The sequence below is a fragment of the Manihot esculenta genome, chromosome 10 (genome assembly GCF_001659605.2).
Source record: "Manihot esculenta cultivar AM560-2 chromosome 10, M.esculenta_v8, whole genome shotgun sequence".
Lineage (NCBI taxonomy): Eukaryota > Viridiplantae > Streptophyta > Magnoliopsida > Malpighiales > Euphorbiaceae > Manihot > Manihot esculenta.
The window spans coordinates 29,692,140-29,750,258 of NC_035170.2; the positions used below are offsets into that span (position 1 = coordinate 29,692,140).

The window sequence follows — 58,119 nt, forward strand, 5'->3', positions numbered from 1 at the left end:
AATCCTTCCCATTATCTTCAAAAAGATCACAAACACGTAAATGTGGTTCAATAAAATCGGGGTCATCATTCGCAAAAAAGGTATCCTTCTTAGAAATCCAGGGAGCTAAAGCCGCTAAAATCTTCTCTCCATTACCCACCCTCCACCTTGTACTCCTTCGAATTAACTCTCTTTATGTCATCACACTTTTCCAAACAAAGTTAGCATCATTACTTACATTGGCGGAAAATAAATAACCATTTGAAAAGTATTTTGCTTTAAACACTCTATAACAAAGAGTATTAGGATTTGTTAAGAACATTCACAGTTGTTTATTAAGAAAAGACAAATTAAAACTCTTAAAGTCCCGAAACCCCATGTCCCCCTCTTTCTTTTTACTACACATCTTCTCCCATGCTAGCCAATTAATACCCCTCCGCCCTTCTCTTTTACCCACCAAAAACCATTAACCAATTTATGCAATTTATTAAAAATAATAATGAGAATTAAAAAAAATATTCATACAATATGCAAGTATAGCATATAACACAGATTTTATGAGAATTTCCTTACTTGCTCTCGATAAAAATCTGCTGCTCCATGAATTAATCTCCTTTTTAAATAGGTAATAAGATAATTATTTATATTAATTAAAATAAATTATTTATATTAATCGAAAAAGGTAAAAAAAATTTTAAATATGCAAAAATTAACTTAAATAATTAACATTCAAATATTCTTAAATAGGTACCAAAGGTAATTATTTATTTTAAATCATTATTTATATCAACTCGAAACGGTAAAAAAATGCTTAAAATGAGCTAAATTAACTTAAATAATAATTAACTAAAATTGGATTTTTTTTTAATTTAGAAAAAATTACCGTCAACTGTTTGAAAAACATCGTCGATTTGATTCTAAAATAATTAACTAAAACAATGAAAAAAAATTCCATCCAATGACATTATTATACAAAATTTTAAGGTTGCAATTTTTTGCTTTTCCAAATTAAAAAATTTTTTTCCCAAACTCTCATCCGAAAAAATCGGTAAGATAGATTAATTAAAAAAAAAAAATATATTATCGCGCTTTAAAAGTGGTGGAATTTAAATTATAAATTTAATTTTTATTTAATTAATTATTATATTTTATTAATTTAATTTATTTAATTATATATTAAATTTATAAAATATAATTATAAAAATTATATTAATATTAATATTAATTAATTTAAATTATTTATGATTTAATATTATATTTATTAATTTATATAATTTAATTAATTATATACTAAATTTATATAAATATAGTTATAAAAATTATATTAATATTATTATAAATATTAATTATTTTAATTTATTTACAATAAAATATTATATCTTTCATATTTATCATTCTATTTTATTATTTTTATTACAATTAATTTATAAATATTTATAAATTATAAAAACTATAAAAAAATTAAAATTTATTTTATTTCATATTTTTTTCATAATTTTTCTCTATTCTCCTATTTCTCTCAAAATACTCTATAAATATTAATTTTTAATATTCCTATAATATTGATATCTGAAAGTGAAATATAATTGATGACCGCTGATCATATAAAATTCAATATTCTTAAAAAAAAAAAATACTCTATATAGCATGAGAGCACATTTGATCATTCTTAGTATTATTTTTTATATTTTATCATTTGTATATTTTTTAATTTATTTTCCTAAGTATTTACATATATTTTTATATTTATTTTTTTAATATTTTTTACATTGATAAATATAATTAATAACATAAATTGTATTTATTCTTAGCATTAATTAAATTATATAAATTAATAAAATAAAGTGGTAAATATAATAAATATAATATTATATTATAAATAATTTAAATTAATTAATATTAATATAATTTTAATAATTATATTTTATAAATTTAATATATAATTAATTAAATTAATAAAATATAATATAATAATTAATTAAATAAAAATTAAATTTATATTTTTAATTGATTGAGTGTGGTCTGCCACGCTCATATAATACCGCATTTTTAAAATATGATAATATATTTAAATATTTTTTAATTATTTATTTTATTGCATTTTAAAACTGCGATAGAGTCTTAAAAAAAGATAAAAATCTCTCAATGTGATGGTATGCTATGAATTTATTATTTAATAAAATCCAAATTAATTTAATATAAAATTCAAAATAATTTTATACTTTTTTTTAATAACCAAACTAACTTTATCATGACAAGTTTAAACAACGTAGACCAATGTCTGTAGATCCCCTGGAAACTTCTGTTACTCAATTAACAGTGAAAGCTTATAAGCTTCCTCGAAGGTGGCTTGGAAGCATCACAGAAATATAAGAAGAAGACTTCCGAGTCTACTCCGTGTGAAGACATGCTCGCTCTAGATGAAAATTTCCTTCGCCGTCCCTTTCATTTTCCATCCTATATATCATCTGAAGGAATCTTAGAAGCGTTCATGGCGGAATTCGATATTGGGCCTTCTGCACGTCCGCTCTTGGACCATGAAAACACCACCATCTACCTAGATGTAGACGAGGAAGATAATGGAAGTACCGACGTTGATGACTCACCTCTTCTTTTGGAAACTGAGATTTCTGTTTACGTTGATGCTCAAGAAGATGTGCAAAACGGTGTGGATCCTTTGAATCATCAAAGGGTAATTTTATTTATTTATTTATTGTACTGCAAAATTCTTAGTACCCTTTTCAAGTTGCTTGCAGCTTATTGTTGTTGTTTCTGAACAGGATATGGTCGTGGAAAGGATTTTCCTCATAGCAAATTTCGTGGTGGAGCTTCCATCAGCTGTTTTTGATCAACTATCATCAGTGCACAAGCCACAGTTTGCATTGATTAGTATGGTGATGTCCTTGGTAGCTATGCTATTATCGATCATCGATCTTGCTGATAAGGGTCGAAGAGAAAGAGTTGAATGGATGGTGAGAGATCATTTACCTTGGTTTTACTCCCCACAGATAAATTACAAGCCTTTGGGGACATTTTCAGACATTGTTGGACTGGTCTGCAGCATCTTCCAATGGGTTTTTGCAACGATAGCTTATGTCTTTCTATCTCATCACTCTGACAACCCTAACAAATTCTCCGTTTGGCCTATAATCTTTGCCTTTGGTGCATTGTGTTCCAGATTTCCTAGGAACCCACGAACAGTAGACGCAGTCCATGAGAGCACAGAAACTCATCGAAGCAGACCTGGGTCACCTTCCCCATCCCCATTAAAAGATCTACGTGATCTCCAGCTTCTGGAGCTCGTACATTTACCTATACCTTCTCGTGTTGAATGTTTTCATCTTCGGGAATATATCTGTTCTGACGAGGTCACTACAAGAAGGAAGAAAGTGGGGAGAAATGGAAGAAAGAATAGACGGAGAAGAAGAAGTAGAGTAGAGAGAGAGATCATAGAGATGACTGAATGCGAACATATTAGACCCTTTACCCAAGTTTTATTACCAAGTAGATAATTCTAATGGCAAACAGTTTTACTGTACAATTTTTTTTAGTTGGTTGAGTTTACCAAGTAGATAATTCTAATGATGCAACCTTGTAAATCAATGTCATGTCATCATCGACAAGGACTTCAAGCTATTACATTAGCTGTGAGATTGCGGTAATGACTGGTAAACTGGAACATGTCCAACTCTTTCGACCATTTTGTGGATTATGAAAAGTCAAGGGTCACCTTTTCCCATCTGATATTTGTTATAGATTACAAGTTAATTTTGTTTATTTTTAATTTGAGGGATATATATATTTTTTCAAATGAAAAATAAAAATATTTAACTTGTGATTTGACGGTTCACAAATTATTGAAGACTTGCTAGTTTTACATCTACGGCACTTGTTTGTTTTTAGTCTACGCCTGTAATTAACTCCGAGAAGAATTGAAGGACGGACAATGGTAGGGGCAGCTGCTGAAGCAAACTAAATCCTTCGACGATATGACTGAATTGGAAACTGGGTATTCTATAGATATCCAAAACGTCAACATCGATGGCGATTTTGAGTCGCACAACACAGCAGATGGCTTGAATCAAAGGGTAAAACATCTACTCTGGTTTCTATCTTGTTTTAGCTGTTTCAAATGTTGAGCTTCCTTCCCCAAGTTAGTTTCTTTTCGCTTTCCCATAAGTGGGGATTGCTTCTTCTTCTCCTTTGTGAACTTGTCCATTTGAGTGAAATGAAAAATTTTATGTTGAATAGAAAGTTTGTTGTGGACAAGGATTTAGCTTCAACCATCTTGAAATAGGTCGCCGGAGATGGCTTGAATGTATCAGAGGCTGCCCTCAGCATAGATGATCAAGAAGGGGACGAAAGCAAGAAGGATAGCTCGAACCAAAGGGTATTGGTTTATTTATTTAAAAGCTGTCATCAAAGAAACTTTTCTGCATATTTCTAGCAACTTACAAATGCTCTTTCTTTGCAAAATCAGTATGTGAACGTGGAACGAATTTTCCTTATCACAAATTTTGTTATGGAGCTTCCATCAGCTATCTTCGATCAGCTATCCTCAGTTCAAAAACCCCAGTATGCATTAATCAGTATGATCATATCTTTCACAGTAATGTTCATCTGCATCATTGATCTTGCTCGAACCGGTCGACGAGAAAGAGTTAAACTGATGATGAGAGGCCATATACCTTGGTTTTACTCTCCATCTCCAAGTCACAAGCCTCTGGGGACATTTGTTGATATTGTTGGATTAGTTTGTGGAATCTTCCAATGTGTTTTTGCAGCAATTGCTTATGCCTTTCTGTGTCATAAGGCTCAAAGTCCTATCAAAATCTGTGTTTGGCCTTTAATCTTTGCATCTGGTGTATTATGGTCTAGATTTCCCAGGAATGCATATGTCCTTGAACCCTCAGAAGTTAATGCAGACAATCATGCTCATCCTCAACATGCCCTGAAATTCCATTACTTCAAATGGATCAGAAAATTTTCAAAGAGATTCTTTAGAGGGGTCAAAGTAAAGGTAATGTATTTTCTTTTTTTTTTTTTTTAATCAAATCTCAGTTTATAATGTGTGTTGTTATACAGAATGATGATGAAAAGGATGCCGACGTGAACGCCAAGGTCATCACTGTTTATAAAGTGGACATGCATTGCGAGGATTGTAGCAGAAAAATTAGACGCACTATTGAACTTTTTGAAGGTGATGCTCCATACATTCTTACATTCCTGTCTTATTTGAAATGAAATTATTGAATAATTAATAAATTCATATTTAAACACAAAATAAACATGTCTTGTCGTAAAAATTTAAGAATGATCCAACTTATTTATGGTTGTGCTATAAATTTTACTGGTGTTGGTTATTGAAGGTGTGGAAGCCGTAGAGACAGATTCTGAAGGCAACACACTAACGGTCACCGGGAAAGTAGACCCGATGAAAATCAAGGCGAAGCTGGAGAAGAAAACCAAGAGGAAAGTCGATATTTTGTCATAAAAATCTGAAATCCAAGCACGGGAGTTCTCTGCAATCAAGCATCTGTAACAATGCACATGTATATATTAAATAAAAACTACGTCGCTTTTCTTGTTCAGCATGTGGGAAGGAACAAGGTAGCACAGGAAGCCGTCCTGCTACATAGCTATTTCCAACCGGTTTGCTAGAAATATTCAAAATTTGCAAGCTATTGTTTAACCGAGAGACCCTTAAATTGTTAGGGTTTCTACTATTTCAAACTAAGGAAAGTCGCTGTACAACCTTTCTTTTTTTAGATATATTATGCAAGGAATTTTCATTCATGAATGCTTACATTCTGAAAACCACAAAGCTGCATTTAATTTCAGAGGCGTGCAAAGGTTTTCTCGAGCCATATAGAGATTGGCCTTTGAGAGAGATTGGCCTTTGAGTGCAAAGACAGAAGGGAGCTTGACTGCAAGACACGCCTGTTGAGCAGGATCTATGGTCTGCCTTAGTGATCGGACAGTGCAGAGTGAAAGGGGTCGTTGCTCAACGGATAGAAGTCACTGAATATCGTTGTATGTTATATACAGATCTCCTGGCAAGTGGAAAGTGACAGCAAGCTAAAATCAAGAAAGCTCAGGATTGATGCCAACACTCTTCTTGCAGTATATATGCCAACATGAATTTGGTATACCCTTTTAAGCCTAATCAACTATAGATTATCCTTCGTTCTGTTGACGAATTCCAAAGAGGATCTAATTTGAACAATTCATCTCTTGCTTAAGAACCCTTACAGCTTCCATAACTCCATCCTACAAGTTTGAGTTTAACAAAACTTGGATGTTAGCATTGCTGCATTATGTGTCCAATGTCACAAACAATCCAAAATTAACACTAGTTATACATTTGATTCAGGATAAGGCATTACCTCTAGAGAGATCATTTCAGCAATTTTTTGAGCACGTATCTTAACTTCAGGAGATAATGCATCAGCTATGGCTCTTGACAGCACATTTGCAGCTACCCTGATTCTGAAGTCATCCATTTTATCTGGAACTAAATGGTTTCGTTTCAATGGTTCTGGAGCAACCCCAAGCCAGTGCATCCTTTCGGCCCAATAAAATTGATCCAACATAAATGGACATATCACCTGCCATCGGAACATGCTGATTAGTGATTGGTTATTTTGAGACAGCGATATATAGAGAGATGAACAACATTCGGAAATCAAATATAATACAAATCTTTCCATAAGATTTCTAAGCAAGTTTGAGTAAGTTAACTAACTTGTAAAACTGCATTTATTTAACACACCATGCCAAGCAACACAATAAAAATTTTGAAGAAGAAAACTATTAACAGGTTAGATAAGAAGATAAATTAACAAGGTATTAGTTTTGCAATAAACCTGTGGGATTCCAGCATGTAGTGCTGCAGCAGTCGATCCACTTGTTTGTTGACGACAAGTAATGCAGAAGGAGATTAGCCACATTGCATGCTTTACATTTAATTAATCTCCCAATAAAGAAAATATATTACCTGCCCCCATGATGCACTGCAGCCAGACATTTTCTAAATAGCCAATTGTATGGTACTGTACTGTTTTGCACAGGAAAATATGTCAAGACAGAAAAAAAAAAAAAGATAATTACCACACATGCAACTACGGAAAAAGGGATCTTATTAGATAATTCACTTCTATGAAGTCCATATGCAATGTTCTCCGACAATATTGTTTCTATGCTTATATAGGTTGAATCATAAGCAATAACGCACACTCAACTTTTGATATGGAAATATATTTTATGAAGCAAGGACATTTTCAAAATCAAGGGAGAAACCTATCATCAGAAATTTCATGCAAAAAGTGGTATTTTCATACACTAATCGAATAGAGTTCCCTAGGAATTTCCATTAATCATTCTTAGTTGTTGCTGCTGCATCCAAGTTGGTCTTTCCAAGTACATTAGAAGTTTTTTTGAGTCTTTTATGTTTTGGTTAACGTGTTCTGTTGGTTGGCTTTTTCTGTTTTTCAGTATGTGTGGCATCTGTCTTTGGGTTCTCCAGGTTTCGTTCTTTAGCATGATAATGTCTAGAATGGCTGCAAAGGTGCAGTTTTGGGGTTTTTTCTACAATTATCGTGCTAATTGTTCCCTCCAAGTTTTAATAAAATTTCTCTTTATCAAAAAATGAATATTTCTTATTTTGATAGGAAATATGATATTGCAAACCATCATATTGTTTTAAGAATTTGATAATTTAATTATATATGCCAGCCTACAGAGTCCTCTCTCACCTGAGGCATGTTTCAGATCTTTGTTTTTCACTGTTTACATAAGCATAGTGTCTCCTTGAGGATCTGACCATACATACATATTCATCTTTCTATCCTTTAAAATTTATGAAAAGAATTCTGAAATTGCATTGCACAAAAGAATAAGTGAGAAAACAAAATCTCATATCCCAAGGATGCAAAGACATCATGTGGTTATCTATTTTCTTCCCATAAACTATGAATCTTCTTCTATAATCATTTAAAGGAATCAGAAAATGCTCACCTAGGAAAGCAGAAGAGACGGCCATCAAAGAGACAGACCCCCTCTTCATTGTACTGCCTTTGATCAAAATGCAAAGTTTTGGTCGCAACAACTTGAATTGCTTCATCCAAAGGCTCATAACCTGAAGAAAAAAGGACAAACCTGAAATCTGTGATCTCCAGGACAATTTGAATAACCTTAAGGAATGCTTCAGGGTGCTCCAAAAAACCCAAGCTGCAGAAGGCAAAGACAAACATGGATCAAGAAAAAAATAAGGTACGAATTTACAAGAATTCAAGCTCAAGTGTACAAATAGTTAGGCTAGGCCAAGAGTGGATTGCATTACGTCAATCTACTCCTATCTTACTATTTTTACTTTCCCCCTTTTAACCTATACTGGTTAACAATTTTTGAGAAAGACACCAAGAAAGCAAGGAACCTGCCTTCCAGCAGAACTTAGTCCTATAAAAACAGGAGGCACCATTGTCCCCAAAAAACATTGTAACTTTACATGAGCTGCACACACTTTTTCTTTTGTTCTGGTACTCCCAGGAGAAAGAAATGCTGAAATTTGTCCACATTCGTTACATGCAAACTGCCATTCAATAGGGAGGAACCAAAATCCACAAACATGAACATGTGATGGCCAATAATCTGTAAATATAAAATGGAAGCAGAGAACTTCATTAAAGAATCGTTAATGATCTGATTTGCATATAATAAAAACATTCAGGGTGCTAAAAAGTGTAAAGGGAGAACCCCTGATACATGGACTGAACTTAAGTGAGATCTTCAATAGACCAAATAGAAACACAGAAAAGAAACGGGAAACATTTTCTCTGCCTTGTCTCAAAGTACTTTGTGTCACTGCCAGACTCTAGACTATTGCTTCTCACCAGGAGACACCACAAACCCCCAACCTCTAGGTTGCAGGCAGATTTCCTAGACATCATGATAATTAACCCTCCCCTCCCTCTTCTGCTTTTTTATTTTCCTTTATTGAGAATATACAAGGCATATTAGCAGAGAACAGTTGGTAACAATATTGTATAGTGTTATAGATTATAGAAAGTAAATATATTAATATAGGAAGTAAATATTGATAAATGGGTTAGTTGCTTAATTTTAGGGACTGTATAATTATAGACTTGATTTTCTTTCCTGTTTAGATACCGTCTTTTATATATAAATAGGTTGTAATCTTTATTATGAAATACAACATCAAATATTATATTTTTACATGGTATCAGAGTCAGGTTTGTAGAGATTTATTTTCTCTCTCGTCAAGTTTTAAATTTTTGGAGACTCAGGACTCCTGTTCTTTTGTGTTATCCATCTAGGATAATATTTGTCTCTCACCGTTCACCTAGTATGCCAAAGTCGACTTGCAGCTCCCTTGTCAGATTTGTGGTTCGTTTACCGTTTGGGTGTTGGGTGAAGGCGTCTTTTTGATACTATTCATTTGGGTTACCCATAAAGAGTAACTTTTGGAGTAACTTTTGGAGACTTAGGGCTCTGTTTATTTGGGTTACCATAAAAGAATAACATTTGGAGACTTAGGGCTCTGTTCATTTGGTTACTCATAAAGGGTAACATTTAGAGACTTAGGGCTCTGTTCATTTGGGTTACTCATAAAAGATAACATTTGGAGACGTAGCGCTCTGTTTATTTGGGTTACTTATAAAGAGTAACATTTGGATCTGTTCATTTGGGTTACTCATAAAGAGTAACATCTGAAGACTTAGGGTTCTGTTCATTTGGGTTATTCACAAAGGGTAACATTTAGAGACTTAGGGCTGTGTTTATTTTGGGTTACTCATAAAGGGTAACATTTGGAGACTTAGGACTCTATTCATTTGGGTTAATCATAAAGGGTAACATTTGGAGACTTAGGTTTATGTTCATTTGGGTTATCCATAAAGGATAACACTTGGAGACTTAGGGCTCTGTTCATCAGATATTGTTCACGGTAATTATTCATCAAGTATTGTTCACGGGAATTATTCATCAAGTATTGTTCACGGGAATTATTCATCGGGTACTGTTCACGAGTACTGTTTTTCGGGGGTACTGTTCACGAGTACTGTTCATCGGGTACTGTTCACGAGTACTGTTTCTCGGGTACTGTTCATGAGTACTGTTCCTCGGGTACTGTTCACGAGTCATGAATACTGTTCTCGGATTCGAAATTCTATTCACAGTAAGGCGTTTTACCAAGCTGAGAAAATGTGGTCTCCCGTTCTAGTGCTGAATCTAAATGTCGAGTCATGGCAAAAACCGTTTGTGAAGTTTTGTGGGTACGTCAATTATTGGAAGAAGTTGGGTTTACAAATTCGGTGTCTGTTAAGTTGTATGGGACGAGTTGATTATATATGTAATAAGTTGGACATGATTAACATTTATGCTCCAACTTGAGGGGGAGTGTTATAGATTATAGAAAGTAAATATATTAATATAGGAAGTAAATATTGATAAATGGGTTAGTTGCTTAATTTTAGGGACTGTATAATTATAGACTTGATTTTCTTTTCTGTTTAGATACCGTCTTTTATATATAAATAGGTTGTAATCTTTATTATGAAATACAACATCAAATATTATATTTTTACATATAGATTGGAACAGCATGTATAGTGTTCAGAATTAATATGATGAAGCAAATCAAGGTTTGTGTGAAAAGATCAAACCCTAATAAACTCAATCTTTTCACAGAATTTAAAAGGACTAGCAAAAAATACAAAGCAAACAATTGAAAGATGATAACTTCGATGATCTCTACAGAAAACTGTAAGAAAACTGTTATTAATGCATAATCCTTGGTAATTTTGCATGCACCAAGGTTAGCATGATCAGAAATCATACTTTTAACTCTTGCCGGCCTTCAGCCTTTTGAGATTTGACTAAAATGAAGGAAGAAGAATGAAGGAAAGATATACAAATACATCTCACAGCTTGAAGCACAACAAAGAAGTGAGCAAGGTAGGAGGAAAAACAGAGTCACCTGGGCATTCAACAATTTCATTGCTAAATCCATACCTGTTACACAATAGTCGATCAGAATTGCGTATCAGCAAAAGTAGTCCATGATTAGAAATACATACCAACTTTTAAAGTTCTCAGTTTGCAATTTTAGTGAGAGAAGCAGCAGCAGCAGCAGCATGTAGAGAGAGAAAGAATAGCATGTTTCTGAAGAGAGTGCATCAAATGTTGATGCCATTTGCAACAAAATTATTGATAGTCTCATCATTAAAAGGGTGCTCATTCAATATATATTGTTGAGTTCGTATCACTTCTTTATTACTGTATTTCAGGAACTAAGCCCTCAGGTGTCTTATACTCATGATTAGTGAACACCAGGGTCAACTTGATGTATTCCCTTTCCTTCAAGCGGAATTTGAGGCCCATGAACAGATTCCTTTATCTTTTTTGCTCATAAAATATTAAATTTGTGCCATTGCATGAGTTGAGAATCCCACATTGGAAATCTATAATATAAATGGTTGGGTTGGAACATTTCATTGGCTAATCATTTTGATGTGTAAAGTGACTCAAAGTGTAGGGCCATATTAAACACTGTAATTTACTTAGCCCTCTCTCTAAATTTAACAGTATGCTCCGAAGATGTGACTTACAAGAGAAGGGGAGATGGTGGCCAATCATGCCATGAGGGAAGGCCTGTTACAGGATCCTGCATTCATGGAATAAAATATTTGATGAGTTTATAGATGTATTCTAGTATAACACAACAAGGATATATCAGAACATTGATAGAGTAGGAAACAGTGCTCGTCATATAATTGAATCAAAGAAACAAGGAATTCCATCTTCAAAAGCACCAACTGTAAAAGGAATAGGACTCAGATTCAGATCATCACTTCTCCATGATCCCCAGCTTTCAGTAAAAAGCGGCCACATCCAATGAATCACGTCTTTCCAGCAAACCTATCTTCATGAAGAAGTCAGAAGTTTAATAGTCAAGGTGCATATCAAAAATCATTCTGAATATAACAGGAGGTGTAATAGAAATAGAAATATTTTTTCCTATCTAGAAATGCTACACTACCAGTCAATTTTTAAAGGAGAAAGAAAAGATTCTACCAAGGGAAGTCAAAAAAACCTTGTTAGTTGGAGCTTCTTGGAGATATTCATAGAGAAGGGGAAGCTCTTTTCTGAACCGACACTCAAATGATGAAGGTGCACTGCAGAGCACATGAAGAAAAAATTTTGCGAGTAAAATATTGTTTCAAAAAAAATGAATGCTGACAATCAAATATATATAAAACTTTTTCTCAATATTTCCTGAATATGGCACTTTGAACTCGTACATGTAATTGAAAAAACATCCATACATGCTACAAATAATTGTATATTCCCTTGTTTTTGCACATGTACATAAGATGAAGAAAAAATTGAAATCTCTTGTATATTTATTTATAATCCTATGTTCATAAATACGTAAATTTTTACATATACACTCATTTAATACAAATGGACATGCACAAAAATGAAGAATCATGTATGCAAATTCCTTGAGGCATAATTCAGGAATGTAAGACAATAATATTGCACTACCTGTATGGAATAACATAAGGAGAAGCAACTACACAGCGAACACGAAAATGTTCTGCAAGGCTCCATCCTTCCTGGCCCAGTATGTAAAGAAATTTTTTCTTTATCAGGTGACACTTCTATGAACGCAACCATAGGCTAGATTTTCAACTTACTGAAACTATTACATAGACCTTTTTTTTTTCAAATTATATGGACTTGAATTTTTAGTAAAAAATACCAATGCAAAAAAATTGATCACAATAAAATCACCCTCCATGCTTGGGCAATTTCCAAAAATTCCTTCAACTACAGAATAGCATTCTTGTCTATGTTCCCTTGTAATAATCCTTTTCTGAAGTGAGAAAGTTGATTCCTCTGTCTCTGTAAGAAAATGATGCATCAAATACTTAAAATTAAATACAGAGTGGTTAATTTTATCCTTTAGTCATAAAGTTCATTTAATTCCACAATCATAGACCTCATATATGATATATAGACCACTTCTCATTTGAAAACAGTAATACAAACCTGTATGAATAGAAAGGACAGGTGGTGATTTAATAGGAAGAAAAGCAACATGTCTGTCTTCCAAATGAGACCTTAAATTCTGCAAAACAAACATCAATAAATAACATAAAGCCAAAAGGCACATTGTATCCAAAGGACACAGAATAAGAAAGCCAAAGGGAAGAGCATTTTCTTGTTTTTATTTCTCCAATATGATGCAAACCTCGTGTGCTGAGTGTGTTACCAGAACCACATGATATTGTTTTTTATCATAAGCAAAAGCTGCAGCAATGGCCTGAAAAAGATACAGAAAGAACTAGAGAGTTCATATAAAACTAAAAAAGACCTATCAAACACTAAATTTCCTTAACATCAAGAAAATTCAAACGAGGAATCATCTAAAAAAACCTATCAAACGCTAAATTTGAAAGCAGAAATCAAGTAGTGAAGGCTCTTAATTATAATCATAGCCTTGAAAACAACAAAGAAAGAAAATTTACTTGATGTTAAGTACTTACAGCAATTGGATAGACATCGCCTTTGGTACCAAAAGCCATGAAAAGCGCCACCGGTTTCCTCTTCTCCGTCTCCGTTTCCATTTTCCGCACCGCTGAAGCTCGGAAGAGTTGCAGAAACCTTACTGGATCCAAATTGATGTAGGCTCAAATCGGGCCTAGATAAATTTTGGAAAAAGCTTGATTTTGCTAAATATAAATAAAATTTAGAAAAAGGGAAATATTATATTCCATAAAATAAATGAATTTGCTTTTTTATTTTTTATGAAATAAAAAAGAATTACGGTAGATGTTATTCTTTATTTTAAAATATTTTTGGGTTTCTTTTTTTTTTGAATAAAATATTTTTGGGTTTCTTATTTTTATTTTTAATATAATCAAATGTTAAGTTAGAAAAATGAAAATACGTAAAAATAATGTGAATTAATTTTTTTTAATAATTTATTATAGATTAAACATAGCATGAATGAATATACATTTACATATGCTAATTAATTAAATTCATTTATAAATTTTGTTAAGTTAATCAAGACGAATCCGAAACATATTTAAAATTCAATTAAAAATGTTTACCAATTATGACGTGGAATTTTGTTATATTAAATTAAAATACCATGAGCTAAGCTCCCACTTTATCTCCATAATCTTCTCCAGCTAAATCTCAAAAAATATAATTGAAATAATAAATACTAATTATAAGAAAACTCTTTCTATAAAAAAATATATTAAAATGTAAATTTTAAGAAATTATTAACTAATTCATAATTCTATTAATTAAATATTTTTCGATTTAATTTCCATAATTTAAAAAATAATTTTATTAATTAAGTAATTTTTATTTAATTTTTATAATTTAAAAAATAATTTTATTAATTAAATATATTTTTATTTAATCTCTATAATTTAAAAAAAATTTATTAATTAGGCCTCAATTTTATAAAAAACATACTAATATTTTAGACTTTTTATAATTTTTAATGACTAAAATTAATAAACAAATTAATAAATTAATAAATAAATTTTTAAAATGTCAAATATATTTTAATATATTTTTTAAAATTAAAGAATTAACTAATAAATTTTAAATTAAATAGTAATTATTTTATAAAAAAATTATTGGATAAAGAGTTTTTTTTTTTAAATTTTTTTTTGTCAACTAAGAGATTTTTATTGCCAAAAATTGGAATCACTGTACATCAAGTATAATAAAGAAAACCTAATGGCTCAAAAACAAAAGCCAAGTAAAAAACCAGCACTATAAATCCCTTTAATCAAGAATGCCTACAGCATCCACAGCAACTCATCCATCAAAGCACACTCACCAACAAAGGCAAATTCCATTTACCTGCATCACCTTCCCCATAAATCAAGAGATCCATTTGTCAGCAACACTAATACACGGCAACGTAACAACCAGTAGGCATTACACCATTAATCAACAGCAGCAACTTGGCTCTTCATTACACAGCAACCTGACAGATAACAAGCAACACAACAATCCAGTACCAATCCAATCCACATATCAATCAGCAGCAACAAACAAGGTTCTCCCTTAAACAGTCCCTAGCAGTTATCAAGCCACACAGCAACAATCAACAACAATCTTATGCAGTCCAGCAACATCCCTGCATCAGTTCAATACTCCAGGATCATAGCAGAACTAATTCTGCAGCAATATCCCTGCAATATTATCAAACTAGTTCAATTTTAAAAACAGGACCCAGCTCCAGCTGCACCTCAACCTTCCTCCCCAAACCCACCCCTTCACCACCTACTCCGGTCCACATTACCATTTGGGTCAATTTGCATTAGCTTCAATTTTATACAACTAGCAATTAGCTTTTGGTCAACAAGAATTTATTGGCAACCCAGCAATGTGTATAACACTGTATACAGCCCCTGCACACACTATATCAAACCCAATACTATAACAGGCCAAGCCTCTATGTACAAACACCCCACAAATGCAAGACCATCACCCAACAGTAACAAATTAATCATAAAACTAAACCCACGCCCAATAGTTTTCCACAGCAGAGACCTTTGTTATACACCAAAATGCCACAAACAGATTAAGGCACATCAGCAATTAGTAACATATTTGAACAACCCAATCAGCCAACAATGAACTGTTATCATTACAGCTACATAGCAAAACACAGTAGAAATGCAACCCACCAACACTAACCAGGGATAAACCACCAGAAATTTATCAGAAACAGACAACCATAATCATCCTAATTCCAGTCATCAGAGAAAATCAGCAGCATTCAACTTGAACAAACACCAGCAATAATCAGAAACCACAGAGCACAAGCAACAAGGAGGATCTCCAACAGCACATCAATCATATCAGCAATCACAGAAATAGCACTCCCAGGATGCCAATGCAATATAGCAACCACAGCACACCAAACCCAGCTCACATCAGCCTATCACCTAACAATACACCACCATTTATACAAACAAACCAACTCCATATACTCCAATCCATATCTTTTCTGTTTACATTTTCTTCAGTCATGAGTATTATTTCTTTAAAGATAAGTGAATGATAACAATCATGCAAATTAGAAGATTTCATTCATGAAAACAAATCCATAATTGGATTGAAAAAAAAATAGATATATAAAAGATGAAATTTTTGCAATAAGAAATATGGGATGGAGTTACCATTACAGAAAGTACAGAAACAAAAACATGAAAACTGATGAGCAATCACTTTTAGGAGTCTCAACTCTTTATTTGCCTCTTTTTTCTTTTAAAAGAAAATAAATTCCCTCTGTTGTCATGCTGTTTATCATTGTATGCATGTACAGATTCTTATCCAGTATCTTCTCTGTTCTCTCAATCTCTCAGCTTAAAATTGATGGCTAGTTGTTGCTCTTTTTCATCTCAGGGTGATCTTTGTTGTACTTTCCCATGAGTTGATCTAAATCATTTTCCAAATCCTTTTCCAACTCAAGCAGCTCCTCCCAATATTTCTTCATAACTGAAACCTTCTTGTTTCCGTGACTTTTTATCACCTTCTTCATATCTGCTTCAAATTCTTCCATCTCTTTATCCTGAAATTTTATGAAACTAACAATCTCCTCCATCCTATTTGCACATAGATTTCAAAAACATTGTAAGTCATATGAGCACAGGATTGAACACAATAATTTTAATTTCTAGCTATGAATTTTCTGATTAATCAATAGAAAGATAGGGTGTGATGTATTTCTTAACAAGCTAAAAGGACTTTTGTTAAATGCTTTCTTGCCTAGATTGTTGTCGGTCATGTAACTGGTTTCACCTGTATGCCAACACCTCCATGATAGCACAAAGCAGCTGTTTTTCCTAGGGACAATGTTAGCTTTAGCATGATAGAGAAGGCACTTTACCTGCTTGTATCCTTTATGGTACAGAGATTTGCATTTGACTGCTCAACTTTCTCCCACTTTTCCTGTTGTAACTTCTCAAAATTATCTTCTTTTGCATATATAGCCTCATGGATAATTTTGATTTGATCCTTGAAAAATTGTTCTTGGGAATCCATCTGAAAAATAATGCATTAGCATGGTAATACAACAGTAAGAAATTGATACCAGCACAAAAGTATAAAACAGGGAAAAAGAGGAGAAACTGGCTTAATCCTTCCTTCTGAATTAGTGAAAATTAATTGAAGGTAATGCAGAATTCCTACAAATTATGATAACAGTGGCATTAGCTATTTCTTTGAATACAATAACAGAGGGTTTAAGTAGTCTAAATTAACTACGTGACAGGAAAGAGTATGAACTACTAAGACGAACAGCTTGTATCAATGTGATTATAGGTATACAAATGTGAAGACTATAATTGTAATATGCAATTGATGGATTGATACATGATGCTTTAACTCATTCTAGTAAAACAGAGAAAGGGTGTACAAGGAATTCTGAAAATGATTCTTGAAGATAAAGGATGTACAAGGAATTCTGAAATAAGATTCTTGAAGATATATTCAGTACCCAAAAAAAGAATTCATAAGTAATGATTGCTACATAAACTGCAGAAACAATTTCTTACAGCCAGTGTTATCAAGACGAGAGGTGATACTAAGGCAATAGGGTTCGGCAAGAGACGCGAGGGGAGGCGGCGCCTTTTTGAGGTGAGGCTACTTATATATATATATGTGTGTGTGTGTATATGTGTAGACATATATGTCTATATATATGTATAGATATTATATTAATTCCTCCTTAATCAGTTAACATAATTATAAGGATATATATTCCTAATTAGTTAACTAAATTTTAGGCATACTTATTAAAAATATGTAATCTTTTTCAATATTGGAATGAATTTGGATATTGAAAATCAACTATGTAGATATTATATTATTTCTTTCCTAATTAGTTTATATATATATATATATAATTAGTTAGCATAATTATAAAGAGATGCATCTCTAATTAATTAGACTAATTACAGGATATAAATCCCTAATTAATTAGCATAACTATGGGGGTATATCCTCTAATTAGTACCTAAAATTCAGCTCTCCAATATGTATTAGAGTTTGGTCTTTAAAAAGAAAGAAAAAAAAAAGCCATGCATGTTGTTTTCAAGAGGCGGCGCCTTGCCTCGCCTCGCACCTCAAGCCAGGTGAAGAAAAGCGCTCGCCTTTTGGAAGAGGTCTCGCCTCATTGGTGCTTTTTAGCGCCTTTAATAACACTGCCTACAGTTGAGAACTACTAGCTTTGTTGCTTGCATGTGTTGTTCTTTCTTTGTTCTGGAGCACAAATTTAATTATCTAATGCCTCTTAATTGTTGCAAGTTAGCAATGTACTATATCTACATAAAACATATGCAGAATATACAAAATTTCTTCAAGTATATTTAGATGTTATGGTCTTAGATAGTGAATCGCGTCACGAGACAATGGACCAGGAATAAATTCATCAGAGGGAGTTCTTGACACCTCAAACTCGTTGTTGAGAGAGATTTTTAAATTTCAAATTCATTTGTAATTAATATGCTTGTTTTATTGAATAATTAGAAACTTCTTATATAATGGATGTTTTTACAATCTTGGTACTTCTAACTAAAGTAGAAATCTAATACAAGTTACTATTGAATAACAAACTACTAAGATAAGATACTAAAAATCTAATAACAAATTATTAAGATAAGAAACTATTAGATAAATGCAATCTACTTTTTGTTGATTAGTTGATAGACGTTTTCTAAAATTTGAACTTTGTTGAAGAGTAGATTTGGTCTATTCATTATCCATAATGTTACTCCCCTCCTTGAAAATAATTTTATCCTCAAACTCAAAGGTAGACTATGCACCTTGAAAATAATTGATAGACACCCATATAATTTCAAATTTAGGACAACCTTGCTAACTAACTAATACTTTCGAAGCTCAGGTGTTTGGCTCAAAGGCTACAACTTTATGCCTCTTATCATAATCCTTTTTCATGTGTTTGAGCTTTTTGATTGTCGTAACTGTATGTAGATTTCACTCAAAGCTAAATCACATTCTTTTAAAACATGATTTACTACCTCCACTCTTATAGATCTAAGAATGTACAATGATAATAGATCATTTGTGCAATTGCAAGAGGAAAAGTCGAGTTTGGCATATTAGAGCGCCACGTGTCCTTCTGTCCTCAATAACTTGTTGACCAAAATTGTGCTCCCTACTACTTGTTATATCTTGGTTCTAGTTTGTCCCCTATTAAAGGTTCGAACTAGTTTAGAAATTCATCAAGTTAAGTCATCCAATCGTGCATCGAATCGTTACATGAAAATATTCAATTTTTCTTCTAAATTTATTGGATCAACCATGATGATTGGCTCAAATACCAAATTGTTATGGTTTCAGGTAGTAAATCATGTCACGAGACAATGGATAGGGAAGGAGTTCATCAAAGGGAACTCTTAATGTCTCAAACTCATTAATAAGAGAGAGTCTTAAATCTCAAATCTCAAATTTACTTATAATTAATCTACTTGTTTTATTGAATAATTTGAAACCCCTTATATAGTGGAGGTGCTCACAATCTTAGTACTTGTAATTAAAATAGAAGTCTAATACAAGCTACCAATGGATAATAAACTACTAAGATAAGATACTAAAAATCTAACAAAAAATGTATTTATTGTTGATAAAATAAAATCTTAGTTGATAGACTTTTTCCAAAATTTGAACTCTATTGAAAAATGGTTTGGTCTATCCTTTATCCATAATAAACTAAAAGGAAACCATGATAATTAGCACTTTCTAGTTTCATTGCATCTGATAGATCTATCAATTTAAGCAAAATACCAGCATCATAGCACTTAAGTAGAATTCACAATTAAATCACAGCATCAGTGAACTTTATTGTGATAAAAGATACAGTGCATCATATAAGGAAATAGATGATAATGATAACAATGCAATTTGTGATTCAAAAACTATCACCTCTCCCTTGTTTTCTTCAAGCAACAATTTAGTTTGTTGCCTCATAATGTGGCTCTTTTCTATATTCTTGCGTAGCTCCTCGCTCAATCTGCTTACAGACTCGGCTAGAACTTTCGAATGCTTTTGTTCTTGAGTAGTCTTGTCCTTAAACTTGACAAGTTGTTGGCTGTTCTCATTTATTTGCTTTATTCGTCTCTCAACCATTTCTTGGTATGACCTTATCTCATATTTCAACTTGGACCTCCCTAATCAATCAAGTTAAACACCATTACCAAAATTCAATTGTCAATAAGGGAGGTGGAGTAATAGAAGTGAAAAGCAAATGAAATGTATTGCCATAGTAGAATATTTACAAAACATGGTTGCCAAGTCACATTCTAAATTCTAGGCAGTAAATACCTTCAATCTAGGTCCCCTATTCCATAGTAAGCATGGAGTATTTGACTTGAAGAGATGCATTCCAACAGTTGTCCTAAAAGTAGGCTAGCTTTCATATTTTCAGTTGTTCACACACACACACGGACACAAAGGTAAGGAGTGGGGGAGAGAGAGGACCTTGAGAATGCAGGTTGAAAATATCCACATCTTCTTTCAAAGCCATGTACCCATAGAGCTGGCGCTTCCCACCTGAACAGAATGGAACACGATTACTATTCCAGGCATCCCTGTCTCTTCCTTGCTCTTTGAAGTGCTTGTGCAGACGAGCAGCCTCTAAATAACCTGCTGCTGTGTCATCAAAAATCAACATACTCATCCCTCTATGCCCTTGTGGACCATATGAATGTCGAGCCTTCAGTGCAGCATATGATTTGAAGTGATCCAGAAGCTCTTGGTTTCCCATGCCAATCCACTGCTAGAATGCAATTCTTAGTAGAAAATAAGTAGCTATAACAGATTCAAGAAGTCTGGCTCAAATAAATAAAAACCCCTAATAAATTTTTTTTGGATATGACATTATGCTCATATCTTGTTGTTTGTTCGCATAGTAAACAGGCTAGCCTCATCAAACAAAGCAGAAAACATGACATTACCTTGCCATTTTCCTCCTGCTCATATCTTGTGTTCACAATGACAACCATTGGAGGCCAAACTATTTCATAATCTTTGACTTTCTCATTTAGACCTTGCCATCTGCCAAAGGCTACACCAAGTGGTGCCAATGAAATTCCCCTCCTTCGTGTCTCTTCATCCAAAGTTTCAGCAAGTACACGATGGAGCTTTGCCCTTCTTGTCTTTCTTGTCATGGCATGATACATCAAAGGCTCCAGGCCACGATACCAGTCAATAGCACCAGGACCCCCTTTGCAAGCAGGGCAATGCCACTTTCTTCCTGGTGAATTCATCTCCTCAACAGTTAGTTTTTCCAAGTCTTCAAAGAATCCCTTGAACCAATTGTTCTTCTTGCGCATCTCATGGCTCCTTTCACTCGTACACGAATCAAAATCATCATCAAAGAATTCATCATCACTACTGTCAAATATCTCATCATCGTCATCATCATTGTTGTTATCAACAATTCCGTTCTTATCATCACTAACACCACCAAGTTGGCAGTTGCAGTGTTCATCCTTCTTCATCTCATCCCCGCCATTTAACTGAGGAGAACCAACTTGAGAATCAATCCCACTCTGTCCCTGCTCAATGTAGCTGTTCTGCTGAGAAGATAATTCACTTCCAGAGATCGAGAAATTCTGAAAAAAAGGAATTTGATTTGTCCTGGCATTGCCATTGCTATTGCTTTGCATCCCAAGTTTATGCATCAAATTTGGACGTCCCCATGCACCAGTATAAATCTGAGGACAACGGCCCTCTGCACTAATCTTTCCATCATCAAGTGAAGATTTTGCATTGATATTTGAGACATTTTTACTCAACGACTTAACACGGTGACCACCAGAAAATTTTCTATACACGCTCCCCAGCTGGGGAAATGGATCACTGTTATCATCCATGATGTGGGTCATTAATTGCCTTATCTAGAAGCTTTCTTTGATCAAATGATGTCCTGGTTTCAATTTTTTTTCATAAAAAAAGAATCAGTTCAACAATCTGTAGTTTGTTTCCTCAAACAAACAGCTACAGACAAATTTGGGGCCAACCAAGTGGATCCCATCTTTGTAGAAATGAAATCTCATTATTTAATTTGAAGGGCCATCCAGAAGAATGAATTGATTAATAACAAAAACTGCATGCAAACAAATATTAATCTTTTTTTTTTTTACCTGCAAATGAGCAAACAACTATTAATCAAGAACTGAAGAAACCCAGAAGAGAATATGCACTGACGTGGCACTATTGCATATATTTTATTAGGAAATTAATATATAAAACCACAAGATAATATTAATAAGAAAAGGCACAGACTTCAAGAAACAAAAAAGCCACCGTTACGTAATCACCTCACCATCAGCTAACTGAGCTATAAATCTAACCCAGAAGAGCTGAAGAGACATATAGTCGTGCAACTTCCGGACAACAGAGAAACCAAGCATTGGAGTTAACTATTTCCAGACATTAGCTAAAAACTTGCAACCCTTTTCTCATTGAATAGATACATTGATTTATAAGCAAGAATGTGCCTCAACAAATCAGGCGGTACCCATCAATATACATCACGAAAAGAGGAAACCATCAGAAAAAGCAGAGAGAAGGGAAGTGAGAAAATAATGAAAGATCTTGATAAATGTTTGATTGGAAATTAAAGAAAAAAATCTTGCCAAAAATGAAAAAGTGGAAGTAGAAAAATGCAGGGATGGAAGAACCTGGTGATTTCAGGGGACTGGCACACAGAAAACGATCACCTTTGCTTCCGCAGATACGTGTTTTCATTATGTGATGGCTTGCTGCCATGAGTCTATGATAAGGAGGAGAAGGGGCAAAAAGGGAAGAAAAAAAAAAGCGCTAGATTCGAGAGCTGCTTTTTTTTTTTATAATTCCTGAGAAATTATTAAAAAAAAATAATTCCAAAATAGAGAACTTTCCATTTTGACAGTATTAAAATTGAAATTTTTTTAATTATTATTTAATTTTTATTATATTAAAGAATTTACTAATTAGTTTTTTAATTTTAAAAAATATATTAAAATATTTTTTAAATTTTAAAAAATTTATTAATCAATTTTTTAAAAATATTTTGTTATTTAATCTTTATAATTTAAAAAATTATTAATTAATTTTTAAATTTTTTTAAAATTTACTAATTAATTTTTTTGTGTAAGAATATTTCAAATTTTTTTATAATATTTAATGATTAAAATTTATAAAAAAAATTAATTAATAAATTTTCTAAAATATTTAATATATTATTTAAAAATAAAATATTAATTAATAAAATTTTCTTTATTATAAAAATTAAATATTAATTTTTTTTAATTTTTGAAATTTTATATTTTAATTCCATTGAAGTGTAGTCTCTATACATATTTAAAAATAGTTTTATTTTTTCAATTTAATAAATTTAAAATACTTAAAATAAATTATTAATTTTTTTAAAAAAATATTGCATTTTCCAAAGCACATTAGATTCAAGACAACAAATCAAAACATCAAAACCCACGATCTAGAATGAAGAATCCATAATCCGAACTTGATTTCGACCAAATCAGCCCGGCCACCGAGTCACCATTGGAATTATTGACGAAAAAGAAGCAGGAAAAAAATACACTGACAAAATGCCAACAGCAAATCCAAATGAAAATTTTCGCAACATCAGGAAGAAGATAGAAAGACACTGCTAAATATAGACTTGCTTGTAAGCAGATTCAAAACGGGAAGGACCGCGACTGGACAAAAGCAGTTCAAATGAGGATTAAATATAAACGTAATTCGGTAATAACTATATTTGAATAAATTTTAGAGATGATTTAAATTTTATTTTTTTAATTTTTATTTAAAAAAAATAAATAAATAAAACCGTTCATAGAAAGAAAAAAGCTGCGCGACCAGAGCTCAGCCATCATCAAGCGTAAATGCAATTTTAGAAATTGATTTTCACGATTGAAAATAAAGTCGCTAATTAGAAAATTAAAAAAGTAATTTATTTTAATGAATACTTTTAAAAATATATTAAAATAAATTTATTAATTATTTTTTTATTAAATTTAATTATTAAATATTAAAAAAATTTAAAATATTGATAATATTTTAAATTCATAAATAGTTTTTTATGTATCAATTCAGGATAATAAATTTTAAAATAAAGAACGCTTTTATATTATTTGTTATATTAAAAAAAAAAAAAAAGATTCTCGTTATAGAGCAGCTATTTTCACGGTGAAGTGTGGGGGAGGGGCTCCCCCACGTGGTTCATCGTGTTATTGATTTAAATCATTTAATACTTTTAAATCATTCTCTATGTAGAAAATATTACTTTTAAATTTGATTTCATACTTTCTCCAAACTAAAATTTCAAAGGTTCTAGATTCTTGTCCGATATTTTAAATAATGTAGTAAATATATCTCTTTATTTTATATTTTTTATTATTTTAAAATTATTTTTTTAAACTATATTAATATATAAATATATTATAAAAAATTTATTATTTAATTTTTAAATATTATCTTTATTAATAAATCAATTCCTAAAAATTCAGTAAAATAATTTTATTTTTTATCTCCATCAATAAAATAATTCTTCAATAAAATAATTTTTTTATAATGATTTAGGATTCGGACCGCTACCGACGCTAAGGTTTAGATCCACTTAAGGTCACCGAAACCAATAGCAAGTCTACTATACGTCCTGATACACCTGATAAAATCTCATATATGATCACACGAAAATATAAACATAAATATTTCATGAACCAAAACTCGATCTGTTTATGTACCAAAACTGAAAATATAAAACTCACACTAGAACCCTCATCAAATGCTCCAGTATGGTAAACATAATATGTCTCAATTTTAGTTCAAATATAAACTCATACTTAAAACTTTTACATAAGAATTATGGAAACAGGAATTACAAGGACAAAAATTAGGGCAAAACACAATTCTAAAACCATAAAGCAATACATGTCTATATCTCTACTATTACAAATGACTATACCAGCTATTCAGCCGACTCTCTCGAGCTAACTCTGATCCTGCAAACCTGGAGTTAGGGGAAAGGGATAAAGTACAAGAGTCTAGTGAATAGAACATAAAAATAGTTCAATAAACATATAATCGAATGAAATTCATCGCCACACAAACAATTCACAGATTTGTCACTAGCTAGTAACTCTCTACAAATTCCAATAGTGTCGGGCCCACGATGGGTGCTCTTCAAGACTTCCTCTTAAACATATCATACTATATCCATAATGCTAGGGGTGTAGAATGGGCAACCCTGGTTTTTCCCTTACATAGTGCCAGAGGCGTAAAATTGGCAAGTTTGGTCTTTCCATATCCGTCATAACATATCATACGGTTATCCAATATCCATCCACAACAACAGTAAATTATGCAATGCATAATATTCGTGAATTCTAATGCAAATAACCTAATATATAAACATGGCATTTGTAATACATAAACATATCATACTATATCCAATTTTATTAATTTCTTAATTACATTTTTGTTAGATAATAATTCCTTTTTAAAATAATATTTTAATTTCTTATTATTGAAATTTATTTAAAATTAAACAAACTCTATGATTAATTAAAATTTTAATAACCAATTAAATTTGAGATTTTTATTATAATAATTCTAAATTATTAGGGTAATTTTAGCAATTGAATTACTCTCTTTCCTTTCGAGTTTTTATATACTAATTTGGCTTTTTCTTTTTTTTGGTTTGTGTTTTTAATATTTTCCATTTGAACAAAAGCTCATAATACACGAATTTAGAATATTATTTATTTTAATCATGACATAAATAGAATTTAATAAATAAAAATTATATATTTATTCAAATAATAACATAAATTATTTGATATAATAAATTAATAATTATATTACCTGTTTTAATAGCAAAATAAATAATAAAAATATACAAATAATAACATTTATGGCAGTATGGTTGTAATATTCAGCTAAATTTTGATATTAAAATTTTTAATTTTTGATGAAATTTTAATTGAGATTTAAAATTTTAAAACTGAAATTTTAAAAAAATAAAATAGAATTTTTATAAAAAATAAATTTGAAATATTTTAAATGTGTTAAAAATTATATTAAATAAAAAATAATAAATTTGTTTGATAAAAGAAATAGTAATTTGTTTTGTATCATATTTTACATTTTAATATATTATGTATATTTATATAATTTATCAGTATATAATGCCAAAATAATAATTTGATTAGTTAAAAAATAAAAAATTTGAAATAAAACTATTAAAAAATATATAAATAAGTATATGGGAATTAAAATATAATAATTAAAAATAATAAAATTACTTTAAATTTTTATTTATTATTTAAATTAATTTTGAAGTTTATATAAGTTTAAAATTCTTAATTGAAGTTATGCTTAATTTCTTTTACTCAAATTTTCTTATTATAATTGAAATGGTTAAATAAATGTTTTTCTTTAAAATTTTCTAAAAAATTAAAACATTTAATTATTGTAAACTTTTTTTTTCCAAATATTGTAAACTTTAAAAATTAAAATATATAATTTGATATACACTAAACCCCACTTTAAAGAAAAATATATAAAAATTAAAAATAATTCTATTTAAATTAAGTAATATTTATAACATTTTAAATTAAAATTAAGTAATGAAAAATAAATTAACAGAAAATATTTTTTAAATATAAATTATATTTCACAAATAAATAGAGACTAAATTGCACTTTAATTTATCCTTTAATAAAAAAAATGCTTAAACATTTTTCAATTTTTGAAGTTTTAAAACCCAATTTATACCAATATTGAGGTAATAAAATTTACCTTAGATTTAATTAATTTGAATTTTATAATAAAAATTAATTCTTTAATTAAGAAAAAATTACATATATTTGTAAGTTCTCTGATTTCCCTTATTTTTGTTTCTCCTTCAGCTTCATATGGATTTGTCATTGGCTTGAGATATTGGAGCAAATTTGAAGTTGGATTATTTTTTAAGAAATTAAAGCAATATGGAAAACAAATGTTTTTTTCCAGGGCCTGCGGTATTCGGTTAAATCCAAAAAATTAATCAAATTGAATTAATTTAAAATTTTAATTTGATTTTTTATTTATTTCGATTCGGTTTAATTTTTAATTTTAAAAATTTTAATTATTTCAGTTAGTTTTGATTTTAATTAAAAAAAATCAAAAAAATTAAACTGAATCGATTATGTGATAATAACATATTATTTTCAATAATATAGAGAGATTAGATCATATTAAAGTTAAAATATTTCAATTAAATTTTAAAATATTAAAAATAAAGTATAAAAAATAAAAAAATTATTAAAAATTCAAACTGATCAAATTGAACCGAATCAGACTAGTTTGGTTCTATTTGATTTTTAATCAAAATTGATTCGATTCGATTTTTATAAATATTAAAATTTTAATTTTTGATTTATTTAATTCGGTTCGATTTTAAACCGAATCGACTGAATGCTTACCTTGTTTCCACCTAACACTCATGGTAAGCCTTCTTCACTAATCTTTTGATTTATTTCAAGAAAAATTTTCACTTCTATGAATGTGCTCATGTTATCATACACTAAAAAATATATTTTTTTTTAATAAATACATCATATATTACAAAATCATGCTATTTTTTCTATATAAATTCATTTCTTTTGAAATTATTTATTTTTTAATTAAAAGAATTAAATTCTATTATTAGAAATCCAGATCAAATTATATTAGATTGTTTCCATTTAAATAAAATAATGATGCTCATAATCTCAATCCTAATTCACAAATCATCACCAAAGTAAAATAGGAAAGTATGAGAAGAATTTTAACTTTATTCTATTATACTCCTCTGAAAATAAGGATTGAAAGTATGTTTGGCTCCATTTAATGAGCTTGTCCAAGGTTATTTTTTTAAAAACTTTTTAATAAGAAAATAATTGAAACTAAATTTAATTAGTAAATTAACTAAAATAAATATTTTTTTGATATATTTTCCAAATCACAAGCAAAATAATTACAATCTAAAATCTAAACTCAAAGGATATGTTCAAAGCTTCTGAGAATACTTAACCACTATAAAATATTATCGAACAAAATATAAGCACCAAATGATAGTACATTATTGACTATAGATTATAAGGAAACTTATTTTTTAGTAGCATGTCAAGTCTCAAATGTCTATTTTATTGTAGCTAGTATTATTATAATTGTCTAGACAGAAAGATAGAGCTCTTAAAGAGTATCCAGAAACACTAATCTCTTAATCATAATGACAACGGAGGGTTATGAATAGGTGGACTATGTCCAGATGGAGGAACATATCCCTTGGGCAACATTTCCTAATGATTAAGTGGTGGAGGATTATGAATAGGCGGAGATTGTCCAGATGGAGGAACAAAACCCTTAGAAAGCATTCTAAAACTCTCATCTCTTAATGCTGGTGGCGGAGGATTATGAATAGGTGGATTTCCTCCAGATGGAGGAACATTGCCCTTAGGTAACATCCCAAAATGACCAAGTGGTGGAGGATTATGAATCGGTGGAGATTGTCCAGATTGTCCAGATGGAGGAACAAAACCCTTAGAAAGCATTCTAAAACTCTCATCTCTTAATGCTGGTGGCGGAGGATTATGAATAGGTGGATTTCCTCCAGATGGAGGAACATTGCCCTTAGGTAACATCCCAAAATGACCAAATAGTGGAGGATTATGAATCGGTGGAGATTGTCCAGATGGAGGAACAAAGCCCTTAGAAAGCATTCTAAAACTCTCATCTCTTAATGCTGGTGGCGGAGGATTATGAATAGGTGGATTTCCTCCAGATGGAGGAACATTGCCCTTAGGTAACATCCCAAAATGACCAAGTGGTGGAGGATTATGAATCGGTGGAGATTGTCCAGATGGAGGAACAAAGCCCTTAGAAAGCATTCTGAAACTCTCATCTCTTAATGCTGGCGGCGGAGGATTATGAATAGGTGGATTTCCTCCAGATGGAGGAACATTGCCCTTAGGTAACATCCTAAAATGACCAAGTGGTGGAGGATTATGAATCGGTGGAGATTGTCCAGATGGAGGAACAAAGCCCTTAGAAAGCATTCTGAAACTCTCATCTCTTAATGCTGGTGGCGGAGGATTATGAATAGGTGGATTTCCTCCAGATGGAGGAATATTGCCCTTAGGTAACATCCTAAAATGACCAAGTGGTGGAGGATTATGAATCGGTGGAGATTGTCCCGATGGAGGAACAAAGCTTTTGGAAAGCATTCTAAAACTCTCATCTCTTAGCGAAGGATTATGAATAGGTGGACTTTGTCCAGATGGAGGAACATTGCCCTTATCAAACTTTTCAAAATGACTAAGTGGTGGAGGATTATGAATTGGTGGAGATTGCCCGGATGGAGGAACAAAACCCTTAGAAAACATTTTAAAACTCCCATCTCTTGAATAAGCCCCCTCATCCAATTTGGCATCAACGAGACAAAGAGCAAAAACGACTATGCAAAATGGAATTATGCTAATTGTTGTCATTGTTTTAATTTGTTTAAGAAATTGTTACATTGCATGGTTTAAATATAGGTGCACCATCCTCCAAAGCATAGAAAATAAATCTTTCAATTTCTATTGGTATAATTAATTTATTTAAAAAATATAGAATTATTATTATTTTTTATATCTGTTGTTGAATGATTGGATTTTAATTTCTATTTATGATTTTTAATTTCTATTTATGATACAATTGACATTAATATAAAAGCACTCAATAATAGGAAAATATAGTAATATGGATTTTTTTTTATTCATTCTTGTGGTTGAATTAGGAAAGTAAAAATAAATATTTTTTTGCAAAACATATATTTACATACTTATATTTTAATATTTTTATCTATCAGACGATTCAATTTTAATCATAATTTAATAAATATTTAAATTTTAAAAAAATTAATTTTAAACACCTAAATTTTAAAAATATATATATTTTAAATATATAAATTTTAAAAAAATATACTTTTATACATAATTTTAAAAATATACTTATAAATTTTTAAATATACTTTTAAATATATGCACTCCAAGGCTTAGCCTGGTGGAAAGTGCATCCTATAGCCTTAAAAGGTCTAAGGCTAAGGTTCGACTCCCCCAACCCCTATTTCAAAAAAAAAAAAAATATAATTTTAAAAATACAAATTTAAAAAATTATTTTTAAACAAAACTTTAAAATCATGAATTTAATAGAATTGTGTTTAAAAATAGTATTTTTTTTAAAAAAAAATTTATGATTCTACTTTATATTAATTTCATTTCCAATTAAGTCATGATTTTTATATCTCTTCAAAATATACCCTATAGTTATTTCTGTCGGCAGTGGTTAATAAAATTGCCACATTACTAAATATATTTTAAAAAAATTATTATTTAATTTTTATTATATAAAAAAATTTATTAATTAATTTCTATTTTCAAAAATATATTAAAATTATTTTAATATTTTAAAAAATTATTAATTAGTCATTCATTAAATTTAACCATTAAATATTATAAAAAAATGTAAAATACTTATTATATTAGACTAATTAGTAAATTTTTTAAAAATTTAAGAAATTAATTAATAAATTTTTAAAATTTTATAAATTAAATAATAAAATCGCTAAAATTAAGGGAAAAATTAATCAATAAATTTTTTAAAACTTTATATTTTAATATATTTTATAAAATTAAAAAATTCATTAAAATTTTTTTCTATATATTTTAACTTTATCAATCTGCCATTGGTATAGTTAGTAATAATTTAAAAATTCAGATCTTCCGTTGACAAATTTTAAATTTTAGGACGGATTTGTAAATTTTTGTACAGTTTGGAAATTTTTTGTACAGTATAGAAATTTTTTTTGGAAATTTTTTCAACGATAAATATGGCTTTAATAAATTAGAAAAAAAATTATTTAATAATTAATTTTATATTATTAGTATATTTTTAATATATATATCTTGTTTTGGTATTTTTATTGGAATTATATGCTAGGTATTAAAATTTAAAGTTAAATCATAAAAAGACTATTTTAAAAAAAAAAAAATTACAGTTCCACTTTATTTTAATTTTATTGTCAATTAAATCATAATTTTTATATCTTTTCAAAATATTCTATAATTATCCATGCAGTTAGAGATTAATAAAATTATTATGTTATTAAATATATTTTATTATATTAATTATAATTTAAGTAAAATTAATAATAATTTAAAATTTTATATGATAATTTTTAAAATTTAGGATGGAATTGTGAATTTTTATAAGGTTTTGAATTTTTTTAATTAATTATAAAATTAAATTTTTATAAGAGTTTTTTTATTGAAAATATAGTTTCATAACTTTAGGCAGTTAAGTTGTCATTATTAATTGTATTTAATTATTAATTTTATATTTTTATTTTATCAATAATTTAGAAATAATAATTTATTTTATCACTATTGACATTGCTTTTCGAGTGCTAAGATGAGTAAATTTAATTAGTTATGAAATATTTAAAATTATATTTAATATAATTTATTTTTAAAAATATCAAAATAATTAAAATTTAATTTTTTTAAGATACTTATTCTGTCTTCCTTACTCTTAACCATAAGTACTTTTTAAACTGTTAATTTTTAAAAAACATTGTTATAAGGAGGGGATGAATATTGGATTTAAATTGAAAAAATTAATTAAATTAAATTAATTTAAAATTTTAATTTAATTTTTTTATTTATTTTAGTTCGATTTAATTTTTAATTTTAAAAATTTTAGTTATTTCAGTTCGGTTCGATTTTAATAAAAAAAATTAAAAAAATCGAATCGAACTGATTAGTGATAATAATATATTATTTTCAATAATATAGAGATGTTAGATATATTAAGGTTAAAATATTTTAATTAAATTTTAAAATGCTAAAAATAAAATATAAAAAATAAAAAATTTATTAAAAATTGAGACCGATCAAACTAAACTGAATCGAATTGAATAAGATTTATTTGGTTCGATTTGATTTTTGATTAAAATCGAATCGGTTTGATTTTTATAAATATCAAAATTTCAAATTTCAGTTTATTTGATTCAATTTTATTTTGAATCGAACCGAGCGAATATGTGGACTCTAATTATAAGACATGTTGATTTGGGATAATATAAATTATTATTTTTAAGTAATTAATAAAAATAAAAAATATTATAATAATAACACAAGTTAATTTTTTTTAATGTAATTAATTATAAAAATTTAATTTTTATAATATGAAAAACATTTTATAAGCATAAATGTAAGAAATAATAATTAAACGATTTTAATAAACAAATTATAATTTATAGACAATTTAAAAAAGGAAATGGGTTATCAAAATAATTGTAAGAAATTTCCATGATTAGATATAAAAATTTAATTTTTTCATCAAAACATTGATAATAGCATAGTTGTTATCTCCATATTAGACTCACCACTAGAAATTAAATCAATGAATCAAATCCCAATTTCATAATTGTGATTTAGCAAGAGTTTTCTATTAAATATAATCTATAACAATATTGCATAATAAAAATCCCATCAGTTCCTCATTAACCCTATGGCACCTTGTAAAATTTCACCCCTAACAAAACCCATCTCCACTAATCACTTCATCTAGTAGAGTTTTGCAGTTAAAAAACTTAAAGAATCTGTATCTTCTTGCTTCTTTCTTGATCGAGCTCAGAATTCCTGCTATGAGCATCAAGACTCCTATGATTTTGATGGATGGCATCTTCTTTATAAACTTCATACGACTATTGTGAAGGTATTTTTTACTTTTTTTTTTTTATAAGAATTAAAGTAGTGGAGATTTGAATCTGATTCTATCAGACCTTCTGCCACTCAATTAAAGTATGCTAAATAATTACAACATTTTTTTATAAAGGACCGACTGATTAGATTCCGTTGAGAGTTTTAATCAATTTCGTTTGATTAAAGACGATGTAAGAGAAACAATAGGTTAGAAAGCGAAAAATCTTATTAAAAATTTTTTATAAATTGAAAAGTGAATCTCAGATAGTTAAAGAAAGACTATTTATAATAAAAAAAAAATTCTAATATGTAAAAAAATAATTAAAATATAAAATTTACTTTCTAAATAGTAAAATTTTTATCTTGAATTTTATAATAGGCCTGCAATGTTCGTCACACTTTTAAAAGTCGTGCGTCTTAAAATTTCATTTTTAAAAGTTATCGGAAATCTCTATCGGACGTAGATAATACAAATTAGATTCGGTTCAAATTTACAATAAAATCTAAAATTAATTTCTATTAAATTTACTTTTTAAGTTATATTTTCACTAGAAAAATCTGAGACTTTTTATTTTTTTTTTTAGTTTTAAATCCAATGTTCAACCAATATTAGAGAAATAGTTTATTTTTTATTTATTTAATTGGAATTGGAATTTTAGGATAAAAATTTTATTATGTTTTTTTCCCTTGATTTTTGTTTTTCTTGCAGCTTCATTTGGAATTGTCTATGTCTTTATTGGCTAGAGATTTTGGAGCAAATTTGAAGTTGGATTAATCTTTAAGAAATAAATCAATATGGGAAAGCAAGGACCTTGTTACCACTGTGGCACTCATAGTAAGCCTTCTTCACTATCCTGAATGATTTTATAAAAAAAAAAAGTTATAAAATAATATAAGTAAATAACACTTACCCTTCGAACTTTAGGTATAAGTATTTTACCAATTTAAATTAATCAGAATATATAAATTTTAGTTTTAAGATTTATTTCCTTTTTATCTAAAATGCATAGAACCAAATTGGAACAGGCACTCCACTATGGAGAAATGGGCCACCAGAGAAACCAGTGTTATGCAATGCCTGTGGATCAAGGTACAGGATTAGAGGAACTCTTGCAAACTATACACCTAAGCATGCCCAAGGGCAACCACTTGCTAAAAGGCTAAGAACTATCTCCAAATGCAGTTTCAAAACTGAAGAAAACTACTCTTCTTCTGATGATGATGATTCTACACAATCTGCAATATCTTGTTCTCTGAGCTCCTGCAGCTTCATTGGAAATGAAGAGAATGCAGCCGAAAGTCTAGGTAATTACCATTCAAAATGATGTTTTGAGATTAAAAAAATAGGGTTTACAGTGATGTGTGAGTTTAAATGGAAAAGAAGTCGTACCTCCTTTTATCCCTTTCCCTACGTCTAAATGTTTCTCTATAGCGACGCCACCGGTTTCTGTCAATCAGAACCGTATGTATAGATATGTCATTATTTCTCTATATGCCAGATAACCATTTAATTGCTTTTCCGTGCGTATGCGAGCTGTTGTAAAGTGACTGGGTCTGTCCTCCCTACCCTTGTCACGTCATCGAACTAGACTTTCAAAAGATGGGCCTGCACGAGTGCTTGATCCGGCCTACTTCATGTTACTAGACTGGAGCGCTCTGTATGGACTGGTTTGCTTACGATAAAGGCCTGGTGGGTTGGCTGAGTCTTCCCCAGAAGTCTGGTTTTACCTCAGGGCAGAAAACCCAATGGTCATTAGAAAATTTGATATTTTTAGGGCAGAAAACTCAATGGTCATTAGAAAATTTGATATTTTTAGTCTCAAATACTCTCGGTGAATCTGTATAGTTGTTTGTTATTGTTTGCAGGTGGAATCCAGGAAAGCTTCTGGAAATCATGCATACCATCAAGAAAGAGGTCTTTATATGTTCAACGCAGTCTTACACCCATTGAAAGATTCCAGAGAGAGCTTCGCAATATTTTGGTGCATGATCCTTTGATCTCGTCTGAAAATGAAGATGATATTCTCATCTATAATTCAAATCACCTGCGAGTATCCCGCAATGAAATTGGTCTTGGAAGCTTTCTTCTCAAACCCAACACTGCTGCTTCTTCCACAGAAATTGCCCCACCACCAGCTCATGAGACATTCTTCTCTCTTGTGGATGTTAAACCTTCTCTAGTGGATATCAAGGACTCTGGTTGGAAGAGCTCTCTTCTCAATCCCAACACTGCTGCTCCTACTGCTTCTCCCGCAGAAGTTGCACCACCAGTACCTCCTCATGAGACAACCTCCTCTCTTCTGGATGTTAAAATTTCTCTAGTAGATATCAAGGATTCTGGTTTGAATGATTCTCAAATTAGATCCTCATCATCCATGTAAGTAGCAGGCTTTGTTCTTCTTTCTGTTTTATTTCTTTTACTTTATCCATCATTTGGTAGATTCATTCTATAAAAAAAAAAGAATGCAAATGAAATCTTATAAAAAATTTATTTCTTTTGAAATGAAAAATAATTAAATTTCTCATTTTTAAAAAAATTATAGCAAAAACTTTTAATTTCAAATAAAAATAATTGAAAATTTTTATACTTTTATATTTAAATCAATATTTTTAAAAATTAATTATAATTAAAATATATTTAAAAATTGAGTTTTATCATACAAAAATTAAAAATTTTAACTATAATTATAAAATTTTAAACTTTTATATCAAATAAATCAGCTAAATAAACGTTGGAAGAGAAAAAGTCGGGAGATAAAATTGATACGACGCCGACTTTACCCCTCTCTTCATTCTCCATAGACCATTAGCCCTTTTGCTCCCACCGCCGCCAACGCTACTTCCTCCTACGTCGCCCGCAACGCCGCCACGGCCGCGGCTACTGCTTGGGTACGTTGCGTATTTCAGTCAGTGATTATCTTCTTCAACTAATGTTCCTCATTTTTCTGTTGTCAATGATCAAAATTCATGAATTTACTGGATTTTCTTTTGAATGGTTAAGTGTTGATCAATTGCTTTGTTTGTGAAGCAGCAATGGTGGATCCATGGTGGCCTCTGTTAGGTGCAGCAATACCAGCCTTAATTGCAGGGCAAGCTTTGAGGATGAACAAGAAGAGGGCTGAAGAGCAAAGGTTAAGGAGTGCTGGAGGCCGTGAAAAAAGCGCTGATGAAAATTTTGTTTGTGAAAGGGTATGCACTTCAAAACGGATGTTAAAAAAGGTTGGTGCTTTATCTAAAGACCCAACTGTTGATTCTTGTGTCACTGTTTGTGGTGTTTCTGAGCTTGATGCTTGTGCTGATGCTTGTGCAAGAACTGTTTGTGTTAATCAACATCAAGTACCCAATTGGAATGATGTCTGTTTAAGGAGGTGCCAAAATGAGTGCCTTAGGCTGTCTAATTCCTCTGTTACTCCTTGAAGAATTTCATGTAATTGTAATTTATTTGACATCTTATTTGCAATAAATTTGTGTTTTTCTATTTCTTTGGTAAGTTGATGATCAACACTGACTATGTTAGTCCATTTCAATTTGACCATTTTCTGCTTGAAATAGAAATTCGTTTGATTCTATTATACATATTGATGATTGAGTGGATCAGCTCAGAGTTTCTTATGTTTCTTTTGTTGTTTAAACTGTAGATTTCTTCACATTCTAGCTATCTTTATGAACTCTTATCATGCTCAAATTGATTCTTTTAGGTTCTCATGCCTCTGAATATTGAATAGTTTTTGAGTGTATACTTAGCACTGAGGTTGGAAATTTGTCCAAGTAAATACCTTCTTAGATGTTTTTGCAATGCATTTACAGAGGAACTTTATTGAGTTTTTTAGGAGTTCTTGTGACCAGAACAAGTTAAATTGTCTCTTTTCAGTAAAAAAATAGAGGGAAATGTGGGACTTGAACTTGGGTATTTACCCTTGTTGAGAGATGCACCCAAAGGTGCTAATTGCCTTTAATTAAGGCATGCGACATCAAGACTAATGATGCCAAGCAGATCCGTAGTATACTCAAAGCTAAGGCAGGCACCAGTCAAAGTTCATTCTGTTATGAAACATGTTTCAAGGTAGGATTAGTTTAGATAGTGGTATTGCAATTATGATATCAAGTTCTCTTTCCGTTTTCTTCTTAAAGCTTTAATCTTCATTAGATTCCATTGGTGATCTTTTCCATAGATACTCAGTGATCTCTCCAGTTTTTAGCTACTGGCAATTTCAACAGTCGTGTTTTTCCTCCCTTTATTGGAGCGTAGAACTTCTGTTATGGGAGTTGAAGTTGCTGGATCTGGATATAAATGATTTTTCTTGTTTATACAATATGTATTTTTATCTCACAGGTAAGCATATTCCTCCTAAGTTCCCAGCCATTTAGGCATGAGCTTATGAAAAATCTGCACACCTTCATCGTTCTTTTGTTTCCAATCCATCTCATCTTTGAGGCAAGCAATTTGCCAGTAATCTACAAGCCTACTAAGCAAGTAGGAAGAACTTATGAAAACACTCCACCTTCATCTCTATCTTCTCTCATTTGCAATCCATCAGTGAAAAGAGTTGATGAAATCTCATTTTGGGGAATCTTCAAACAAGTTTTGCACTTGTAGACTATGATGTGAAAAGTGGGATCTAAAATCCAAGCTCAGTAAGGTAGATGCCAACCTCTTTTCTTGGGTTAGCAAGTTCTAGTGAGCAGTACATGAGCATTGGATTTATCAGATTTCTAAATGAGAATCCTAAGTAAAAGGATTCTTATGATGCTTCTGCTTCTACAAATTTTAAATATTAAATAAAAGTTAAGGAACTCCAAGAATTAGTTAAATAGCAAATTTTTAGCTTTTTAGTAATTTCATGATTTAAGAAAAATAATTTAAAATTGTCAATTTTATTTGTCATTATACTAAGGATATATTATCATTTTCATTGTTCAGAGAAAGTTGATGATGATAATTACTTGAAACTAAAAATCTTTGCATCTAATATTATGTGAGCAATCAACTTACATCACTACTCCACTTCATATAACACAATAAAAAAAGAATTTAATTAAATTAAATTCTTATAAAATTTTTAAAATTTAATTAAATTAAATTTTTATAAAATTTTTGATTTGGATAAAAATCATTTGAAATCTTTTCTTATAAAATGAATCATTTGAAATCTTTTCTTATAAAATGAATTCCGCTAAACGGAGGCTAAATGTATTTTATGTTATAAACTTATTCATTGCTCTAATATTATTCAATGAAAAAAAAAATAGTTTGACTTTTTATTATATTATGACTATTCGTCTGAAAATTTATTCATTAAAATTATTTTATATTTTAATATTTAGAGAAATTAATTAATAAAAAATATTTTTTTTAATTATAAAAAATTTGAGCCATTTTAGTTTGACAAAATATTATGAGAATGTATTTATTTATCTCTAAATATTATTGATAGTAATGATTATAATTTATTTGTTATTTATATTTTTTTTCTATATATTGAATACTATATGGTAAAAAATAACATTCATTAGTTTAAATATTTTTATAGGATTATAAATCAAAAGAATTTTTTTAACTTTTCTGGTGGGAATTAAATATTGTAAATGATTTTCTTTAATTTCTCAACATTTTCAAAAACAGTATATTCTATTTTAAAAATTTTTTATAATAAATTATTTTTCATAAAAAAACCTTAATATTATGCCCGAAAATAATTCTTAATATCACATTTTCATAATGAGGAAAACTATTAGTCTAATTCATGTAAAAGAAATTATTAGGTCAACAAATAATGATTTTCTTAATTTTCTTTATAAAAAGAAAAAGGAAAAATCAGAGACTAATTCAGGACGCTCACGTCCTTGTTGGCGCGTAAAATCCCATTTTCGCTCTTCCCATCGGCAGCGATTTTTGCTTCTCTTACACTCCCTCCTGCTTCTTCCCTCCGACCCACCGCCACCACCACCTGCATCTCAGAATCTATTCCCCTCTATTCCGCCGCTAACATCTCCTTCTTCCTCTCTCTCTCTGCCTCTCTCTGTGACCATGGATTTCGCAGCTCAAAGAAGTAGATCTTATCCCGTTCTCATTATCACTTGCTCATTCTTTTTCTTATCTTCAACAGTAAATCTCTCCAATGCCTCCATCCACATCTATGCCAAAGAACCCTTCAATGAAGTTGGAAATGCTTACCTCCTTTCCGGTGGCAGCGAAGGCATTGTCGCCTCTGATTCTTCCGCACCAAATGGCCGTTCTTATATCAGGTAACTGTCAATTCCTTCTGAATCGTCAGAAAATGTGGGATTTGAAGGAAATGTTGCGGGGCGGATTTTTCTGTTGGAATTCTTTTGATTGGATCTAATGTTGCATTCTATGATGAAAATATTTGTGGGTTTTGGGTTTCGAGAAGCATTGGGTTTTGCTCGAAATTATAACTAACTTGAAGATAGCAACATGAGATCTGAGGTTGACAATCGAATTTTGGTGCCATGAAAGCTGAGGAATCTAAAGCATAAGGTTTTTGAAACTACTCCATTCTAAATATTTTGGCCAAATATTATACTATAATTTTTTTTAAAAAAATGACCCTTAGCTTTCTGATTCTAGTAAAGTTATATAATGGAAGATAAATTTATGTGAGTTCACAAGGCTGCTGCTTGCTATATATTTTTTTCTCAAATTGCTATAATTTAATTCCCTATTAGCTGCAAAATCAACAGTGTAAAATATGAAAATAAAGCCTAAGTAAGCGGCATTAGTAGTGCATGAAAAAATTATTGAGTTTAGCTCTCTTAAAAATGTAAATTTTAAGCAGTGAGTAGGATGTGCTGGCACAGAAAGAGAGAGAGAGAGAGAGAGATTGATATTACTGATTCTCAGATTGTTGTGTGTATTCATCCCTGGATTTAATAGTGTTTCTGATCCTGGTAATATATAATATGTATTAAAGATCATACCATTTCGTCCATTTTTGTTCTTGTACTCCTGCTTGTTGAATTTTACATTTCTGACTTTCTGATGAAAGTTCACTATCGTATAAATGCAATTGAAACAGGTTTAGGGATATCACGTTTTGGAGGACCAAGGCTGCTGCCGATGAGCATTCAGAAATGGAACATAGTACGGGATTGGTACAGGTTGTGATTTTTGAGACAGCTGACCGGAATAACATTGGTGGTTCTGCTTATGGTGGACAAAGATCAATTTGTTGCACCCCTGATCTTGCTAAGCTGGAAGGTTGCAACCAAGGTGAAATCATTAGGATACCTTCAGCGACAGACACAAAATGGCCTATTGTTTTGAATGTACAATTCAGTGGTAACTACTTATCTACAAATATACGAGATGAGTATGTTAATATCACGAGAACTGGAATGTATAACTTATTCTTCATCACATGTGATCCAAAACTGAAGGAACTAATAATGAGTGGTAAGACAGTTTGGAAGAATCCTGGTGGTTATTTGCCTGGTAGGATGGCCCCTTTAATGAAATTTTATGTGCTCATGTCTCTTGCATATCTTCTGCTTAGTGTTATTTGGTTCACCCAGTACATGAGGTTTTGGAAGGACATATTGCAACTTCAGCATTGCGTCACAGCTGTTATTGCCCTGGGATTGTTTGAGATGATTCTTTGGTATTCAGAGTATGCAAATTTTAACAGCACAGGAACAAGGCCAGTTGCAATTACAACTTGGGTTGTGACAGTTGGAGCCGTAAGGAAAACTTTTTCTCGTCTTCTTATACTCTCAATTTCAATGGGTTATGGTGTTGTGCGGCCTACACTTGGTGGTCTTACCTCAAAGGTTCTTCTACTTGGATCTACGTATTTTTTGGCATCTGAGTTGCTTGATATTACCGAGTATGTGGGGAGTATTAATGACATATCAGGAAGAGCAAGATTGTTTCTAGTCCTTCCTAACGCTTTCCTGGATGCATTTTTGATACTGTGGATATTTACATCTCTTTCTAGGACATTGGAGCAGCTACAGGTATTAAGTTGTAGTGACCATCTATTTCTGTTTATAATCTTAATGTTTTGCTATTATTAGTGCTTCTTATTTTTCCTACTTTCTTACTTTTGGATGCCAAAATTATACTTGTGCAGGCAAAAAGAAGTTCTGTCAAGTTGGATATATATAGGAAGTTCTCAAATGCATTAGCTGTGGCAGTTATAGCTTCTGTTGCTTGGATAACCTATGAGGTATGATGTGGGAAAGAGCACATTGGCTTCTGTTCAAATTTATTACATTTACTTGTATTCTTTGTTTACTATTTGGGAATCATAAATGATGGAAAAATCCAAACAGATCCGCATGGGTTGTCTTGCAACATGGATGTAAAGTATATTTCTATTTTACCAGTCAAAAGATAATCTTTATCTTTTCTTTTCTAGATTTCTAGTAACGTGCTTGTATTGGAATTGAAAACTTCAAGCATAATAGTTTTGTCTGGAAATAAATTGAAGTATGCAATACATGACTTTCCTCTTGAATGTTGATAAAAAGAACCCCTCATACCTATTATTTGCTGATTGAGCATAACTTAGGACCACTTACAATTGTTAAAGCATCAATGAGCTTTTACCCTTAGTTAGATATTGAGACATTGATAGCATTCATGCTGAATATCTTATTTCTACTGAAGTTGGAAGAAGATTCTCAAAGATAGTTGATAACAAAATGCAACCTTGTTGTTTCTTTTGTTTTTCCTTGTAAACAAAATGCATATAATTTGATCTTCAATTATTATGCCTGTGACTATGGTTTGTTTAATTTGTTCTGAATCTGATTTGCTTTGTTTTAGGTTTATTTCAAAGCAACAGATCCATTTAATGAGCGGTGGCAAACTGCTTGGATCATTACTGCATTTTGGGACATTCTTGCATTTGCCTTGCTTTGTGTCATTTGCTATCTCTGGGCTCCATCACAAAGCTCTCAACGGTATAGTATAAGCTGGAAGTTCTTCAATTTAATGTTGTTCATTAGAAAATGAATATGTATTAGCATTTTTTTTCTGCTGATGAGAATTCTATTTAGGAAAGAAAATATAATATTGAGTGTGGACATAAACTGAACTATGAATGAGTTAGCTAAGAGGAAGGAGGTCTATTACTATGGAGAAGGTGGTTGAAATTCTTTTGATATAAGTGATTTGTAGTATGTGCTGCAAACTTTTCATAAAAAATATACTTTGATAATATTTAAAAAGGAAATAATCTTCATTAATCATAATAGCTAATCTCATTTGAGCAGGGGTTGGGTTCTAATTTTTATTCTTTCCCTCATCTCTGAGAGGAGATGGCCAATTTTCACCTAAACCATATCACAACATTATGTCCGTTTGCCACCTGTTTATGCTGATGTCGTCTGCCAAATTCCACAGGTATGCCTACTCAGAAGAAGTAGGAGAGGAATCTGATGATGAAGAAGCTCATTATCTAACTAGGCAAAAAACAGATGGTGACATAAATTTAGTTGAGAAGAAACAAAAGAATGTTGGGACCACAGATGGCTTTGATCAAGAGAATGGAACAGAAGAGGATAAAAGAGAATGATTATCTGAAGCATATTTTTTCAGTAATCTCATTCAGCAGTACTAAACAACTCCTGTCAATTTGAGCTCAAAAAGGTGATTACCTGTTATTCTAGATATACTTCTACTAGGCCTGCAGATGTTTAAAATTTTGACATAATGCGATTCTACTAAATCTCCGGGTGAAAAAAAAAACTGCCAGGTTTCTTTCTTGTATTTCTTCACAGCATTAGTTTTGTGATTACTGTGTAAGTATATCAATGATCAAAATGTGAGTTGGGAAATGGATACTTTAAAACTTCTAGAGTAGCACATGAAAAATTGTCGAAAGGAAGAGTTGATCAATTTTAATGCCCCATCTATGGCTTGTATCATAGTTAATAATACTTTTTTTTTCTTTAAAAAAAAAAAATCTTTTGTTTGTTCTATTAATGGGTTTTTTCTTATTTGCAACATAATTGAGCAGCTAGTAGTTTAGTACTGTTTGTTATTTTGGCAGTGAGCGGGCTTTTTGCAAAATTAGGGGCGGGAAAAGTTTTATTTGTGGATTTGGGGTTGGCAAATTTTTATTTGCCAATTTGGGATTCGCTTGCCTCTTTTGGCGCCTCTTTGAAATGCGCCAGGCCTTGGCGCTTCTCAAAGAAGCGCCAGATGAAGTCTTGGCGCCTATCAAAGAGGCGCCAAGCATGGCCTGACGCTTCGCAGACAAGATGGCGCCTCTTAAAGAGGCGCCAGCCTCACCCTGGCGCATCGGGAAGCCTGGTGCCTCGGGAAAACCCAACCATCCTGGTGCCTCTTAAAGAGGCGCCAACCATCCTGGCGCCTCTTAAAGAGGCGCCAACCCATCCTAGCGCCTCTTTAAGAGGCGCCACCTTCACCCTATAAATGCTGCGCTCGTTTTCATCTCTGCTCGATTTCATCTCTGCTCGATTTCATCTCTGCCACGCTCGTTTTCATATCCTGCTTTTACTTATTTCTTTCCTGTTGATTTATTTTTTAACTTCTTTATCCTCTTCCTCTTTCTGTTTTAATTTATTTATGGCTGATATTTATATTGTTCCAAAAGTTTTACGAGGTAAATTTGCTAAAAATAGAGTAAAAAAATGTGGAAAAAATATATAAATTAAGAATAGATTTTCGGAGCAATTTTTTTTAACATATTTTATGTCTTAATTATTATTTGCAAGAAATAATTTGTTTTGGCTATAACATACGGAATAAAAAAATGGTTGATGTTTTGATTGAAATTGTTCCGTTGTATTATTTTAAGATTTTAAGTTTTATTTGCTCAAAACCCGAAATAGAAAATTATTCTGATATAGTAAATTATTATTTTTAGATTTATGAAAAATTGGATTATGTACCTTAGATGCGTCTCCAATCCAGTCTTCCTATTTTGCAAAAGGAATTCTGTAAAAGAGAGAATAGAAGATTAAGAGGTACGTATTTAGTTAAGCTTAATATTTAATTTTGATGTATATTTTAATCAATATATTTATTGACTTATTAATTTCAGGAGGAGGTGAACATATCAGTTATCAAGCGAATATGTATGATTATTTGGAACAAAGAAGGGGAAGAACATTTAAATCCGCAAAACGTTCAAGTGAAGGGCGCAAATTCGAAAAATATAAAAATAAATAGATACATTAAAATCTATGTAATTAGTTAATATTTTAAAATCTATGTAATTAGTTAATATTTTAAAATTGTAATATCGTTTTTTTTATAAATGTCTATTTTGTTGTGTTACATATATTTAATATTAACATTTTTATTGTTAATTTATTAGTAAAAATTTTATTTAATAATTATTTAAAAATTGGGTTTAGATTAAAATGTATAAAATATATTATGTAGGTAATTGATCTTAAATTATAAGATTTAAAATAAAAAATATAGTTAATTTAATTGTAATTAATTATAAATGCATAAAAAATTTAAAGTATATTAAAAATTACCATTTAATTTACATATTTAAAATATTAAATTTTTAATAAAACAACGGCATTATATTTGTTATTTTGATAAATGTGAAAGAAAAAAAAAAGTTTGAGTATTCTATTCATTTTATAAGTTATTTTGAAATTTGTATTTGAAATATTATAATTAAAAAAAATACAACATTAATAAATTAAAAAAATATATATATTTTAAAAATAAAAAGCAAAAATAAAATATGACATAGAGGACCTAGCGCCACTTATAATGGCGCCAGGGTCTCTTCATGGCAGAGAATCTCTGCCATGAAGAGGCGCCACTTATAATGGCGTCAGGGTCTCTTCACGGCAGAGAATCTCTGCCATGAAGAGAAGCTTGGCGCCACTTTAAGTGGCGCCAAAGACAGGTGTACCAGTCATGGGGTGCGCGACGCCTCGGGACTGGTAGAAGACCTGAACCTGGCGCCTCTTTGAATGGCGCCAGGATGGTTAAGTCCCGAGGCGTCTTCCAGACGCGCCCCGGGACTGGTGGAAGACTTGAATCTGGCGCCTCTTTGAATGGCGCCAGGATGGTTAAGTCCCGAGGCGTCTTCCAGACGCACCCCGGGACTGGTGGAAGACCTGAACCTGGCGCCTCTTTGAATGGCGCCAGGATGGTTAAGTCTCGAGGCGTCTTCCAGTCTGGAAGATGCCTCGGTATTGCTGGAAGACTGCATTCTGGCGCCACTTTAAGTGGCGCTAGGATGCAGTCTTCGATAAGCCTGGCGCCATTTAAAGCGGCGCCATGTTTCTATTTATAAATACCCTGCCCCGCCCTTACTCACCTCAGTTTTCAACTCTTACTCACCTCAGTTTTCAACTCTTACTCTCCTCCACTCTACTTAACTTGAATTACAATTTCCATTTCTAATCTCAATACACCCTCCTTTCAATTTGAAAGAATATGTGAAGGTTAGTTAGATTATTTAATATATTTATTTAACAATTTATGTGGTGTAATATAATTCTTATTATTTGATAATTTTTAAGATATAATGTATTTATTTTAACGATATTATATTTTTGGTGCTAAACATAAAATTAAAATTTATATTGCAGTTTGATAGACAATATTCAAACTAAGGCTATTAGATCGCATTGATTACAACAAACAGGTATGCGTAATTATATTGCACTTAAATTTTAACGTTAATTAAATATTTATTCTATATTTATTATGTTTGAAATGTGGATTAGATTTCACAAAAATTAGTTGTCCGACTTATGGCATTGTACAATGGGATGATCATGTTATTAGAACCGAATTAGGTTACGACTATGTTGGTGGTTAGCACAATTTCTTCCGTATGAAACGAAGGTTGACTTATGAGGATCTTCTTTTGAAAATAGTTCGCTGTATAAATTTGTCAGACCATAATCAATGTATATGCAAGATTAAATATAGAAAACCAATTATTAGTGATAACAATTACAAATTTGAACTAGTTCAGCTGCTCAATGATGACGATGTAGAGTTGATGTTAGATTACGTATGTATACTAGGATCTGAAAGCATAATTTTTTATGTCGATGATGTTAGAGATATTCACATAAATCAGAAAGATGATTGTGCTGGTCCCTCTTATACTGATGATTTAGAGAATTCACCCTGTATTTTGCGTCCGAATATTGAAGAGCAAGATGAAATTATAGAATGTGCAACTAATCCTTTTTGCACTGAAGACTTTAACCTGAATAGTGTTGATAATATTGTCAATGAAGTTGTTGATGAAGATGATGAATATGTTGATTCAGAGAGGTTATCTGATTCTGACATTAACGAGTATGAAAGTGGTTGGATTGAGGACGACGAATTATTATCAGCTGATGATAATGTTGTTTCTCAGTATACTAATCCTATTTTGCCACTTGTGCATCCACCCCTATTTTCAAAAATAGATTTTGAATTGATGCGTGTAGACCCTTATGCAAAGCCACCGACTGAAATGTTTTGGAATCCGAATAAAGAGTTTTTTGTTAGGATAATTTTTCCGAACAGAGATGCTGTCATAGCTGCAGCAAAGGAGTATCATTTGCGTAGACATCATAAGTTTTGTTTTGATGAGACCAAGACAAAAACATATAGTATTAAATGCAAATATAAAAAATATAACTGTAAATGACATCTGCGTGCATCAATGAAGGAGAGATCTGAGGTTTGGCGAATTGTATCGTATGATGGGCCGCATACATATTCTAATCCAATGGTTAAAAAAGACCATCCTCAATTGGATAATAAATTTATATGTCAATTTATCTTGCCTATGATAGAAGAACAGTCACACATTAAAATAAAAACACTTCAGGCAGAAGTTAGAGATAAAATTGGATATGAACCAACATATTCAAAGACATAGAAGGCAAAACAATTTGCAATTAGGAAAATTTTTAGTGGATGTGATGAATCGTATGGAAGGCTCCATAAGTACATGAATGCAGTGTGCCACTTCAATCCTGGTTCAATCTTCGTAATTGAAGATGATCCCCATTACATAAACGATCGTTTGGATCGTACTTCTCGTGTATTTGATCGCATGTTTTGGGCTTATCGTCAATCTATTGAAGGATTCAAGCATTGTCGACCAGTAATTTTTGTTGAAAGTACGTTCCTATACGGTAAATATAGTGGGTGTATATTGTGTGCAACACGGCTTGATGAAAATAATCAGATATTTCCATTGGCTTTTGCAATTGTCGATGTAATACCCGGCTAGATTCCGGTATCGGAATCCCTACTTTCCGGCGGAATCTCCGTTGGAATCTGGAATTCTGAAGATGCCAGAGTCTTCTAGAGGGGTAAAATATGTTTCTAAAATGTTTTCACATGATTTTATTGTTTTAAATGGAAAAGAAATTGAGTTTGAAAAGAATAGGCCACGGAGGAAGGACCCAGGTTCGGCCGCCGAACCTCAAGTTCGGCCGCCGAACATGGAGGTGTTTCGGGAGTGCTTTAGGCTTCCAAAGGCTTTGAGGGAAGAAACCAGGTTCGGCTGCCGAACCCCAAGTTCGGCCGCCGAACGTGGTGAAGTTTAGGAGGCAATTTTGGCCACCGAAGGAGGTTTGGCCGGCTACTTATAAAAGGCCCTCAGACCGAAAATGGGTGAGTTTTCTCCCCATTCTCGAGCTCAGGTGAGTTCTTGCCTCCTTTGGTTCATTTCATGACTTTTCTTCAATCTCCCAAGGTTTTTATAAGTTTTATGGTTGTTTTGTAGAGTTTTAAAGCTTGAATCAAGTTTTGGGAACTTGGAGACCCAAGGAGCTAGTTTCCTCCCATCTCCAAGTTAGGGATCGCGTCAACCCTCGATCTTCAAGAGGTAAGTGTAGATCCTTGCTTCCCTTTGTGTTTAATGAAGTTTTAAGTAAGTTTAAGGAAGTTTTAATGCTTGAGTATGGGTAGATATGCATGTTGAGGTTTATGTGGGTTTATACTCATTGTATGTTTATGTGATGATGTGTTGAAGGTTTAGGCTAGTTTATGCTTGTGGGAGTGTGTATGCATGTTTGGGAGAGAGCATGTGAGGTTTTGGGTTGTTTTGGAAGGTTTGGAGGCTGGTAATGCATGAGAAGGTTGAGTTCTGTCCTTCTGGAAGAACTTAGGTTCGGCCGCCGAAGGTACTTTCGGCCGTCGAACCTACTTGTGGTGGCTTGTTTTGGCTGCCGAACCCTGCCCCCGAAAGTTGGACTTTCGGCTCTAGAGGGGAGTTTCGGCCGCCGAAGGTGCCGCCGAACATGCATGAGTTTCGTCTCTGGAAGGGGTTTCGGCTGCCGAAAGCGCCCCCAAAAGTGCCTGACTTTCGGATTTGGGAGAACCTTCGGCCGCCGAACTTGTCGCCGAACCTGCATGGCTTTCGGCTCTGGAAGGCACATTCAGCCGCCGAAAGTGCCCTGTCCAGCCCTTTCTTGGGTGTTTTCTATGCATGTTTTGGTGCTGTTTTAGGGGGTTTTTGGGGAGTTGTTTATGAGTTGTTTAGAGTGTGTTTGACACCTCATTCGAGTCCACCTGCGTAGGATCGGACCCGAAAGACCGAGGAGGCCAGCAGAGTTAGCTGTTGCAGAGTCAGTCTAGCGTCTGCCAGAGGTGAGTAGAACTAACTCAAATGTTTTAAGCATGTTTCACGCATCATGAATACCATGTATATGTAGTAGATTGCTTGCATTAGAAATCACGAATATGCTGCATTGCATAAATTGTTGTTGATGTGGATGGACCAAGGCGACCCCAATAGCCCTAGCTATGATATGTTAATGAAGTCCTGAGGAGCCCCTTGAGGGCCGGGCATAATGAAGTCCTGAGGAGCCCGAAGGGCCGGGCACTATGATATGTTACAGACAGAGGGAGTTTTGGTGGTCATGTCCAACCGTGATGTGAAATATTTGTGCTGTGACGCATTCCATGAAAACATATGATTTATTACTGTTTCCCTGTTCTGCTTACTGGGCTTTTTAGCTCACCTCTTTCCCCTAACCCCCAGGTTTGCAGGTATGAGGGCGTTCGGAAAGTCGGCAAGGGTAATGTTATGCTTATGTAATAGATTAGTGCTTTAGTGTGGACATGTAATGGAAATTGATATAATGTATTGCAAGATAATGTAATAAAATGTAACGTAAAGTAGAGTTATGTTTATGGATGAGTACTGTGCTTGGCCCTAAGACTTGGTTAGTCCCTTTTTAGTACATGATGTATGTAATGTTTTAATGTTGAGTTGAGTTTGAACCAAACTTGTGGCATGTGATGTTTACCACGCTAGAGTATTTGATGAGGACTCTAGTGGAGGTCTTATGTTTATGGTTTGGATGCATGCACAGGTTAGGTTTTGGTTCATCGGATGTGAGTCCAGCTTGATGTATGTTATGTTGACCCAGCTAGAGCTTTTGTTGAGGGCTCTAGTAGGGGGTTTCTTTATGTTTTCAGTTATGTGGCATACAGGTCAAGCTCAATATATACATCGGATGTTTAAGTTTTTATGTTAATGTTTTGATCATGTATGGGATTTGACCAAGTGACAGGATGCATGTTAGGCTTGCTACGGGTCCCGGCGGCCTTAAGCCGATCTGGATCCTAGCGCCGGTAGCGGTCCGGTTTCCGGGTCGTTACAGTCGAGAAGGAGGATTCAGATAATTGGGATGGTTCATGTCTTGTTTGAGAGCTTATGTCACAGAACGCGAAGATTTATGTGTCATTTCTGATTGTCACATTGGAATTAAGAAATCTATGGAACAAGATTGGTGGCAACCACCAAGTGGACACCATCGATACTGCATACAGCACATTTTGAGCAATTACAACACAAAATTCAAGAATACAACAGTGAAGGAATATTTGCGAAAGGCTGGTAAAACTTCATTTGCGAGTACTTATTTTAAATTTAAATTTTTATTGTATATAACCTATTCATATTCAATAATATATTTTTACCGTAACAGCTAATCATAACCAAAAGAGGAAATTCTATGACACGATGAATAAAATTAAGGAAGTAAATCTCGAGACCTTTGAATGGGCTGTGAAGATTCCTTTGGAGAAGTGGACTCGTTCCCATGATGGTGGGAAGCGATATGGATCAATGACGACTAATACCATTGAGTCTGTCAATGGAATGTTGAAAGGCTTTCGAGCTTTACCTATTACAGCAATGGTTGAAAAAATATTTTATCAATGTGCGTATTACTTCGATACTAGAAGGAGTCAATTTCTTCGGTAGCAACAAGATGGCTATAGATTCACCCAGTCAACTGGTTAAATCGTACAAAAAATACACAGTCAGCAAATGGCCATCGTGTTACTACATTTAATCGTGATGATTTGGTTGTTGAAGTCCGAAGTGCAAAATCAGGTCAAAAACAAGTTGTTAAGCTTATAGAAGGGACCTGTACTTGCGGTAAATTTCAAGAGATGCGTATCCCATGTTCACATGCCATAGCAGCATGCATGTCGAGGTCTGTGGATTATGAGCAATTCGTTGATAGCTACTACACTCTCGAAAGGTCAATTAAATGTTACGAAGACATGTTCATTCCATTAGGTAATTCAGACTATTGGCCTGCAGATTATGAATTACCACTAATTCCAAACAAGAACCGAATTAGGAAAAAAGGACGACCAAAGTCATCGAGGATCCAGAATGAAATGGATTGGAGGGTTGCAAAAGTTAATATTCCTGGAAAAAATCACTGTTCTATATGTGGCCAATCGGGACATAATAAAAAGACATGTACTATGAATAAAAACTTATGATTTTCACATGGCCTATTTTCTGCAAATATCTGTAATTTGTTATGATTCCTTGATTATTTATGACATTTAACCATTTGATCATACACATGTTATATCCAGAAAATGTCATCCTCCAAAGATCTTCGTGAGTCATCAGCATGCCAATCAAGCAAAGAAAAGAGAAAATATAATAGTCATAACACTCTAATAGACAAATATATTGATCCAAACAGTTGTTCATGGTATGGTCACAAGCGATGTTTTTCAAATCATCCAATTAATGCTTGTTTGGAATAAGGTTTTGCTAACCATATATTTGTTGGATATCATTCCAAAAAAATTTCTGATTTCAGAAATGCGACAATTGCTACTCAACCTGATTGGCAATGTTTGTGGGAGATTCAATCCGAATTGGAAGCTTATTGTGGTTACCATGAGTTGCCTATTCCAAAAGCTACATCGGCAGACATGACTCGCAATACATGTAAAGAAGTTAAGAAACTGAAGGATCAACTACTTAAGGAAATTAGGCTTATGGAAATGAGGCTAGATAAATATCATGCTGAACAAAGTGAATTTCCAAGTGTATACGACGATAGTCAATTATCATGTTCCAGCAATTTCAACGTACACAATAATGACCTGTCTGATTATAGTGACAATGATTGTGACGATTTTATAAAATATTTGCCACATTGTCTACCGAAATGCTGTTGAAATGTCTAGATGCATTTATCGTGTTATGTAATATGTTAACATATTGACAATCGAGTTTAGGGTTTAGGATATCTATTTTTGAGTTTAGGGTTTAGGGTTTATAGTTGATGGAACTAATGTCTTCATCACTTGTATCAAAATAAAGAATTGCCTTGTAAATTCACATTATTCTTTTATTTCTGTTATGTTATCCTCATGTCTAGCAATTAAAATTATTGACATAAGGAATTGATAGTTGTAATAACCCTTTGCAGGAATGGAGGGCTCAAATGACAGTAGATTATTCATCAACCCAGGACCACGTGATACTTAATTGCTATATCTCCAAGCATCTCATAGGTCCCAAGTCGTGTGGGATGATCCACAAGAGGCTGGTGTAATCACATGTCGAAGATCCTTTACCGTATTACACGTTCATGATATTGATGATAGGCTTATCCCTTATTTCCGTGCTAGTGGATTTTACGGAGCTGTTAGATTAGACTTCTTCCACTTAGATCACCACCTCATAACGGCTTTGGTTGAGAGATGGAGACATGAAACACATACTTTTATGTTACCCTATGGAGAGTGTACTGTTACACTTCAAGATATGTGACTGATATCTCGATTGCCTATTGATGGCAATACTGTTACTGGGACTACAGGACAACCTTGGCAATTACTATGTCAAGATTTGCTTAGGTTGGTCCCGAATCATGAAGTTATGAAGGGAAATACCGTTGCACTCACCTGGTTGAGAGATAACTTTGACCAAATTCAAGAGTACGCTGATGATATTACTATTCAGAGGCATGCTTGGGCTTTCCTATTACGACTAATAAGTGGATCACTATTCGTTGATCGGTCTGCTCATAGGGTCAATCTAATATTTTTGCCACTATCGCTAATTTCAACACCTGTGGTCAATATAGCTGGGGTGCAGCCTGCCTTGCTTGGCTTTATAAAGAGCTTTGCAGAGCAACATCACCTCAAGTGCAGCAAGTTGGCGGGCCACTGCATATTTTACAAATTTGGGCATGGGATAGAATAAAAACAATTGCCCCTACCATCTCCCAGATACATCCCCTTCCAGATACACCGATTGGCAGTCGATATGTGCTGTAAATTGTGTACTACTATACCATCAAATCCAACATCTTGTTACTAATTCCAAACTATAAATTGTGTAGGTGGAGTAATGCTAGAAGTATTACCGAAGTTACAATGCATGTGCTAGTGCAACTTCGGTACCAACTTGACCGTATGGAAGCCGAAGAGGTCATCATTCTATACCTTTAAATTATATGTCAATTCAAATGATACAATTTTAACATTTTACATTATTTTATCTACACAGTTTATATGGGAGCCATACTCTGATGTTGTGGTGGACGCTATGCCAGATTACTGTCTACAGGGTAGACAAATATGGAGATCGGTTGTTCCACTGATTTGTTTTTATATTGTTGAGTGGCATCAACCTGACAGGGTGCTGAGACAGTTTGGATTTTCTCAACCCATTCCACAACCACCACGTCAAACAGATGATATGCATTCAATAAAGGAAAAATTACTTTTTAGTCCCTGAAGTTTAACGTAATTAACACTTCTGTCCCTCTATTTTGGCGACCCAACACTTAAGTCCCTCACTTTCTCTTCCGTCCGAATTCGTAGTCCTTCCGTCCAAAATTGTAATACCCGGCTAGACTCCGGTATCGGAATTCCTACCGTCCGGTGGAATCTCGGATGTCGGAAACCTCTAGAAGGGGAAAACCATGTTTTATGAAATGTTTTTAAGGTATTTTATGTTTTAAGTAAAAAGGAAAATGAATTTTGAATGAAAAAGGCCTAAGGAGGCTTTACCAGGTTCGGCCGCCGAAAGTTAAGTTCGGCCGCCGAACATGGATGGGTTTTGGGAGCGCCTTTGGCCCCCGAAAGCCTTGTTTGAAAGACTTAAGGTTCGGCCGCCGAACCTCATGTTCGGCCGCCGAACATGCATGAGATGTGGGGGCACGTTAGGCCGCCGAAAGGTGGCAGAACCAGCCCTATAAAAGGCCCCGTGACCGAAACAGGCGAGGTTTCCTCTCCCATTTCGGCCGACGGTGAGCTCTAGCTCTCCTTTGGTCATTTTAAGTGTTTTCCCTCAAATCTTTCAGATTTTTAACAAGTTACATCTTGTTTTTGAAGAGTTTTGAAGTTAGAGTAAGATTGGAAGCTTGGAGACCAAAGAGCGGATTTCTCCCTACCTCCAAGCTAGGATCGTTTTTCCCTCTCGATCTTCAAGAGGTAAGCTTAGATCCAACCTCTCTTGCATGTTTTAAGAAAGTTTTAAGTAGACCTATGGGGTAGAAATGCATGAGTAGGCTTATTGAAGTTTCTTTTATGTTTATGGGTTCAATGTGCATGTTCTTGAGCAATGTGCCTTGTTTGAGTGTTGTAGTTGGGGTTTAAGTTAGTTTGAGACCCTTAGGAGCTTGTATGCTTGAGTATGCATGTTGTAGAATAGGTCTTTGCATGATTGGTTGTGTAGGGGGTTGGAATGAGCAAGAAGAACCAAGTTTTTGCCCTTTGGCAGAAACCAGGTTCGGCAGCCGAAGGGACTTTCGGCCGCCGAACCAGCTTGGGAGGCAGCTTTAGGCTGCCGAAGCCTGCCCCCGAAAGTTGGAGTTTCGGCTCTGTCCGAGACTTTCGGCCGCCGAAGGTGCCGCCGAACATGCATGAGTTTCGTCTCTGTCTGGGAGTTTCGGCCGCCGAAGGTGCCGCCGAACCTGCCTGACTTTCGGATCTGTCTGGACTTTCGGCCGCCGAAGGTGCCGCCGAAAGTGCCCTGTCCAGACTTTTCTTGCATGTTTTTACGTGATGTTTTCAGGATGTTTTAGGGGGTTTTTGGGGAGTATAGTAGAGTTATGTTTATGTATGTTTGGTCCCTCACTGGAGTCCACCTGTGTAGGATTGGACCCGAGGAACCAAGGTGTTTAGCAGTGTCAACCATTTCAGAATCGGTGCAGAGTTAGTCTCAGGTGAGTGGAACTAAACCTAATGTTTTAAACTAAGAAATTAAATGTTTTTAGAGCATGATCCATGCATCATAAATGCCATGATATATGTATTAGGTTGTTTTGCATTAGAACTCACGAATATGATGCATTGCATAATATGTTGTTGATGTGGATGGATGTTGGATGATCCTTAGCCCTCAGTATGAGATGAGATAATATGATATGATATGCCATGGTATGATATGAGACAGAAAGACCAGGTCGCCCCTGGTACTATGTTATGTAAGCGAACACTAGGTGAGGCCTAATCGCCCCTGGTGTAGTTGGACTTGTTATGATATGAGTTATGTAAGCGAATACTAGGTGTGGCCTCATCGCCCCTGGTATAGTTGGACGTACTACAGTATGTAGAGGGCTATAGGTGACAAATTCATCCTTGATGTGATATGTTTGTGATGTGTTGCATTTCATGAAAGCATGAACAAGAAAAAGTTACTTAATAAGATACCTAAAAATGGAGGAACTATAATAATAATAAAATGAACAATAAGATACCTAAAAATGGAGGAATTAAAGCAAATAATTTTAGTTTCTGCTCACTGGGCTTTCTAGCTCACCCCTCTCCCCTAACCCCAGTCTTGCAGGTGCAGAGTAGATAGAGATAGTCAGGAGATCAGCAGGTTACGTCCATGGTCATGATTATGTAATAGAATAGTTGTGGACATGATGTAATGTAAGGTTATGTATTGATGTAACAAGAGTTGTATTGTTATATGATCAGAGTTATAGTATTGTGCTTGGCCCGAGTTGGTTAATCCCTTTGTACATGAGTTTTATTTTATGTGTTTCATGTGATGGACCGAGTTTGACAAAGGGGTATGCTGACCCTAGGGGTTCTATGAGTTCAGTCATAGTGCATACACAGGTCAAACGGGTTAAAGAAGAAGTTTACAGTTTTATACTTTAAAGTTTATGCTTATGTTTGATCATGTATGGGATTATACCAGCTATACAGGATGCATGTTAGGCTTGCTACGGGTCCCGGCGGCCTTAAGCCGATCTGGATCCTAGCGCCGGTAGCGGTCCGGATTTCCGGGTCGTTACAAAAATGGCCGGTTGGTCAAAGAGTCTAAGGTGAGGTGAAATTTTTTACCAAAAATACCCTTAATGAATTTAATAAATCATTCTCAACGTAAAATTCCTCCATCCTTCTTCTCTCCCTCATATCTTCTCTCTCCTTCAGCACACGGAAGTTAATTAGAGTAGGGTGTGTTAATGAAGTTGCAAGAAAAGGACGTGAAGCGCATATGGATACTTATCCAATGCAAGATTTTATAAATAAAAAATAAAAAAAGAAAAATTAAAAAATCCAAAATTTATCATCCCTTCATTCCCACCCAAAAACCCTCGACTCATGATAATTCATATACCCAAACCCACATTCTCTCTCTATTAGTACCAACCCTTCCTTCCCTTTGCTATTTCTGATAAATCTCTTTCACTTCTCTCTATCCAAAAATGGAGTCTCTTGACTCGGCAGCCTGCTTCATCATGGACGACCTACTGGACTTTGCCTTTGACATAAGAGAGAGACGATGATGAACACAGCAACAAACCCACAAAGGCCTTTCCTCCCCTTAACCCTTCACCTAATGTACTTGCCGTTGCCTCGCTTCCTTTTGATGTTTTCGACCACCCAGATCCTTCACCTGTAAGTTTATGCCTTCGTCACTCTTCCTTTAAAAGATTTTATTAAGCTCATTAAGGGCATTTTTGGTAAAAAATTTCACATCTCACCTTAGACTCTTTGACCAAACGGCCATTTTGGATAGAAGGATTACGAATTCGGACGGAAGAGAAGGTGAGGGATTTAAGTGTTAGGTCACCAAAATAGAGGGACAGAAGTGTTAATTACGTTAAACCTCAGGGACTAAAAAGTAATTTTTCCTTCAATAAAATTAACTTCTTCAGCTACCAACTGGATGGCCGAGAACCAACATTGGATTACGCTATGGGAATCAAGGCACCGATGGATTATCGCCAGCAATACTATGACCCAGCCGTTACATTACCATTCACAGTATATGGAATGGTACAGAATGATTGCACGTCGGTGGGTGTCTCAAAATGGTGCATCAATCGGCGCTGTGGTAATGGGCGAGTCACTATGATTTATGTATTAATTATATAAATATATACATTACTTAACTTTTGGGATAAATATCTTAATAAATATATTTTGCAGGAGGATGGTCTGGAAAACTGCCGCTTATGGGCGAGTCAAGTTCATCACCCAATAGTAGACAAGATTGGAAATGCGGTTAATTCAATGTTTCATACACTTCGTTTGTTCGATCGCATTTCCCAAATACCACCTCCACAACCGGCGCCACCTTCCCAACAGCTTCCAGATGATGTACATGACGCACCCTCCTCCTCCAGGAATCCTCCACGACATCGTCGCCACACTACCAGGCATCAAGGGAGACGGAGATTCCACGGCCTACGCCAAACCCTGGTGTAATGCAGATACCATCACCGGTTGCATTCCATCCATACGGCTCATATACAGAATTGGGCCAATCTTCACAAATGCCCACTTATGGAGATGATTTTCAGAGTCAGTATACAGGATGGACACTAGGGCCTTCTTCTATGCCTTTTCAGTCATTTACTCCAACTCCTTCCAGTTACGATCAGACTAGAGGGGAAGGCATGGCTAGCACGTCGTTCGACTTCTTCTCCCCTGCGCAACCACATACTCCATCAGAGTCTGTTTTTTCAACATTCCCTCGACAATCACTAGATGATCCCCCAAGCCGACTTACCTTGTTTTCTTCGGATTTTCCTGAGTTATTTTCTGCAACCCCTTATTCAGGAGGTTTCGGCTTTGCAACTCAAGATCCAGTTGTTGGGGAGAGTTCAAGACCTCGATCTCAACCTCCTTATTTAAATATATCTATGGCTGACGATGATGTTGGAAATTCTCAAGAGACTCAACAGGAACCATCATTTGACGGGCGTTGGTACAACACAAGACGCTCTGATGAGAGGAGACCACGACATTGTGGCACGGACGGTCATTTACATGGTCATCATTAGACATCATTAAGAATATTATGTGAATTTTTGTATAATTAAATTTAATTGTTATTAATTTCATTCTTATTTTTTAAATTAAATTTAATTATATCATTATTAAATTTACTATTTTTTTTCATTATAAATTATTAATTTTATTTAAACATTAATAAAAAGTATCTACATTTATTATAGTTTTAGTTTTAATATATACAAATCCCATAATATTAATTTATTATTTATAATATATTAAAATAATAATATATAATATTTTTATTTTATAAATATATTATTAATAATAATATATTTTCGAGGGTTTTGAGCGAGCACTTGACATGGCGCTTATCTGAGAGGGGTGAGGGCTGCCAGGACTTGCTCTGGCGTTTCTTTGAGAGGCGTCAGGGCCTTCTGCCCACGCTTGACGCCTCTCAAAGAGGCATCAGGGCCGTTAGGCCATGCTTGGTTTCTTTGATAGGCGCCAAGACTTCATTTGGCGTCTTTCAAAGAGGCGCCAGACACTCTTTTCGCCTACCATTTAGTAAGCAAACTCCAAATTGACAAATAAAAATTTACCAATTTCAAATTCGCAAATAAAACTTTTACCGCCCCTAATTTTACAAAAAAACCTGCAGTGATCTGAGGCCTTTCATGTTTGTAATTGGATAATATCTTTAACTTTCCTTTTGACTTTTTTTTTTTAAAAAAAAAGAAGGGGACATAAAGGTTAAATCAATGACCTTTTGTGATATGAGATGTTGGATTATTGAATTATCAGTTGACTTTCTTTTGA

General features: G+C 32.8%; 7 protein-coding genes across 20 annotated transcripts; 4 read left to right on the plus strand and 3 right to left on the minus strand.

Annotated features, from left to right (window-relative positions):
* The first annotated feature begins 3,681 nt into the window (after positions 1-3,681).
* Positions 3,682-5,775, plus strand: LOC110624561. The gene is made up of 5 exons (XM_021769757.2): positions 3,682-4,067; positions 4,277-4,369; positions 4,460-4,999; positions 5,065-5,179; positions 5,349-5,775. Exons 1-5 carry the CDS (start codon positions 3,969-3,971, stop codon positions 5,471-5,473), a joined length of 972 nt encoding a protein of 323 aa, XP_021625449.1. The 5' UTR covers positions 3,682-3,968; the 3' UTR covers positions 5,474-5,775.
* LOC110624560 (sterol 3-beta-glucosyltransferase UGT80B1) lies at positions 4,401-13,713 on the minus strand. Of its 2 annotated transcripts, none has more exons than XM_043960821.1 (15): positions 13,551-13,713; positions 13,256-13,327; positions 13,054-13,132; positions 12,764-12,906; positions 12,547-12,617; positions 12,092-12,173; positions 11,815-11,916; positions 11,607-11,662; positions 10,976-11,010; positions 8,418-8,628; positions 7,996-8,208; positions 6,977-7,036; positions 6,846-6,885; positions 6,405-6,587; positions 4,401-4,930 (listed from the first exon to the last, which is right to left on the minus strand). In XM_043960821.1, the coding sequence occupies exons 1-15, from the start codon at positions 13,629-13,631 to the stop codon at positions 4,889-4,891; spliced, it is 1,470 nt and encodes a 489-aa protein (XP_043816756.1). In that variant the 5' UTR covers positions 13,632-13,713; the 3' UTR covers positions 4,401-4,888. The 2 variants fall into 2 exon arrangements, with proteins under 2 accessions (XP_043816756.1, XP_021625447.1); XM_021769755.2 differs by lacking the exon at positions 4,401-4,930 and adding an exon at positions 6,113-6,249 and having other exon boundaries at positions 6,366-6,587.
* Positions 13,714-16,151: 2,438 nt separating this feature from the next.
* On the minus strand, positions 16,152-22,882 carry LOC110625379 (protein SUPPRESSOR OF GENE SILENCING 3). Of its 3 annotated transcripts, none has more exons than XM_021771010.2 (6): positions 22,749-22,882; positions 21,018-21,991; positions 20,542-20,836; positions 19,987-20,231; positions 16,931-17,085; positions 16,152-16,612 (listed from the first exon to the last, which is right to left on the minus strand). In XM_021771010.2, the coding sequence occupies exons 2-6, from the start codon at positions 21,948-21,950 to the stop codon at positions 16,579-16,581; spliced, it is 1,662 nt and encodes a 553-aa protein (XP_021626702.1). In that variant the 5' UTR covers positions 21,951-21,991; positions 22,749-22,882; the 3' UTR covers positions 16,152-16,578. The 3 variants fall into 3 exon arrangements, with proteins under 3 accessions (XP_021626702.1, XP_021626701.1, XP_043817191.1); XM_021771009.2 differs by having other exon boundaries at positions 16,152-16,646; XM_043961256.1 differs by lacking the exon at positions 22,749-22,882 and adding an exon at positions 22,386-22,719 and having other exon boundaries at positions 16,152-16,646.
* A 5,512-nt stretch (positions 22,883-28,394) lies between these two features.
* LOC110624335 (pollen-specific leucine-rich repeat extensin-like protein 3) lies at positions 28,395-29,582 on the minus strand. The gene has a single exon (XM_021769434.2). The coding sequence runs from the start codon at positions 29,580-29,582 to the stop codon at positions 28,395-28,397; it is 1,188 nt and encodes a 395-aa protein (XP_021625126.2).
* A 4,053-nt stretch (positions 29,583-33,635) lies between these two features.
* LOC122724843 (GATA transcription factor 26-like) lies at positions 33,636-35,221 on the plus strand. Its single transcript, XM_043960733.1, has 4 exons — positions 33,636-33,675; positions 33,867-34,145; positions 34,273-34,302; positions 34,707-35,221. The coding sequence occupies exons 1-4, from the start codon at positions 33,636-33,638 to the stop codon at positions 35,219-35,221; spliced, it is 864 nt and encodes a 287-aa protein (XP_043816668.1).
* A 346-nt stretch (positions 35,222-35,567) lies between these two features.
* On the plus strand, positions 35,568-36,318 carry LOC110624503 (uncharacterized protein At5g64816). Of its 6 annotated transcripts, none has more exons than XM_021769686.2 (2): positions 35,568-35,729; positions 35,872-36,318. In XM_021769686.2, exon 2 carries the CDS (start codon positions 35,874-35,876, stop codon positions 36,255-36,257), a length of 384 nt encoding a protein of 127 aa, XP_021625378.1. In that variant the 5' UTR covers positions 35,568-35,729; positions 35,872-35,873; the 3' UTR covers positions 36,258-36,318. The 6 variants fall into 6 exon arrangements, with proteins under 6 accessions (XP_021625378.1, XP_043816716.1, XP_021625381.1 ...); XM_043960781.1 differs by having other exon boundaries at positions 35,573-35,750; XM_021769689.2 differs by having other exon boundaries at positions 35,573-35,746; positions 35,869-36,318.
* Positions 36,319-38,550: 2,232 nt separating this feature from the next.
* On the plus strand, positions 38,551-48,946 carry LOC110623947 (transmembrane protein 87B). Of its 6 annotated transcripts, none has more exons than XR_002489353.2 (7): positions 38,551-39,086; positions 39,878-40,814; positions 40,931-41,026; positions 41,629-41,765; positions 42,208-42,453; positions 45,396-45,451; positions 48,809-48,891. XR_002489353.2 is itself a non-coding variant. In XM_021768975.2 (5 exons), the coding sequence occupies exons 1-5, from the start codon at positions 38,560-38,562 to the stop codon at positions 42,377-42,379; spliced, it is 1,869 nt and encodes a 622-aa protein (XP_021624667.2). In that variant the 5' UTR covers positions 38,551-38,559; the 3' UTR covers positions 42,380-42,783. The 6 variants fall into 6 exon arrangements, 1 of the variants encoding a protein (XP_021624667.2); XR_002489351.2 differs by lacking the exons at positions 45,396-45,451; positions 48,809-48,891 and adding exons at positions 43,697-43,796; positions 43,874-44,010; XR_002489354.2 differs by lacking the exon at positions 45,396-45,451 and having other exon boundaries at positions 48,809-48,946.
* The last annotated feature ends 9,173 nt before the right edge of the window (positions 48,947-58,119 follow it).

Bases quoted from the DNA above. Each gene is read 5' to 3' on its own strand.
- LOC110624561 (XM_021769757.2), top strand. From the start codon at position 3,969: ATGACTGAATTGGAAACTGGGTATTCTATAGATATCCAAAACGTCAAC. The intron at 4,068-4,276 runs GTAAAACATCTA...ATCTTGAAATAG, and splicing joins CAGATGGCTTGAATCAAAGG to GTCGCCGGAGATGGCTTGAA. The intron at 5,180-5,348 runs GTGATGCTCCAT...TGGTTATTGAAG, and splicing joins CACTATTGAACTTTTTGAAG to GTGTGGAAGCCGTAGAGACA.
- LOC110624560 (XM_021769755.2), bottom strand. From the start codon at position 13,631: ATGGAAACGGAGACGGAGAAGAGGAAACCGGTGGCGCTTTTCATGGCT. The intron at 11,011-11,606 runs GTAAGTCACATC...ATTGTGTAACAG, and splicing joins CCACCATCTCCCCTTCTCTT to GTATGGATTTAGCAATGAAA. The intron at 6,886-6,976 runs GTAATATATTTT...TCAACAAACAAG, and splicing joins GCAGTGCATCATGGGGGCAG to TGGATCGACTGCTGCAGCAC.
- LOC110625379 (XM_021771009.2), bottom strand. From the start codon at position 21,950: ATGACCCACATCATGGATGATAACAGTGATCCATTTCCCCAGCTGGGG. The intron at 20,837-21,017 runs GTAATGTCATGT...GCATTCTAGCAG, and splicing joins AGCAGGAGGAAAATGGCAAG to TGGATTGGCATGGGAAACCA. The intron at 17,086-19,986 runs GTGATAGTTTTT...ATTATTTTTCAG, and splicing joins TTGAAGAAAACAAGGGAGAG to ATGGATTCCCAAGAACAATT.
- LOC110624335 (XM_021769434.2), bottom strand. From the start codon at position 29,582: ATGACAACAATTAGCATAATTCCATTTTGCATAGTCGTTTTTGCTCTT.
- LOC122724843 (XM_043960733.1), top strand. From the start codon at position 33,636: ATGGGAAAGCAAGGACCTTGTTACCACTGTGGCACTCATA. The intron at 34,146-34,272 runs GTAATTACCATT...GTTTCTCTATAG, and splicing joins GAATGCAGCCGAAAGTCTAG to CGACGCCACCGGTTTCTGTC. The intron at 34,303-34,706 runs GTATGTATAGAT...TATTGTTTGCAG, and splicing joins GGTTTCTGTCAATCAGAACC to GTGGAATCCAGGAAAGCTTC.
- LOC110624503 (XM_021769686.2), top strand. From the start codon at position 35,874: ATGGTGGATCCATGGTGGCCTCTGTTAGGTGCAGCAATACCAGCCTTA.
- LOC110623947 (XM_021768975.2), top strand. From the start codon at position 38,560: ATGAGGAAAACTATTAGTCTAATTCATGTAAAAGAAATTATTAGGTCA. The intron at 40,815-40,930 runs GTATTAAGTTGT...ATACTTGTGCAG, and splicing joins GGACATTGGAGCAGCTACAG to GCAAAAAGAAGTTCTGTCAA. The intron at 41,766-42,207 runs GTATAGTATAAG...CAAATTCCACAG, and splicing joins CCATCACAAAGCTCTCAACG to GTATGCCTACTCAGAAGAAG.